This window comes from Puntigrus tetrazona, chromosome 23 (assembly GCF_018831695.1).
Source record: "Puntigrus tetrazona isolate hp1 chromosome 23, ASM1883169v1, whole genome shotgun sequence".
Lineage (NCBI taxonomy): Eukaryota > Metazoa > Chordata > Actinopteri > Cypriniformes > Cyprinidae > Puntigrus > Puntigrus tetrazona.
In genome coordinates, this window is record NC_056721.1 from 10,323,091 (window position 1) to 10,393,895 (window position 70,805).

The window sequence follows — 70,805 nt, forward strand, 5'->3', positions numbered from 1 at the left end:
ATAAATATGCTCTACAAATCAGGAATCACCCAATATAACCTCACAGTACAAAACAGAACAAGGACAAATGAGGCTGGTACAAACAAACAACAGACTAAAGAACAGCTTTCCTTAAAGGTAAAAATAAATCCATATATATCACGGCTTATCTGACAAGAATGACTAGGACAGTTTCTTAAAATAACCACCATTGCACTGCATCTACATTTCAATAAAACAGACACGGTAGACCTTCTCCAAGTGTACACCATGATGCAAACCATGATAATGCCATTGTGATTTTGTGTTATAGCCTATGAGATTTTTAACTGATTAAATATTTTACCTGCTCGGGCGTGTGCAGGTGTTGATCTTCATACACATTTCTTCATCTTTGGCGATTGTTTTGTGAGTTTATTCCAATTTATTGTAAGTTTATTCCAATTCATTGTTCATAAACTGTATATTCTAAACTGTTTCGTTCTCCAGCTCCTTTTCCGTAAGCGTAAACTAGAAACCCGCTGAAACTGTTCAGCTTATGAGTGAGCTCTCCGAATGATTCAAACTGAATCACGAACCCACTCAAGCGGTTTTGACTGATTCATTGCAAAGAACCGACTCAAAAATTCGTTTTGCGAATGAAGCATTCCACACATCCTGACTTGTTATTTAAAAATGTCAAGAAGGGATTTTGTCAAGGATTTTTCAGTAAAATTTTACTAACAATCAGCATTACGAACGAGGAACAGTTTGTTCAACGAATTAAAATGCAAGGGTAATAACTATGGTTTTATTGTAGTAAATTGTAGTGACCATGTTTTTTTTTGTTTTGTTTTGAAAGTGTTTACAGACAGGAATACAATTCCTAACTGTTTATATCAGTGACAGGACTCAAAAACTCAACAATTAAAGGCACAGTTCACGACAATTAAAAGCACAGTTCACCAAAGGAAAAAATGAAAGTTCTGCCATTAATTTTTCACCCTTATGTCGCGTCATCTTTGCACCACAAATGAAGATATTTTTGTTTAAATCTGAGAGCTCTCTGATCCTGCATAGACAGCACTTTCAAGGCCTAGAAAGGTAGTTAGGTCATTGTTAAAATAGTCCATGTGACAGCAGTGGTTCAACCATAATGTTAAAAAATCTATGAGAATAATAACTACTTTATTCATCAACTTCTTCTCTTCCATGTCAGTCTTCACCATGTGCTCATATCATGCATGTGTGTGATGCGTGTAGAAGCCAAATGATCTGGTCTTTGTGTTCAATCAGAAAAATGCACACACATGCATTGTGGTATTCTTGTAAATGTGCACAGAAAGTATTCTTAATAATACTACGGTTGAGCCATTGATGTCACCAAGTCCTGCCTTTTAAAATGCTCAATGTGTCACTGTCTATGGAGGGTCAGGAAGCTCTCAGATTTCTTCAAAACTATCCTTATTTGTGGTCTAAAGATGAAGGAAGATCTTCCGGGTTTAGAAGACATGACTGAATTTTCATTCTTGGTTAGCTATCCCTTTAACTAGGGTGCCGTACTGAAGAAATCAGATGATCGGATGAAAAAAATCAGATGATCAGATGAAAATGTCATGGCTTGTCATACAATCACACTGAATATATTCATACATCCACAGTTACATACCATGCAATTTCTTCCAATAATAATGTAGTTGACCAAATGGCTGCTGATCAGGACTCTTTTTACTGATAATCAAAACATGTGTTTGGCCAAGAAGAGAAATCCTGGGCTTATCTGTTTTTCTAATAGAAAATATAGTTGTTTTTTTTCTTTGTGTGAGAGTGTGTGACATGAGGAGTCAGAGATTAAACACACACACATATATCCAGACTCCCACCCAAGACAGCAGGGTGTTTTCTCTTGTCAGCCCTCTAAAGGCGTGTGTTGTCGTCGCAGCTGCGAGGTTCGTGGAGTTTTCCCTTGCCTTACTCCTATGGTTAGATATCCCTGCTGAAGGATAGAGTCAGAGAAGAACAAGTATGTTTTGTGTCAAGGTTCAGGCCACACTAACCAAGGGAGGAGAAGCGGAGAATCCCAGGAGGATTGGTTATCGTCAATAAGAGAGAAAGGCAGATGAAGGAGGAGAGAGACAGAGGATGATCGAAGGGTTCAAAGTGCACTTCTACCTCATATGTTTTGGCTAGAACACTTGAAATGAACATAAATATCACACAAAAGATCCATGGTTCATGTTACTCTTAAGTACAACTTCCTGTACTGATTGAAGACCATCTCGTATTTTCATTGCACATTTATACTTACTTTAATTATTTATATCTTAAACAATTGCATTATTTTATTAAATAGTGTTGATTATACAAACATTGCACTGCATGGTGATATAATTGCAGTAATTCTATTGCTATGCGCTATGCGCTTGAGATGTTTGGTTCATAATACCCGTTTCATTTGTAATGATCTATTAATCTCAAATATTTAATAGAGGCATTTGCAGGTTAATGCATTCTAAATAATTAATTTAAACACGGCTAAATGACCTGCGTCATCTCACGCTCTTATCTACAGAGAGCCATTTCATGTGACCATTATGTCCCCATTATAGAATCTGAACCCTCAGGAGGTTTCTATTAGGAAGAAGTGAGCTTAAGAATGTTTACCAACTTCTTGCAAGCATTTTGACGGCTGTGTGGTGACATGGTCCTTATCTCTCAGGGTGGGAAAACATCTGGTCCCTAGATCTGGGCAGGAAGTGTATCAAATGGACAGCTTCCCCCTTTCTAAAGGGGACCAATCCCATAGCAATGTTTCTGGCTGGTACTGTGTCTCTGCTACACACAAAAAAAAACACACACACACTTGTGTGCAGAAAGAAACACTGTCAAATTAATGTCAACAACACTTTTTCGCATTAAAAACAATCAAATATGCTTTAATCTTAACTACTAAGGCTTTAGCGTGGTTCAGAGATTGTTTAGTGAGGCATTCAGACAATAAAGCCTAAGCAATTCTAATCAGATTGGTCACTATCAGCCAAAGAGTCATAAAAAAAAGGGTGTAGGCACTTTAACTCTCCTGTTTCCAAAAACAGTACCAACAAATTTTTTAGTACCAACATTGTTGGTCAGGATGGAAATGAAACCAGAAGTGAGGCACAGCTGTAATTTGTTTACACACTATAAACATTGTAATAATTCCAACAATGGTAATAATAATCATGAAATAATCATCATGCTTAATTTTAACATAATATAAAAAAATTTTATCATGGACTTTTAATAAGATTGTAAGTCTGGGTTCACAAGTGTGCAACAGTAAAGGTTCCTTGAAAAGCAGCAAAAATAAATAATAAAACATCTCTAATGCACTTTTCATGTCTCTTAAAGATGTAATGAAAGAGCTGATTACACATAAAATGAGTGAGAATAAGATATATATGCTGAACATGTTCCACGCATATTCATCTAACTCTGAAACATCACAATGAGCGTTTTGCTTTCAAAACATTCGAATATAAACAGTGTAACATAACATTTACTCCTAATTTAATAAATAATACATTTAATGGTGTTTTTGCTAAAAGAGCAATTTTCATCACTGACTTGCAAAGGAATGAACATCAGCATCATGTCATTCACGGCCAGTTAAGCAACAGAATAGACCGTTGTGTCTGGAACTCCATGACTGTTTAGCCTTTTGGAGTAATCCATCTCTCCATCTCAAAGTCCTCGCCTCATTCCATTTGTCCCTACACCTCCAGTCACAAAGCAGACAGTTATTAATACACATAGACTGTCATCAATGTCCTATGGCTGTGAGAGGGTGTGCACAGATAGTATGGAGGACACATAATCCACGGCTATACGTGACTGACCGCAGCCAGAGAGTGTCCTTACAGGGAGGGTCACAGAAAGCTGCTGGACGTGCTCCAGGTTTCAGTTAAAAAAATGAATAGAGAAGAAAAGCACAAAACATTACAGCTGATCAGACAATCCGGAGATAATATTTGCCTAATAAATGGAAATTTATAGCAATATCTCTTCTAAAAGACAACATTTTTGATAATATTTGGACATCATTTGATGCATTCATTAATTTTTAAGTTGTCTCTGAGTAAAGACAGTAACCATTTTTAAACTAAACTAAATTAAACTAAAACCATATTAACATGCATAAATATTGTAGCAAAACTACTGAAACAGTATTATAACCTATTTTTATATATATATATATATATATATATATATATATATATATATATATATATATATATATATATATATATATATTTAAATAAGTTAAATAAGTTAAATAAGTTAAATGCTGTGAACTGTGAAACTCAGTGAAATATATTTAGCCTTCATATACATTTCTGCTTTTAAAGAAAAGGAGTAAACAAGCTGAAATTTAATTTTTCGTCACAAATGCCATCAACTGAGCTTAATTTTTACTGATCTCAGAATATTCCTTTAAACCATGAAAGAGCAACCTCTGAGCAGTAAAATGCTCCTTAACGTTAGAAAATGACGTAAACATAAGTGGCACAAAGGATAACACCGTAAGGCGTGTGCACTTTCCATCCATCCCGCATGAGAGTTTGAGACAGCCATGTGCTGCTCCTAAGTCTGACCTAAAGGAGTGTCCATAACAAATTTTAAACTACACACACATAAGCACATACCACGCCATCCAAGCAAGAGTGATCTCTCAACAGGCACACACTCTCTGACACCTGGCGGCCGCGCCTGGGGGGTTTCATTTCATCATGTGTAAAATATGATCCTGCTAAGTTTTATTAGAGACGCCAACACATGCACGCATACATAAAAACACCACATACACACTGTGGACGGGCCACAGCGTCGAATTGCCAACGCTGGAAACCACACTTTCACAAGCGGTCATTTATTTATAAGCATACAATCAACAGCTATAAGTGCCTGGTGAAGTTACTCCCAACCAAGCCTGATTGAGGTCATTTCAAGGAGCGCGTGATGAAGGGTTCTGTGAGTCTGGGTGTGAACAGGCCTGTATAGCCCAGCCATATGACAGTGTGATAGTCCTCTGGTTTAAGAATATTACTGGATCATAACATTTTACTGCAGCTCTGAGGGTCAAGCATGCTATCAACTCACATGTGCAAAGTCTGCACCTGTTCTTTGGAACATGCATGACAGATCAACACAGCATAATTACATAAGCATAGCTTCAGTTCAGAAGAACTCAATGAAAATGCTTGTGTATTTATAGAACAATGGATTGATGTACTAGAGTTACTGTTTGTAATTTAATAAAAATAGTTTTCAAACAGACATTTCAAATTATATATATATATATATATATATATATATTTTTTTTTTTTTTTTTTTTTTTGTATACGTACATCACCTAGATTTTTACTCTAAATAATTTTTTTTATTTATTATTTCCCCTCATTATTAATATATATATATATATATTTTTTTTTGCTGGTTAAATTACCATGTGCCCAAGATTTTGTACTAAATACAAAAAACTAAAAAACAGCCATTACTGCATAAAAAAAACAGTTTTCACAAGAAGGATCAGGACAGCAGATGTAAATACAATGAATACAGCTATTGTTCTCTGTGGGATGTGTTAAGTTTCTTCACAGGAATCTTCCTTGTCTTTTCAAGGCCACAGTCTCTGATGAAGACCATGCAGAATCGGGAAAACATGTCTCTTTCTTTCCACCATGATGCAATGCACACTTAAGCGATTTCATTTCCTGTTCTTCTAAATGCTCCCAAGTCAAGCGTCATCTCAGCTCTACTCTAAACATTCCAGTCTATTGTAATCATACAACTGTTTCTCCATATACTGACACTGGATTTATTATTAAATGTGTATGCTGTGTATGTGCATTGTAATTACATAGCCAAAGCTTAATTTAGATATGGAATTTTTTTAAAACTAGCTATGACTCAACAACTCTGGAGTCATACAGGCTTAAAAAGTATTAAAAATGAAATACAGTAAAGACAGCTTATAGGCTACAAAATGGTTACAGTCTAAAGCTGGGCCCAAAATGAAGTGCATGCCAGCATAGTGTAAACCATCATAACACTTGCATAATAGATTAAGAATGTTAACTGATCCACGTGATCTTCTGGGTTGTTTTTCTTGGAGAAATGGCGCCCTCTGCTGTAATATTAGTGCCTTTACGCTGTACCTATATTACTTTATTGAGAGTAAATACAGCTGTAAAGACAGTGCAGCTTTCTTTTCTGTTATTGATTGATGTTTTTTGTTGTATTTGTAAAGTATACATAATGTGAATTTTTATGATAAATTATATTGTCACAGCCCTCATCATACATTGACCCAAATACAACCTTCAATCTCTTTATTTTAATACATTAATATAAAATGTACAAAGGTCAGTGTTACTTTTAATGAAATAAAACAAATATATACTGACACATTCACCCACATATATGTATATATGACCTTTATATCTGAAATTAAAAACACGTTCGTCACGTTTACTCCCGTTATACTTTTACCAACACGGTGGAAACGCTTTTTTTTTTTTTTTTTTTTGCAGGAAGTGTTTTGTGGTTGCATTCGAAGACAGGACGTAAAAATTTGTCGAGCGTTTTTAACTGCACGTGCCAGGAAAAATGCAGTGCAAAGGAAATGCCTCCGCTAACAATCCTAATTACCCAGCAATCGCGAAACATGTCAATACGGCTCTGCGACATGTGATTCGCTCGAGTGTTTGTAAACATGCGTCAAAAGCATGTGATTCTGCTGACGACATATTGCGCTCAAGACGGACAGCCAATCGGAACACGGGGTGTGCGCCTGGGCGTGGCCTCGTTGTGGCTCTGTGGAAAATTCGATGTGCGCGGCATCGAGACTCTTTATAATTTGAAAAATGAAGTTCAAGACGATAGCGTCCATCGTTTGGCATCGCCAGCAGACAGAATAAAGACACGTTTGCTCAGGTTAGTAGGAGTGTTTTCTATCTTGTAAAGTTGTCAAGTCCTTCACGTTGGGCGTTGCGTTCTTCTAAATAACCCGTCGCCAGGAAAAACATGCTGTTTTATGATCGATGAACTTTTGTCTGACTGCGTTCGCGGTCTAATGCGAGACTGATGTATTTATTATATGCCGTATATGTAGGTATCGAGTCTCTCGTGATGTCCAGTTGATGCATTATGAGGATGCTGTCAATCATGCTTTTGAGATGCTTTAGAAATACCTGTACTGGTTATTGTCCTGTAATATTCCCCTTAGTCAAATATACAGGTGATTCTTGGAAAGAATGAAAATGAAGGTGGAGATTGCAGGGAGGAGGAGGGTTTTCTGCTGCGACAAAGGTGTGCGTGCGTGCGTGCGTGCGTGGTTGGCCTAGACTACTTGGCGTGGCAAAGATAGGATGTTACGCAGTTCTTATTTACAACCCAGTGTGCTTCGCCCTGACCCGTGTAATGTTTTCATCTCGGTCAGACAGACAGAATACCGTCTAACAGGTGAGATCGGTTGTTGTTTTTCACTGAGGTGTATTGTAATTACATAGCCAAAGCATAAAGGCATATAAAGTTTCCGCGCAGACGTCAGTCGATTAACCAAAATAGCTGCTGTCCTGAGCACACAAATAAACTCGTATTTGCATGAAAGGCATGTTCAGTCTTAGCTGATAATGCCTATTCATTATATGATATGACTGGGTTTATGTAACCTATTGATTCTGCTGAACCCGTTTACTTTTCTGGATGCTCTGTGAGGTAAACGCGTGAAGTCTACACCCACTGTTAGCTTTTTTTTTATTAGGTAATGGTGTTTTTAGTGAAGTGCGCACCTTTTATTTCTGATGTAAACAAAGCTGCATGTATTTTCCTCGGACATTGCGCGGCGCTGTTTTGCGACTGACTGCCCAGATTAGTTTCAACCAGTTATTGTACTGAGTTCATTTATTATAAAAAAAAAATATATATATATATATATTTTTTTTTTTTATTTAATTAACATAAAAAGGCTGTTTATTTAAACATTTGTGAGCATATTTTAATAATATTATATAAAATAATATTTTATAAATACAAATTTAAACTTTGTATTTTGCAATAAAATATTTAAAATACATATTTACACTTAACAGTTAATGGCTCACTAGAAAGCATTGATTTTAAATCTGTACTGGCGACTAAAGTGGCGTAGGTTCAAATAATACTGAGAAAACCTCCTTTATAGTTGACCAAATTAAGTACTTAGCAATTGCATATTACCAATTATATATTTGGAATATGGTATATGGTAGGAAATTTGCAAAATGTCTTCGTGGAACAGGATCATTACTTAATATCCTGATGCTCTTTTGGCATGAAAGATAATTTTAGACCAATAGAATGTATTGTTTGCTATTACTATAAACATGCCCGTGCTACTTAGGACTGGTTTTGTGGTTCAAGGTCACATATGTTACACATATGATGAATCAGTATAATAAGTATATTATATCATAATAATATATAAAAAAGGAAGTCACGTTTTAGGGTAATGTAACGTTATAGTAGAATCATGTGAGAATACATCCGGCTCTAAGTGATCCAAGGAACGATTCAATGTCAAAATGATTTGAGATTGGATGATGAATTGTATTTATTCATCAGACAAATTCAAACATGTCTGAGGAATTCTTGCCCACGCCATTGTTCGAAGTGTGCTGTACTGTACATTCCTTTTGGATATTGATGAAATCGCTATAATGCAATTAACACTGATTTCTTTTATATTTATTTTTAGTGAATGCGGGATGAAGAGCGACCCCAGCACTGCAAAGGTAAAGGCATTCTGAGATCTTTTTCTGTAGGTTATAAATAAGATTTGCATTCACCTCTTGGGTGTGGCACCATTGTGGCGTTCACAGTGGAGATCTGCAGTTTCATCCATCCGAGCTAAATAAGCTAAACAATGTTAGCCGTATCGCCGTTTCACTCCACCAAATTTAAATAATGGGAATTCACTTTCACCGTGCATTAAAACCCAATATGCTCCTTAATGACATGAGAATCGGCTCCCTTTGCTGGCATATATGCCAAGATCTTCATCTCATTTCTCTGATTTGCCAAGGTTTTATCCGAGCGAACACTTTGGCAGCTATTGAAAGTGCGTCATTCAGGGTCAACGTGTAGTCAGTCGGCCAGGCTCCCCTGCTGTTAGAGATTAAGCCTACAGGAACCGGACTACTATGTAGAGATGACACTGCTAAAATTAACCCACCTGCTGCTTGCTGCTTATGATGACTGCATTTTTAGACAGACAGGAAGGATGCTAGTTAGCATGCACCGCTGCTGTATATCCTGTGTGAAATTATAAAATGCTTTATCAGGCATTAATGGTCGGAAAGATGTAGTGTTGAATTGACAAAGAGATAATGTTCTGTCTTGTGTTCAAAGCTCCTTCATTTGATGTAAACTACATTGTTATTCTTCATTGGTTGGAACTTGGGGTGAAATGAAGTTTGAGAAATTCAAAGAGAGAAGTAAGTTCAGAGGTGATTGGATTGATTATTCGATATTTGAAACAGTTTGTATGACTGAATACAATATGACACAGCTAATCTCAGAATAAAGGGGTGTTCAAATTAAAGTTTTGCAGGAAAAAGGTCCGTAGTTTATTAATGATAGCACAGTGATGTATAAAGCAAAGCTCACACAGTGGCTTTCAAACCAAGCAGTTTTCTGTTGACCACTTTCGCAAATTCAAGTGAACAGCTTCATCAGCAGGGACTGAATGGCTAAATCGGACACACATTTTCATAGTAGACTTGTTAGTTAATGTGTATTGTCCCTTTTAAAATAAAAACAATAAACCAAAAAATTAGCAAAATCTGAACGTAAAATCTGCCCATTCATTGCCAATCTGCCAAATGCTTAAAAACTTGTCAAATGTTTGTTGTGGTCACGGCCAGTTATAAACGTATGCATTTGTGATAATACAGTATTTCGGCAGTATTTAGCGAGGACTAGCATTGCCCATGAGGCTGTTGGCACTGACAAGTATTACGATTGGGTAACACTTAACTTAAAGTCTTAAGACTTAAAACATTATAAAAAAGTAGATTTAAAGCATTAATTATGCCTTGTAATGCACCTCATAATGCAATACATTATAATACTTTTCAATTCATTGTTGCACTATGCATTTTAAATTCAGTTATAATTATTTATGACAAGTTATAATGTATTGCAATGCACATTATGAATAATTATAATATATATTATATAATAATCTAATAAGCCAGTTTAATGCATTATACATAAAGGCCTCAAGTAAAGTGTTACCTAAGATTCTTTATTAAAAAAAAATCCATGACTGGGAAAAAAGAGGTGCAAGAGGTCACTTTAATACCACAAACTTGTCTTTTCTTCAATAGCATATTTAGCTGATAATTTGATCTAGGCAGCAGAGAAGTTGTTTTTCTAACAAAATATTAACAGGCTCATATAATTTTTTTTTTTATCAGGATTTAGTCATTTATTAATCAGTTTGACTTCCTGTTACTTCATTTTACTCCTATCTTTTTTCCAATTACATTTAGCTGGGATAATGTGTAATGGAGGAACAGATTAGGAAACTATAGTTCCATTTATTGATTCTGACGCACAAAAACTCCTGTTTCTGGTATTATTTATTGCCTGAACTAATGCAGTGCATATCTGCATTAGTCGCATCATGATATTAATAAAGGTTAAGATTAAATGGATAAATGCTAAGGAAGTCGTCCCAGCCATCAGCTCAACAGATGCCCTCATAACTGTAAATGTTACACAATAGCTGTCCTGATATACCCGGACACAAATAGATTCAAGCACAGCTTGGGTAAAATGCAGTGTTTATTGTGACCAGGTATAATTTACATTTAGAAAAGCAATTCAGCATATGGATGCATGAACATTTATTTCTGTCTTAAACAACCAGTTGGTTCTAGTTCATTGTAGAGTCTATTTTCCATAGGTCTGTATCTTCTTGCATACTTAACATGCCTTAATCAATACACAGTTGACATTGTTCCGATGCCAAGTTGTAATGTGATGAGAGGTGGTTCAAAAAGCCATTAGGGAGACATAGAAGCGCCTTCTTAGGCGTGAAGCGGATTACTTAAAGAAAAACGTTATTAAAGATATCAAAGTAGCATTATACTTCATAGTGCAGCATTTCTTACTGTTTCATCTCTCAGTCTGTCTTTTATCTATCCCAGTCTATCCAATCTGAGACAAACTGGAGCAGAGAGGAGGATTATCATTGGCTGGTGGCATATCATTAGACCCTGCCAGCTGACCTACCTCACTTCCACACTTAGATTGAGATGTCATATGGTGGAGCATGCTGGGAAATGTGGTCTTTGATAAAAATGTGTCAGGCTACTCTGAGTATAGAGCTGTTTTAACAATGTCTTGTTATGTGCTATCATTATGCATTAAGATATTTAGAGAATCAGTTCTTTTGTGTCCAGTTTTCTGAAAGAGATTTAGAATTTAGTATTTATTTTAGTATCTTAGTGTGTGTGTATATTAGTATTTATATGTTAATAATGTATTTTTTCATTTTTCAATTTACATTTTTTTATTTTGTGAGACATTAATGAATCAGTTTAATCGCTTAACTAAATTTAATTAATAAATGTTTAGTAATATTGTGTGTGTGTGTGTGTGTGTGTGTATATATATATATATATATATATATATATATATATATATAGAGAGAGAGATAGATAGATAGATAGATAGATAGATAGATAGTGGAATTAATAAATACATTATTAATATAAAACATATATACATATGTATTAATTAATTGTTCAAATAATGCAGAAAGGAGATCAAATTGGTTCATAAATTTCTAAATTCTAAATTGTATATATGTATACACACACACACATTATTTTAATCATATATTTATTAATTTTCATAGTTACGTTTTGTTTTTTTCAAATGTGATTTTCAAGGTTTTACCCTCCCTTTTGCCTCATGCATCACTTCAGTTTTGAATATGGTGACATAATCCATGTTGTTCTGCCGTCTGTCTCCATGGTTACAGATCTGTAGTCACAAAACAGGAAGAGGAAGTCTATGAACCCCTGATGCGCCTTCCCATGATTCTACAGCACCTCTTGTTTTCTTGTAATCATAAAGCTCTTTATCATATCTTACCCTGCGTGTCCATTTCTCTAATCTTTCCGAGCATTGGAATGACGTTACCTTATTAGTCAGTTCATTTGTGATGTTCATAGATTCAAGATTCTTTCCGTCCCTGCCCATATTATCTGATTTAGCTGTCCCCCGGCAGCCTGGATATTTTAAACAGGCCGAGCAAATAGGCCGAGATTAAAAACACGAGAAACAAAACAGCCCAGTTGTTACATAACTGAAGCAGAGCTCTGCGATGTGCCTTTAAAAGCTGCAGGCTGTCAGGTGATCACAGGGGCACCGTCATCTCAGTTCACCGAGACACCAGCGCGACTCTCAGAGACGCAGATGAGACGCCAAAGATATAAAAGAGGGGGGGGGAGGCTGGCGTTTAGAGAAACAGTTATAGGAGGACAGAGGGGAGAGGAGGACACCAGATAGACAGCAAAAAGAAAGAAGCCAACTGTAATCAAAGTGCCTCTGTCTCTCCGTCTCTCACTTTCCCACTCGTTATGTGAATTTGGAGACGCTGCATTTGTGTGGTCATAACACCGAGCGAAAAAGACCCAAGAATTAAGTGCTGCGTCACAATGAGCAAGAGAGGCAAACTGAGGGAGAAGGAGACAGAGGGATTGTGGGAGCGTTTGCGGCAACTATCTGTCTGGGTGATCACAATGAGCGCGTTTGTATGCGTCTATTAGCGATCTATTTATGTAGACATGTGTCTGTCTGAAAAAACAGCAGCGATTCTGCTGTTGCAACAAGATGAAAATAGAGCGAGCAGGAGAGGGTGGAGGTCTGGTGGAGAGAGGGAGGGAGGAAGCGAGAGAGAGAGAGGGAGAAAGAGATTTTGGATTAGTTGCTACGTCACTTTTTCACGTCGAGAGGAAAACAGCAGCTAGGAGGAGAGGATTCGGACATGTGTGCTTTTCTCCTACCTGTGAGTGTATCCCAGCCCTTTCGTCTGCTCGTCCGCCTTTCATCCTCCTCTTCTCCATCTCTTTTTCTCTCCCACTTCCACTCTCTCTGATTTCACGTTTTAGTCCGTTTCTCCACAATCGCAGCTCCAACATGGATGCTGAGAACGTGATAGTTTCTCGGATTGTGTGCGCAGAGGTTTCGGTGCGTGTCGACGTTGGCTGGGCGTGTGGCGGCGTTGCGAGACGGCAAAAAAGCGGTTAACCCAAAAAAACGATAACAAAACAAAAGCTGCTCTCGAAGGTTGGTGTGAGAAACAGTTCGTATAAATACTATTTTTTGGACTGTTATTCGAACCACTTCGGATACCGCAAGGATCCGTAGCGTAATCGCAATACGCACGATTACGGTTGATACTGATACCGAAACATACGTAACAATACATCTTTTCTGGCTCCTCTTTAACAGGTAAGTCGAATACACTGTCAGTCTGACCTGAGATCAGTCTCTGGATTCTTAAGACATCAGGAGAGGCGACTTAGACGTTACTTTATGGCATTTTATGTCCCATATATTAATGAGGATGAGCAGAAGAGCAGGTGCCTCGGCTAAATTTGTGATCTTTTGGCAGAGACGAGGGCAGACGGCGCATTTCCATCAACAACATTTGTTTCTGCAGAGTTTACTAGAAGCACAAGTGGTGACGCAGTCATATTTGCAGCACTTTATTGTCGGTGCGTGACTGTTTTCACCTCTCTCCCTGCGTCTCACCTTCAACAGTGGGGTTAAATTGCATCCTGAGGAGGGTTCCGTTGGTAAAAAGGGTCTAAATGTCATGGGAGGGAACCAGGGAAAGGACTAGAATGAGAGGGAGAGAGAGAGAGAGAGAGAGAAATTGTTTACCTTGCTCTCTTGGTGACTGTGCACTGGCAGGCGTCCAGTTCACATGCGCTAGACTTCCTAATGTAGCCGCATCAGAGAGATGAGTGACAGAGCTCTGCTCCTATCAGGCGCCGGCTGGTGCTTCCGACTTTTTCGCAGCTCCAAATCCCATTGGATTAGCGCTCGAAAGCAGCTGGAGGGATTAATCCGATTGGCTGCGAGGTAATGTTATCATTCGTGAGTACTCTGTTACAGTAGAGTGTTGTTGTTTTAGAGAGATATCACTTGGTAGAACCTTGCTATGGAAAAGTGTTATTTAAAGGGATAATCCACCCATTAATGAACAAGCAGTCATTGTTTATTCCTTCGAACCTCTGTGGAACACAAAAGAAGATATTTTTGTAGAATGTCGTGCACGCACTGAAAGTCAATGAGGTCCAATTTTAGTTTGTTCCCCAATGTTGTTTAAATTTCTTACAACATTAGAGTAAATGATTTTAATGTAATTTAAAAAGGCATTATTTATTCACTAAAATAAAAAGTGTTGTCCCAAAAAAGTTTTGGTTGCCCTTGACTTTCATTGGCAATTGCTGTTTTGTTATTTCATGATTAGAATTGTTTTGTTTTTTTTGTTGTTTGTTTGATTTAGACTTTTTTTTAACGCTCTGATCAGTTTATCGGATACCTCATCCTCTGATAGTTGACCACTAAGCTTCCTGTTTAGTCAGACAGCGTCAAAACAGCATCTTGCCGTGGCAGGTTTGTTATGTACATGCGTTTTGTACTATTTGAGAGGCTACCATGTCCTAAAACCTGTTGCATTTCGAGTGGTGTTGTCCCCAGGTTACGTCCGAATGTGTGTGTTTGTGTGTGTGTGTGTGTGTGTGTAAGGCAGAAGCCTGCACTGCAGCTGTTAATGCTGCATTAGACGCCACAGACCAGAGCTCTGGCAAACGCTGGTGGCACCAGGGGGCCGGGGGGGATTGCATCCGCATCTACCTCATCCTCCCTATTATGTGGGTGGGGCGTTTTTTTTGTGGATGAAGCTCGCCACATGACAGAGTTAACCTACGGGTGTCTGGGCCGAGGATCGGGCTGTGACGCAGATTGTAACTTGTGCTATTTTTCACTGATACTCCGTGTTGCTCCCCGTGATATCGATGTCAGTGTAGGGCCTTTTCTTTCAGAAAGCCATTTTGAATTTTTGCTGATATTGCCGTTGTCAATATACCTTTAAAACTGGCCACTGAATTGTAATTGAGCTGCTATCGTTCTGTGATTTTACGTTTTCTAGACAATATGATTGTACGTATAAAATTATTATTTATTAGTTTGTTTGAATGAAAATTAAATTAAATAGATGTAAATATATAAATAGCTTTTAATTAAATTAAATAAATGTACAAAAAACCATATCTGTTTTTTGCAATTAAACTTTTTTGTTAAGTAATTAAAGTGTCCAAATATTTTGGAGGATTTATTTATAAGATCAAACCTATTTGAATGTAATTTCTAAATATTTGGGGACATATACTTATGTAATAATTGATTTATTACTTTAGAAAAACATAATTTAATATATGTGTGTGTGTGTGTGTGTGTGTACTACTTTGTCTTTTAATTAGATTTTTTCTCATTATTTCATTATTCATTTGCTTATTTCATTTTATTTAATTTCTAAGTCTTTTATTTAATAAAAAGTCTTTTATAAATATTGCACAACAGGCTAAAGGCAAACAAACAGCCAGAAGAAAGTGAGAGGGGCAACCAGATACCTCTAAACAGCAACTGTCGCCATGCTTCTCTCCTCTCGGCCGGGAAACTCCCACGAGTTCTGTCCTATCAGTCAGATAAGGGTTACCGAGCTCCCAGGGCATGTTTCAGCCCTGCTGTACGGCTCAAAACAAACACGCAGTGCAGTCGTTGAGCAAACTTAAGGCGGCAGAAGGGATATTTTGACATCCATGAATTGCTTTAAAGAATCTCTCTCAATCCGTCTGCAGGAATGGACGTTTACAAAAAGAAATAAATAAATAAATTTGAGGATATATGCCAGGTGAGTGGGATGTTTATCTGCTCTGTGACTTTGGCTTTGAGAACACTGATATGTAAAGAACAAAAAACCTTGGCATAACGTCAGTCTACAGGGCAGTACCTGCCGCCACACCCTCGCCGAGTGCTGGCATCAGGAATCTCCCTTCCAGATTTCTCCATTTCCTGCGCTCGCTCCGTTCTGAGAGACTGCAGCGGTGGAGGCAGCAAAACAGAGAATCAACTTCTTCTCTATAAAAACGCTCAACTTTATATGCCACGGGTCTAGTGAGTACTCTTCATCGAAATTTTAATTTGATTCAAATTTATTTTATACTGATTCCTTCAGTTGTAAAAGTCAAACGAATGGTATTTTGATACGCTAGGTTAAATGCGGTGATCTTTGGTCATATATTCTGACCTGCTTTTGCTCTTGAATCCTTCCTGGTTTGCCTGCGTGGGTGCTGCCTCGCTTTCCCTGAGTGACAGATAAAACTACTCAGCATACAGGGCGTTCTCTAGAGCCGTAGTGCTGGACTGGTTTTATATCAGGACTTAAGAGTTTACAACCTGTTAACGTGAAAAAAAAGAGCTAACATTATATATACAGTAGTCAACACCTGAAGTGGATCAAAAGTTAAAACTTAAACTAAGAATGCGCTCCTGTCTTGGGACAAGTTTGATTAACTTTTTTGATCCACTTCAAATGCTGACTAGTGTGTGTGTGTGTCTGTGTGGGTGTACATGTGTATTTTTTCTATCATATTTCAGATGTTACGATATCATAATTTTGCTCAATTCTGTATTTCATACGCTCCTGTAGGTGGTTTGGGACGCTTCCCAAATTGCCGCAAACCCGATAAATGCGACAACAGAACAACGTGATGGATCAAACAGATGAAACTCTTATCAACGTGCCCAAAACGAATGAATAAAGAGAACAGTAGAATACAAATCTGACATTACTTTACATACAAAACACATGATAAAAGGTGTACAAACTGACCATTAAACCTCGTTAAGCATTTATTTCTTGCTCATCCTGATGTTTTCAGAGAATTAAGAGATCGACTGGTTAGGGCCTCATTCATAAATTCAGACTTAATTTAAATTTTATTAGCAATGCACAAACATAAGTCGTGATGCAGTAAACACGAAAGCTAAAACGTGACGCTAGAACCGCTGATGTTTCGGTCACATAGTATTTGAATGAAACAACACTTTTGCTGTATTCATTTTAGTGTCAGTAATATGGAATATTTCGCTACATTGCGGACCACTAACATGAAGCAGATGAGAGATAGAGAGAGATATTTATATTTAAAGTTTTTCTTTGCCTACCTAAAGTTTTGTATTGATACCGAGGCATGACATTCTGGTATCCTACTGAAGCCAAAATTTTGATATCGAGCCATATGCCATATGTATATGTGTGTGACATATACCAATTAGAAATTATAATTATTAATATTATTTATTTTTGCTAGTTGTTGCTGACACCATCTGGATGCTGATTTTACTTTGGTGGACATTCATCTTCTAGAACCTAGTCAAATCTCGTACAGTAATTCTTAACTAAAGAAAAAAACAAACTTACAGGCTGCATTATATATCACTGTACTAAAGCCCTGAACAAGAGCTATTTGTAAATCTCAGATATCAATATTCAAGTCAGTGTTCTATTTTGCTTAGAGTAGTTATAAATTATCACAGGAAATACAATATGTTTCAGTTTGTATAGTGGCTGTAGCTATAGAGACGGAGGCGGGGATTGGTCTCCTTTGGGTTTGAAACTATACATACTTTCTGTATGCTAGCAATTTTCCACTTAAAGCCCACAAACACAGGCTGTTCACAGTTTTTCATCCATGCCAAATTTGCTTAGTCAGATTGCAAATCAGCATTGTCTTGTGTATAATTATTCATTGGCACTATGCCACTGCGTTTGCTTGTTATGAGTGCCGTATCTAGCGCTTACAAAACCACATCATCTTTGATCCTCAGATCAATATTTCTTCAAATTAGATCGCTTTAAAGTTACAGTTACTTTCTGTGCATTTAATGTTTAAAGCAAGTGACCGAGTGGAAGAAGATGGAAGTATATGCTCTTCCTGATTGTTTTTTTAAGTTTGCAGAGTAGACTAATAATCTTGATTATCCTCTGTGAAAGAAGTCTAGCCGTCTTGGGTTTCCTGCCAGAATTGGAGGTGTGGGCTAAGTCGTGTTTTGTTTTCTTTGTGGTTTGAGCTGTGAATCTGTCACGAGGATTGAGTTTTGAGTTACTGCTTTTTAATAAAAGCTCAGAATAGAGAGTTAATAGAGATTAGCTTAACATTTAATTATATTACACTAGACATTTTAACACTTTTAATTTATTATATAGTTTTAAAATGTTTTCTTGCATATGATAGTTGAAAAACTATATATTAATATTTTTAATAAATGTGTAAACATGTAAATAAGGTAACAATTTATTTTAAGGTGTCCTTGTAACACGTTACATGTACATTATAGTAACTACAAATTATGCATAATTATGTGCTACTAGCCCTAAACCAAACCCTCATCCTAAACTTATACATATATTCAGTACATGAAGTTAATTAATATTATTTAGTACTTAAATGTATAATTATACTGTAATAAGAACATCTTAAAAACAGTGCAACTGTAAATAATTAAAATATATTATATTGTATTTATTATAAATATAATTACATATAAGTTTCGACATTAACATATTGTTTTATTAATCATCATTATATGTTTAATAAACATATACTGCTAATAATTTAGTCCACAGACTATGTTTAACCTTTGGTGCAAGGAACCTGCAGTTTCGTTTATGGTTTGGCATCTATTATTAAATATACTGTAAATATTATTACAGTTTTTATTACAATCAGTATTTCATTTTATTAAACATTGCATTTATTATTAATATTACCAATATTATTTTTATTTGATTAAATATGAATATTTTATATAAATATTATTAGTGAATATTCATGTTTTTAATGTTCCTATAAACTCCAAAATAATGCCTGATGAAGGCCAGATGATAAAAATATCGTTTGAAGATATGATTTCCAAGCTTGTGTGATTTACTTGCAGTTGCATTTCATTTCAATTTAGGGTTCTTAAACGCAAAAATATATACTTGCTTGTTGTTGTTGATATCACAGCTCCTGAGCAGGAGAGACAAAAGTGAAGGCTATGTTCTTGTGTCATCGGCCAGTCAGGATGTTATTTTCTCCAGTTTCAAAGGGATTGGTCAAATAGCATTTAGAGCTCAGAAAACCTTTAGCATTTCGTTGTTTTGGTTTCCAGGCTCATGATCCAGTCATAGATGAATCTGTATCTCAAAAGCAGCATCTCAGCCTTGTGGTATATTAAATTTCTTTCGACATTGATTTCTGATTAAAAAAAAAAAATGTTACTTAATATAGTGTTTTCTATCTTTTTGTCTGAAGCCCTGCCATCTGAAGAGTGACCCTGAGTTGTGTTTCAGCACCTGACCGCGTCTCCTCCTGGAAGCTGGTTTCAAGTGGTGTCTTAGAGTGCTGATGAAATCAATCTAGCACCATTTGAAATCAGTGTTCTTGGGGTGGGAAATGCGACACTTTCTAACTGGACAACTGACAACATTAATGCTGTAAACACAGCTTGCGATTGACCTCAAGACATGTCCTGTAACCAAGGTTGACCGATTTCTTTTGGTGTTCAGAGTCTTTTGGGGTTTCTAGCACCATTTGAAATCGGTTACAATGAAGGACGAATGACAACGCTGGAGCGCAGAAGCCATTTCATTGCGTCTAAATATTAGGTGAATGAAATACGGGATAACATCCTTTTTTATTATTAAAAATGTCACAAAATTATCAAATATAAAAAAACCTATTATTCTTGTGAAATGATATGCAGCACATGTGATAAATAAAGCTATGCAATGAAAACTTTACAGGTAAAAACTAAAAGTGACAAGACAGTAAGTGTGTAAAGTCAGACAGGAGATAACTTGTTACAATACCATAAAGTACCACTAGATGGCATGCTTGTTTATATCTAAAACTCTGTTATGAAATAGCTGAAATTATAGCATCTGAATACAGAAGGTGATGTGTTTCAATCTTGTTTGCATCTGATCTTTTTTCCATGCTGCACATTTTACAGAAACCTACCAAGAAACTCTCTTTAAGTATCCGACATAATAAAGTGGTGTTTTTTATTTAAAGTTCATATAAAATTCATTTATTTGGCAGGATACTCACAATATTATATACAGCTGTACAACACTTCTAAGTATTTATGGACATCCGGACACGAATCGGAGAGGAAGGAAGCATTTGACGCATTTAATTGACAAGACCTCTTTCCATTGCAGCTGATAAGGAAAAAGAGAGATTTTAATTACGCTTACTTTAAACTGATTTAATATGCTGATATTGTTTGTTTGTCTTTGATCACTCTTTTTACTCATAACTGATCTAATTGCAAATCAATAGTTTATGATGTTAATTTGTTAAGTAGCTGTTTAATTAGTTGCATAATGATGGGTTACATGTACATTTTTCCTTATTATTTAGTGTACTGGTTTAAAAATAGATACGATTGAATGTTTACGTTCGTTTGTGATCTGTAGTACCTGGAACGCAGGCGGCCGGTCTGAGGAGAGTAACAGTCTGGTGTTGTTGCTAATTTATGAGGACAGGTTACAAGATCCCGCCGTCCGTAATTGGCATGATGAATCCAAATCTCACCATTACCTTTAGAGACATTAAAAAACAGATGCGTGACATTCTTAAGGTATATTAGCAGACGTTTGGATGATGTCCTGTTTTGAAAGAAATAGGTAAAGACAGAAAAAGAACCAGTTTAAAGCTTCATAAAGCCATACAGGAAAGCAGGCACAAAGATTAGATGATTGCTACGCTACAGTTTGCCTGGATCGATAACGGCATAGAAATAAGGAGATGTATCTTACTACAGTCTATGAGACTTCGGCTTCCTTCACACGTGACACTTTTTCCTAGAATTATGTCAGACAAACAAAAGGAAAATAGATCAGTTACGTCTAATTCGAGATGAAAAAATGCTTTCAAAATTGGCATTTTAATAATTTGTTCAGCCAGGACAAAATATTAAGCAACTTTTTAACATCAATAATAAATCTGCATATTAGAATGATTTATGAAGGATCTTGTGACACTAAAGACTGAAGTAAGGGCTGCTGAAAATTGCACAAAAAAAAAAAAAACAGGAATATTTTACAATATTAGTTTTTAATGTAACAAAAAAGCAGCCTTGGCGAGCAAAATAGACTTCTTTCAAAAACATCTTACTCAAAATCTCACCCGCCTCAATTTTTGAATGGTAGTGTGTGTCAAATATCGACTTACTAAAAGGGAGACACAAATAAGACACATCCAGGTATTTATGAGTCCCAATACAAGGGTCAGAGAAAACCGAGTTCACTGCGGGAACAGAACAGCTCTTTCTTCCATCACATCTATATAAACACACACACGAAAAAACGTTTTGAGAGGAACTGCAGTTGCATCTACTGTTTAATGCAGTGCTGATGTTTCGTTTCCTCTTAAAGAAGCGGTTACCGTTTGGACATCACATGGAGGGATGTCTTGTGGAAGCAGTCGACGTTCGAGAGCTGATGAAGTGATCTTCCAGTGGAGCACGTTGTGTGGTCGGTTCGCCCATAATTGGCTGTAACCACCTTTATGTATCCCCAATCTGACACGTCAAACAACTTGTCATAAGAATCATTGTGAATTGTAACAGAGTGTGTGTGAACCGAGTGTGGTTACTCACCACAGCTGAGTGGAACAGAGCCACCTTCACATGTGAAGTACCTTTTTGTGTCAACACCTGGAGAGAGAGAGAGAGAGAGAGAGGGGCTGTTTAGGATGAAGTGAAGTACAGCTACTTGTAGCATTGTTTTAGGGATTGTTTTAGGGACAGTGTTCCAACCATACCGGACTTACAAAGACACCTAACAGCTAAACGTGTAAGCGCTGCTTGCTTTATACAAGCGATCACATGATTTGCCCTAATACGCTTTATCGACGCGAACTGATAGATGAAACACCAAACGCTCCATAAACAAAGCGTTACTTGTTAGACTACAGAAGAATACCGCCGTTTCTCCGTTTATTTAGCCAAGTGTTTTCACGCCAGAGTGTGCGAAACCGATACTCGCGGCACTCGCGCGAAGAAAAACACAGCGCGACCAGCCATGCTTGGAGATAACTACTGTTTTGTGCCTGTTGCGAAAGTATCAAAAATGATGAAAAGCCCAACGACGACAGGTCTGGGTTCACAGCACCATCCAGGTCTATAAAAAAAACCTGAGGAGCGCTTGAATGCAGCGTTAGCGCTTGGATCAACGGCCTCCTTCGTTTGTGCTTCGCTACGAATCTTCGAGTGAACGTGTTTTTTATGGCTCTGACTGACATGCTACTAAACGTGAGTGAAATTTGCACACCTTGATGAGCGCGTACAGTTATCTTCATTGAAGTGAATGAGGTTTCAATCGTGCGTGCATGAATGAATGATATTTTTGCAATTGTACACCTAATAATCTACAACGATCACACATTGCACAAAACTGAAAACGCATGTCAAACAAAGACGTTAAAAATATTTTCTTCCGCCAAATTTCATAAATTGCTATTTAGGGGGAGCAAATGTCTTATTAAGAGGAGAGGAGCTCCTCTGTAGTTTGCACATTGGGTTTTGGTTTTAAATGTATTACAGGCTGCATTTTTAGCAAAACAACTCGGTAAGGCCTTACCTTGTCGACACAGTAAAATGAACACTGCAAAATCAAAGAGAAAACATTTTAAACATCTGTATATAACACTTTCAAATAATTCTTAATGTAAGTTATTTGAATATATAAAAGAAAGAAACTTACAGGAGATCAGGGTTAGATTTTGTGGGAGCATGCTGATATGCTTGAACACAAGGAAGTAACCGTACTATTTATAGAGACTGAGGGTATAAAAATTAACAACATTTCACTTGTGTGTCAAAGTCTAATCAAATCAAAGCAGAATGTCTTATTTTGTATTTTCAAAAGAAAAGCCTGGCGTTATGATGCTGACCTAGTAAGCATGCTACCTAATGCTAAAGTAGGTATTTGTTTGCTCATACATTTGAAATGTTGTATGACCCAGTAACCTCAGATTTGATGTCTTTATGATCAGAATTGAGCAATCGTGATTATCTGCATATGTTTAGATAATTTAATGACACACTTTTTATTACGCTTCTGCTGTACCGTGGTTATACCAAATTATGTATGAACAAAGAGAAAAGCATATTTCCTCTTCAACTGTTTGCTGTTTTGCAGCATTTTAGTATGGTTTACATAAATTACAACAAATCACAGGGGAGTGAAGGAATGTTTATTAGACCAGAAATACGATTAGCAGCATCTTTTAAAAAAAAATGTCCAAAGTTAATACAGTTTACATCATTTAACACTGTTTTAGTTCCCAAAAGTGAACTGTTCTTAAAATTACTGGACTGCAGTCTGAGAAATTGAGTTAAATGCTGATGAAGTTCCTGACCTGCCCAGTGTGAGCAGCTGATGAAACAGATGGGAGACCTTACACTATCTCCCAGGATGCCACATATTGATAAGAGGCTCAGAGGTCATACACCTGCAGGAGCAGGACTGTACACTCTTAAAAAAAAAAAGGTTAAATCCAATGAAGCACCTAAAAAGCAATATAGAAATATTTCAAGATTAATGGCACTTAAGACAATTTATTCTAATCATAATGACCTCTGTATTTTATAATTATCAGAGAATGAATAAACTAACGTATTAAGGTGTTTTTTAGGTGCTGATTGGACGAGCAAGTTGTCATAGATGTAAGGTTTACTTTAATGCCACACTAACAATCAACATGTCAGATAACTATATCATTCTGCTGTTTTTATTTTGGAACTGGGTCAGTAATTACAAAAAGTCACTTAAAGCATTGCTGAGCACCAGCGATCAAAGACCAAAGTTCATATCCCAGAGCTGACACCATACAATCTTTTTTTGTAGGGACATTCTCAAAAACAAAGGTAAGAAGCAATACTTTAACGAGTGTTATACTGAATGCTTTGTTGTTGTACATAGTGACCCAGTTTACATGGACAGTGAAACATTTTCAAGACAGCATTTGGCGAGTACTTCAAGTTGCATTTATCAGTGATAGACTGCTGCGTATTAAAAATTATAATCAGTCATCTATTTCACATTATCTTGCTTTTAGAGTTTTTACAGAGAAATGGGTTTCACAACCCAATTGAACCAGTATGTTGCACAGATTATCTCTGAATGAATTTACTTCAAAAAGTCAGCATCTCTCTTTTTTTTAGGTTTTCTGTGCATTTGTTTTTTCCTCAGGCACAATGAACGATATTAAGGGCAGGTGGTCCACATTAGGGAAGGATGAGAAGCACAAATGCTGTCAAGAGGCAGCAGCACTGAGGGCATATGGTATAGGACTTTAGCCCTGAGATAAGGGATCTCAGAATTAAAATTAAAATCACGGAGGTCAGTTGAAGCATTAGTAGTCACATATGGCTATGAGTCAAATTATTATTTGGATACTGGCCTCTATGTAAACAGGTAATGTATAGTTAATGTAACCCTGGTGGTCCCTCACCACTTATTTGCCACTTATTATAACACTGCGTTCATATAAAATAGGTCTTGTCTATTTCGTGTATAATCAATTATTTACTAAATTGTGGTCGTCTTGATTATATAAAAATTATAAAGGTTTCCAAGCTTCAGGCTTTGGGTGTGCATAAACTGGGCAGGAAAGAAGCCAATGATTTTTTGGACTCAACGGACACAGTGAACAACTTTTTACTGCATTTCAGAGGTAATACTGGATATATGAAACTCCACAGAAACAGACCCATAATAGTGCAAATATAAATCTTGTAGTTTTATGAAATTGTTGTCTTTTGTTACATTTATAGCCAGAGATAAGGTCAATGTGCTGTTGGGCGAAGTGCAAGATCTATTCAAGCAAAAATACAGCAAGCATATGTTCAAACAGTTTTAAGACCTAATATACCTTCATGAATCCAAGACATTATTATCAGATGTTTACATGATTTATCTAATTTGCCCATCATCCACAAGACATCTTGCCAAGATTACGGTTTGTAGCTTGCACACTGGCTACCAACAGGAGGGGAGATTCACAACTGTCCAATATGTGTGCCCATGTCTTTCAGAGGAGGCCAGAGGTACTTCAAGGCTCCCCTACCAGACTGCCCAAAAGCCCTACCCTCAAAAAGGAACCAATTGGAAGCCATTTTGAAAGCTGCTGAGGAGATTTCGTTTGAAATAAGCGAGTGATATTAACAGTGGTTGTGCTTCTCCACTTGTGTTTCTAGGTGAAGTGAGGAAAATAAGTTAACTAAAGAATATATAAATTATATAGAATCAAAAATTGTGACAGTATTTTTATGCACAAACCCAAAAACTATGTGTAAAGAACCATTAGCCATTTTGTAACTTGATTGTGCAAGACTTCCGGAGTCATTCGCTTCAGTTTTTTGATCTGTACAAAAACAGTACGTACTCAATATGGAAAACTGGTATATTTTTATATTTTAATGTTTAGTTGTAATTATAAACCCAGTGGTTTTGTAAAATAAGCATGTTTTAACATTTACTGCTCTATTTAACTGACAAATCAGAAGTCTCTTACAGTCACAGAAACTCACCTAGTAATGTGTATAATGAAGTAAGATGGTCAACAAATGTATAGATAGATAATAAAAAATACAGTTCATAACCTCTTGAATGATGAAATTTTAAGGATTGCAGCATGATTCTGTAAAACACTTTCTTTATTCTACTTCTTATTGTATTGCCTTCTAATATTGCGACCTGTATAAACTACAATGCATGCAAAAGCATCTTTCTCTGAGAGCTGGGTGTGATCTTATATAGCCGAGCTTTGACCTCAAGTGTTTCTTCATCCAGCTCTTTGTTTAGGCAAACTTCAAGTTTGCAGCAAATTATATTTCTTAGGAGATCTTCATTGTTTATCTAAGCAGAGGGTTTTGAAATCTACAGTTGTTTTATATGTAGAACATTCACAAGTTAGTATCGTACAAGTTGGTTGTCCATATTATATGTATCCATAACCATACTTAATTAAAAATCTATTAATGGCACTGCAATAGAAATGTAGCACTTTTCAAGCAAAACAAATAAAAAAGATAATACTTTTTTTTTAATGATTAGTAAAATTTATTTGACAAATGAAACGTCAAAGAGGCATCGATGTGTGTGAGAAGGGATTCAATTTTTTAAATAGAGAATGAAATATCTTTTGAAAAAAATGTGAAGGTTCTTTAAAGATCCTTTTAATTCTCTATGGTTTCTTTCATTAGTTTTTGCTTAATTCACGATAACACACAGCAGTGTAAAAATGAATAAATAAATAATGAAGGCAACCAGCTTCAGTGCCATGATTATTCAACCAGCTTGCATTCAGTTCAGCTGCATTGTATTTGTAGAGTTTTATTCACAATAAACATACAGCTTTTAGCAAACCAAAACAAAAATTGCAAAGAAAGCACAAATAATATAGACACAATAGAAATAATTGATAATCAAATCGGTAACACTTTATTTTGACAGACCACTTTAGACGTTCTATTAACAGTAACTTTAAATCTATAAATCATTAGAGTATTAATGGACTGTCTGCTTAATAACCTCTAACACTTTACTTTGATGGGTCCACAACACCACTAACCCTAAACCCACCTAACCTAACAGTCCACTCTGAGAGTTAATAGACATGTACTTGCAAATTACTGAGAATCAAAAATTATTTATAGTTATCAGAATATCTAAAGTGGACTATCAAAATAAAGTGTAACCTAAAAATCTTACAGCATTAGCATTTATTCATTTTAGATACAAAACTAAGCGCGTGTATTACAATAAAAATAGCAAAAACCAGAATACGGGGATCCAGAAATGCGCATTAACAACTGATGAAGCACCAACAGAAAAATAAGGGCTAGTTTTACAAAGAAATAATCAGTGACTAATCCATATAAAAAACTACAAATGACTACAAACATGTCAACTGTGGCACTATGACAATTCTATTCAGTTATTTCTAGTTTTTTTCACAGACAATGTTTCTCAAGAGATTTTATGTCTAAACAATGCAATAATTCGTCTTTATTTGTAGAACCCTTGAGATTACATGTATCTACAACTACACTTGGTCAAAAATGACTTTTGAACAGATTTCAGAGAGATAAACAGCTGCATGATCAGCCCTCATAAGTGGAACCAATCAAAAACTGTGCAACAAACCTGTGCAACTACATTACTGATTTTAGCATGATCTCCAAGGTACAAATATTTGCATGTTCTTCCGTTGTGACTGAGTGTTTCAAACTTTTACAAAACTGCTACAAGACAACAAATAGAAAAAAAGACATAAAGGCAATTTTGTGTAAATTCTGATGAAAGAATTTGATGCGGTTTTAAGTGATGCTGTTTTATTTCGTTTATACATTTTTCTGTTCAACAACTGTATAGTTGCATACATTCATGTAGATAAACCGATTCAACAGATTTATTGAACAGATATTCAGAGTGTTTAACAGAGAGAATCCCATAAAAAAAATCACCTCAAACTAAATGAAAAAAAAAAACAGGCATGAAAAAAATAATCGATTATTCCATTTCTAAAGCATCTCTAAAGTGCCTGGACATTACATTGCTTTTTGAAACATTTTACTTTTCTTCATTTTCATTTGTTCACGCGATCATTAAAATACATTAATGTGATGGCTTAGTCACAAAATGCATCTAAAGTAAAAAAAAAAACAACAACAAAGATTATTTTTTTTTACATCTACAAAGCATGTCTTAAGCTAAAGAACTTTATGAATAATAATCAACTGCAAAACTGACCTTTATTCGCAGACGTAACTCACATTCAGGTATTTATAAGTCCCACGGCAGGGATCGGAGAAAAGCCAGTTCTTTGCAGGAACAGAACAGCTATTTTTTTTATCACACCTGGACACACGATGACAAAAAAGAAGAGTTTCAGCATTGCACTGGCAAAGCAATTGTATTTTTTCTTGCTCTTGTAAAAGGAGGCATAACATTTAAAAGGTCTGTCGTTCCTACCACCGGGACATCAAGGCAGATGATTCTAGGATGCATGCTGTATTTGAGATTTTACGTTTTGGTTTCCTTTTAGTGCATGTCCAGTGATTAGTTCTCCCGTAGTTGGCAGTAATGACCCTTATCATCAATCCAAAATCTGACACATGTAAAAATAAATGAAGAAAGAAAATTGTGATAAGGTTTAAGCACACTACACATGACTTTGTTCTTTTCCACTATTTCCACTATTTGTGCACAAAAGGCTAAAGTAACTTCGAATGGACTGAATTACTCACGACAGCTGAGGAGGACATTTTCTTTTTCGCAGGCCACTGCTCTCTGTGGTTCTTCCCCCGCAAAAGCTATTAATTATTTAATAAATGCGCGTGCGTAATGTGTACTTGAAAATATTTTATTCAGTGATAAGTTAACTGCCATACTTACCACATTGACACAGAAGAAGCAGCACTGGAAATCAGAATCAAATAGAAACAAAATGAAATCCTGCAAATTTGAAGTCAAGCTGAATCGAGTATCAATACTTACAAATGATCGAGCTTAGCTTTTGCCCCGGCATGTTGAATATGTGAACAGAATTATTACTTCAGAGTTCTCAAGGAGACGTATGTGCTTGGTGTTTATAGCAAACGCAGAACCATCATCATCTGTAGATCAGAAATGCAGAAGTCTTGCGAAACAAGCAAAATACGCAACTTTTTCTGATATCTAATGATTGCGTGAACTTGTTGCGATATTAAAGTCAGGTCACATTTATTTCTACACCACATTACAAAATACAGATGGCAGGCCAATCTTCTTCAATGATGAGATTAACTGTGCTGTAAAACAGTTTTAAGAAAACAGTGTCATTATCAACCCAAGTCGGTTTGCTTCAATAACTGTGTGAAGTTCATGCACTTTTAAAGTTCAGTTTAGCTATTAGCAGTTCCAATCATCCAATAGCGTTAGTGCAGTTGAATAGAATATATTATGCCTTGTAGACCCCAGCAAGTGAAAGAAATTGATAAAACACTGTTAACGTTTTACCACAACAAGAAAAGCTGTGTTCAGATTTTACCCATTTAGGTTTTTTTTTTATTTAGATTCTATTAGTTCCTCTTTTATTTGGCATTTTAAGACTCACCGTACCTGCCAGTATTTCAACATTGTTATTAGGGTGCAAACATAAGGGTTTTGTTGTATTTTAGTATTGATTTGCCCCGTTTTAATGAGACTGCCGATTTTCCTCCCTGGATTCACATGGAATCTCATTCTGTAAACAAGAGCTCTCTAACTGCTTTATTACTTGCCAATTTAAATGCTTCTTTTTAAGAGCATTTCTAAAAATGTTTTGTTTTTTCTTTTGCTATTCTTTTATTTACCTAATGAATCAGAACTCTCAGAAACTCACCTTGTAAAGTGTATAACAACGCAAAGTAAAGAACAATAACAACATGATTCTATAAAACACGACTTTGTTTTTTTCTTCTTATTTTATTGATTCTTAATATTGTAAAAAAAAATATATATATATTTATTTTTATTTATTTATTTTTTAGATTTAAGCAAAGAATATTTAGCATATTTTTTAACTGGTCTTTATTTGCAGAGCAATTGCAAATATCACACAGGTAATCAGTGGTTGTTTATTATATATATCTAGCCACACTTAAAGATGTATGAAAGGTCGAAGAGGAATGAGAACCATGCTAAAGTCATGTATAAAGTCATATCACATCTGTATGCATATAGAACGATTAGATAGTCTAGATTAACACTGGGAAGCTGCCAGCTGCATCCATCAGTTCCAAACCCATATAACCTCCGTTCATCGTCAGAACACAAAGGAAGTTATTTGCGATGTATTCTGGGAGGGTTCTAACCCTCCTATAGATGTATGTAACTACCATGATCAATGTTCTGGTAAACTATCCTATTAATGTAGAAGAGGGAAGCAGTACCCATAAAGGAACAAAGCTTCTCACACTACATTCAGGTAACCTAAAAATATTGGTAGGAAACAAGTTACAATTAATAAAATTAATATTTATAGACATTTTAAGATGGTATGTATGTGTTGGGAGTGTGTTGGCGGTCTGTGTAATTGGAAATAGTATGTGTTACAGGATAACTGAGCTCCACAAAAACACAAATTTGAAAAAAACTCAAGCCAAAAAAAGAGAGGTTAATAGTTCAAACTATGACTCATGCTTGTATGCTTTGACCTCATGTTTCATCGTCTAGCTGTTTGTTAGAGGCAAACTTTAAGTTAGTAGCAGATAATATTTATTTATGATTGACTGAGATTTATTGAAGAACTTGAGGAAATTTCCAAGTAAAATACATTATAAAGAAATGTATTTTAACGTTTAAAGTACATTACATTTTAAAGAAATATTTTAATGTTTCAAGTAAAATAAATCACAGAAAAGTAATAGGAAAACAATTATCAGTAAATCTGAAATGTTATCTGTGTGTATGGAGAGGGGGTAATTTAAGTAATTTGACTCTTTATGGTAAATTAAATATCTTCTGAAAAAAATACAGTGAAAAATGCATTGCTTTATAGATTCTTATTTCATTGGTTTTTGCTGTCATCTGCTGACGATGTTGAAATGTCCTGTGTATGTTTTAGGAAAGTCAAAAGGTGGTTTTGAAACAACAGGGCTAATAGAGAAGTGTTTGTGTTACAGTTTAACAGGTCATCACATCAGTATCCCTGCAAACCTGTCCTTGCGGGGCCCATGCTGGCTTTTTGCGGGCACAGTGGGCTAGGGCCAGTCCACACCAAACCCTAAACAGGTCCAGTGCAGGCTTGCCCACAGGCTTGCTCACATTAATCCAGTCATGCCCCATTGTGAGCCAGACATGAGCCTGTTAATAAGAATTTTGTGGGCAGTTTTCTTGCTTACCACTAGGGATGGTAGAGTGTTTTAGGTTAGGTCCTTAAGTGAAACCATGTGGTATTGAGAGTAGCAGTAGCCAGTAGTCAGCTGACAAAGTCAACTCACTAGCCCATTTGACATGTTGCTTTTCGTAATTATGTTCTATCATTAACGTCGTTTAGAAGTTTATGCAAAATTAGGGCAAATACTGAACTCGTGAGACAGAATGACATTATCGAGTATATTGCAAAAATTATAGGCTACATGTATCTAGAGCCACATTTAAAGATGTCACTGCATTGCATAAAAGGTCAAACATTAATTTCAGTCAACAGGCCTGAGAAGCAGGCTCCTTTTCTTGATAATCCTTCAAATTCTGCAAATAATTATTCGTTATATAACCATAGTGTTGTGGTTGAAACGGTCAAATGTAATTGTTTCAATTCAGGTTTTGTACAACCTTCTGCACTTTTAAATGACATTAAAGTATTTTCAGCACTTTAAAGCTTTAATAATTATCCAATTTTCCACTTTTAATTGAGCATTGTGATAAATACACACAAATTACTACAGTAGATGGCAGCACAGGAGCACTTATTGGCTTATTATTGATTCATTTTGCTTAAAAATACTATGGCAACAAGAATGAGTTATGGGCAAGGGATTTTGAAGTTGTGGCAATATTGCAGCCTATAGGCTAACATTTGATCTCGCCCTTTGAAGCATTACCTGCATGCATTCTTTCAAACCGGTTGTGGTTACGTACAAGCTGGAGTTTGATTTTGTTCTGAAGTGTTTCAAATATTGGAAGAACTATCTGCATTCCCGAACATGCCTCTTAAATCGCCTGTGATTTAGGCCAACCTTTAGCCAAAAAAAGTATACTTCAAGTTTATTTTATTAAGTATCTTTAATGTTTAAGTATAATTTTAAGCATACTTTGTGGAGTAAGTATATCAGTGTATTAGTAGTATACTTTAGGAGTATACTAAGTACACAAGTATACTTTAGGTGTAACAGTAGTAAGCACTTAGTACACAACTAGTTCATAACCTCTTGTACTTTGAAATTATAAAGATCACAGCAAGATTCTAAAAATACTTCTTTTTATTTTGTACTGCAAAGGTATAATGCTACTTTACTAAATAAATGATCATGTTAAATGAACCCTGCATTATATTCGGAAGGGCTCATCCCTGTGCCCTAATCCCTTCAAAGGGTTTACCCTCCGGAGGGAGAGCTTTGAAGTGTTGAAGGGTGTAGGGTTTTTTGAAGTGCTCTTTTGCGTCATCACCCCATGGGCACACGGAAACGCCGTCATCATGGAAAGAATAAGCACAGAAAAAGGAAAAAAGAATTGGCACAAAGGATCATGGGGACCGAAGTGTCCATCAGTTGTACCCTTGGCAATCCTTAAGCGTGGAAGCATCTTTTGTAACAATGAATGCATTCTCTTTCATCCTTAAAAATAAAACAAAAAACTTTAAAATGTTTTACTTTGCTTGTAATGAATCTAGAATATATGACTTTTACTTTTTAAAATAAGTTACAAATGTTTTTTTGAGTTTATATATAAATTAATATTTGCACAATACTAATGTTAATAAAAGCAAATGTTATGTACTTCCTATCTCAAGCTCAATGTTTTACTGTCAAATGTGCATTACCAAAAGATTACCATGTAACATTACTAGTAAATATACTTTCTAATGTAAAACAATAGTGTTTTTATGATTCAATTTTCTTATCGATGGTGCCACTGCTTATGAGATTTAGTCTTAGATCTCTTTATTGTTCTCAGTTAATGAAGTTTGGCGGTGCTGAGTGCAGAGTGGATGGTGTTTTATTTTTTATGCACTTTAATGTTCAACAGCTTATAGTTTTACACATTCATGCAAATATAAGTGTGTCTAACAGATATATCTTACAGAGGGTCTAAAAGAGATTTAAAAAATACATTTTATTATCTATAATGTTATTATCTGTTTCCTTTTTTACACACACACACACACAAATACTACATTTGCATGACATAGTAGTCACTAAATTCTACACAGTTACATCATTTCCAGGTACTATATAGACGCCGTGACGGGATCAGGGAGTACAGAATCTGATGCACTTATTTGGTTTATTCGCAATGCATCTTAAACAGATAAAAGCAAAAATTATTATTCATTATCGTCTACATAGCATGTCTGAAATTATATTTTATGATTACTTCAAAACATACCTTTTCTGACACAGACGTAATGCACCTCCAGGTATTTAAAAGTGCCAACACAAGGATCAGAGAAAACTGAGTTCACTGCTGGAACAGAACAGCTCTTTCTTCCATCACACCTAGACAGACAATGACAAGTGCTGTGCTTGAGAAGAGCTATAATAGACACAATAACTACACTTTTCTAGCTCTTGTAAAATGACGTATAGAATTAAATTGCAAACAAAACTTTTTTATCTACTATGCGTTAATCCTACCGAGTGGACATTGTACGGAGGTATGATCCTCGAACGCAGCGTATGTTTGAGGTCTGATGAGCTGGTTTCCCACTTGCGCATGTTGTGCGATCAGTCCGCCCGTAGTTGGCTTTAATCACCTTTATCAATCCCAAAGCTGACGTATGTAAAAAAAATAATAATAATTAATAAACAAATTTCAAGACACAGGAACTGTATACTGTGCAATTTGGGCACAAAACACCAAAAATCTAGAAATGACTGTTACTCACTACAGCTGAGGCGCACAGATCTTTCTTCAGATCTTTTTTTATTTAATTACACATTAGTAAACTGCCATTCTCACCATACTGACACAGGAAGACCAGCACTGAAAGTCAAAATCAAAACAGAAACCAACTGAAACACTGAATTGAACATTTAAATCACTGAAGTTAAATTTGAAAAACAATACTTACAAATGATACAACTTAGCTTTAGCACCAGCACGTTGAATGCGTGAACAGAAGAACAACAGATGTCTGACGAAGACACATGTTCACATGTTCCTGTTGAGGTAAAGTATGATTTTGTGCGTTCACATTTCCAGAACTTCTCAAGACCACGTTCTCTGGTCATCCCTGGGCAAAGAGTTTTCCAAAATATGGCGTTATATCAACACAGTTCTATCATGACAACTCTAGGATATTGGCGTGGTATGGGGTAATATGACAAGGCGGGGGTAATATTTGTGGTCTCAGCTGAATCGATCTGCATGTTGCTGCTGCTTTGAAGCAAGTAAAGAGATTGAGAAAATGCTCACCAGAACAAGCAAATCTACAGCAAGACTTTTGTATTGCTGCTGCTCAAAAAAAAAAGACCATCTAAATGTGTGTGGGTAATGGCAGTGAGGAATAAAGGGAGTCTCAATGCGGCAGGCAGTCATTTTTCAGCTTCATCTTCGGCTCTTGTTATACTAAACGTAGGAATTATTTCCATATCCTTGGCCTTTTGATCTGTAGATGTCATTTTGTTATCTTTGACTGGTCATAAAGTATTTTCCGAACAGGAAATGAAAAAAAGATGTCTTTTATATTGAGTGTTGAGCATTCCTCATTACTTATCTGCATGTTTTAATGATACAATGGACATTAACTGTTTTGGCATGATTACAAATGCAATAACAAAAATGCTTGCTGCATCTGATAAGCTCAATCCCAAATTACCACTGAGAAGAAAGTATAATAGTGTATCAGTGTTTCACATTCTCTGCATATTATACTTATTTTCCTTAAAAACACTTATTTCATATTGCTTTAAACAATATGCTGTATTATATACAGTTAAATATTTGTTCAAATAAATGCTACTGTAATAATTTGTGCAATGTCGTATGGTTGTTCAAAGGACACCAGTGTGTCAGAAGGAGGAAAGGCAGATGTAATTTCAAATGCAATTTATTTGTATGAAAAAAAAAGTTTCAAAGCAGATTTAAAGAAAAGAGAACACAATTAGCTAAGAAATTTGCTAAGAAAAAGATGTGCTTCTGCTCCTCCAGGCTGTTTCCTCAAGGACCGATGCAGATCGTGCTCTGTGACAGAAATCAAACATTGCAGCATTCTATGTTTCTGATATTTGTCAAATGAATCAAATTAACTTCATAGAGGTGCTCAAAATTCTTACTTTTTAAATAGAAAAATAAACAAACATCAATAATGAGAGAAGTCTTTTTACTCATAAACTCATATGCAGGAGTATGTCACTTCCAGGTACTTATAGACATGGTGACATGGGTCAGAGAACACCGAATTTGACGCATCGACATGACAAGAGGTCTTTCCGTCGCACCTTTTATAGAAAAAAGAATTATTGTTTTTTTATTCATTTTATATTGCAAGATTATTAAGTGATTTGTCTAAACAGATGATGTTTCTGCTTTACCTGGAACGCAGACTGGAAGTCTGACTAAAGTAACAGTCTGATCTAGTTACAAATCTATTAGGGCAGATTCCAAGATCCCGTCGTCCATAATTGGCATGATGAACAGAAATAACACCCTTCTCTAAAACAGAAAAACTAACATTGATGATGTGACTTCATGAGTAATGGCTAACCTTTATATATTTGAACTTATTGTTTTTGTACTTCAGAATTTCACGTTTCATCAAATAAGTGCTGTTTATGAAATTTTTTCACAGCTGATCATGTGCTTATTAAAAGAACTTTGAGACGATTCTTACCACAGCCAATGACACTTCTGGTACCTTCACAAGCTATGCTGTGTCCTAGAATTATTGAGGTGGAAAATAGAAACAGGTTCCAATAATATTAATAAAAGCGTTGACCAAGATTGTTATGATTAATTATGAACATTAAAATATAGGTTGGAAATGATGTGCATTACTCTGTGGGTGACACTCATAAGACACTTGCAAGTATTTATAAGTCCAAGGACAAGGATCAGAGAAAACAGAGTTAACTGCAAAAACGGAACATCTTTTTTTTCCATTACACCTGTTTCATGAACAGACAAAATGAAGGTATGAAAGGGTTACAGTTTTCCATGCTCTTGCAAAGTAATAAAATGTTCTCCGATATTAGTTATTCCTACCTAACAGTCATCGTACGGCGAGATGTTTCTTCAAAGCAGTGATTATTTGAGAGCTGCTTAAATGGTCTTCCAACAGAGCACGTTTTGTGATCAGTCCGCCCATAGTTAGCAGAAACGACATGTATGTATCCCACATCTTACACAAGAAGAAGACCGTGAGAATCACTGTTAAGTTTAAACACGCTGCGTGTGAGTCTGGATTACTCACCACAGCTGAGGTGTGCAGACCCTCCTTCACAAACCAGGGATGTTTTTGCTCTTCTTGCAGAGAGGAAACATGCTGTTTAGGTGAGAAAAGTAAAATGACACAAAATAGATCATGACGTTTTGTCCTATACTGAAAATTCAGGCTTCTTCGGATTTAAATGTTTCGCGGGACATCTCACCATGCTGACACAGCAACAGCAGCACTGTAAAACCAAACAGAAACAAATACTGAAAATACTCGATCTAAAAAACTAAATCAAAAGTAAAACGACAGTACTTACAAGTGATCCAGCTTAGCTTTTGCGCCACCATGGTAGATTGGATAGATGTGGATAGATCTTGTTTTCTTATGTAAAGTTACGTTCATGTGCTGACGGTATTTATAACAAGATCCATCACCACCTGTTGACTATAGATAACAAAAGAGGAAATTACAGTTACACTTCATAATCTTTTAATGTTGAAATCGTACATTTCGTGAAAGTACCTGAAGCTGGTGTTCATAAAATAATGGGAGCCTTGTCTTGAGGATCACTGAACAATTAAATAAAAACACTTTTAGCATCGATGCCTTATACTGTACAGGGATCTTATAATATTCACCCATTACAAAAACCCCACATTAAACATCCAGGTGGAATTAATTACTTGATGAACAGCATATTCTCATTTGTGCTGACATATATGGTTGTGGAAGACAGGTTCCCTGAGCTGTGTCATCTCTTGGTGTCATCTCCACGGTCTGTTTCTTCAGATGGCGGTTTGTTTCAGACAAAGTTGTGTCTAGTTTCTTAATAGTAGTCTTAATCTGAATTTTATATCTAAGCGATTGCACTATGACTGCACAAATTGTGCACAAATTCGTAACACTTCTAAAGTTCCATAGATATATATATAGATATAGATATATTCCATATATATATATATATATATAAAATATTAACCCATTAACTGATCATGTATGCATGATTTTCATCCTCCCCACTAATATTGCATTATCTCAGAGTGATTAATACTGAAGCTGTCAGCTGCATGATCAGTCCATGAGTAGAATTAATCACAATTATCTGTAATTGTTTTAATGCACAAAATGTATTTTTCGTGCAAAACTGCTTTAAAGAACTAAAACTTTAAATAAAGCTCTTGTGTTTTGTTGATTATTCTAGAAGAACTTGAGTTTTTCTCTGCCAGATCTCCTGATTGAACTAAATTAATGAGGTTTTGCGAAAGTTTCCTTTCAGAGTAGATGGCATTTTATTTCTTTTTCATATAGCTGTAACGATGAGATCAGGCAGAGACAGAATTCATTTGCAAACACAACTTTAATCGTGAAGTTAACAAGATACTCAGACAATCCAAGACACAGGAACACGCAAAGACAATCAGACTAAACACGGTAACAAAGTCAAGGTTTAACAAATCACCAAGGAGAGAACTGATATCTCTGACCAAAAACAAGAATAGTAGCAATATACCTATAACATTAGGGACACTTTTTTCTATTCTAAACTATGTGTCGTAGTTGCTCATTTTGATTTGCTATGCTTTAAATAAAATTATTTCTATTTCTATCTATTTCTATTCTCTTACATTGCTTCCTGTCTCTTTCATACTGTCATATAGTCATAAAAACAACTAAGGAAAGGACTGAAATAATCATTACATAAACTTCACATTACTCATTGGTTTGTGATAATCGTGAAGTTTTTTATGACCAAGGAAATCTTAAATATTATGCCCTTTTTATTGCTCTCGTCAAACAAGCATAGCGCTTTGTGCAACAAACATGGTTTTAAAGAAGCTTTAAAGAAAAAGAAAACAGACAGAACACTGCTAAAGAAAATTGTGTGCTTCTGCACTTACAAGATACACTTAGTGATAGATGCAGCTCATGATCTGTGACGTTGAGACAGAAATCAAACACTGCAGCGTTATAGATTTCATTAATGGCTTTCACATCGGAGAAGCCTTTCATGGTTCCCAGAACTATTGGCGGTATAACTATTGTCATTCTACTAGTGAGATTCTGAGTAAAAGCATACAATCAACCAACTTTATAGTCGTGTTGAAAAATCAATCCAACCCTCAGAGAAAATAATGGTTTGCCAAAACTTAAGTAGAAGTGTATTGTAGTTTCTTATTTATAAGCACAGGCTCCAGGATCCAGTCATCCATAATTGATATGAATAACAGCAATAATATCGTTCTCTGAAACAGATCAATTGACATTAATAATGAGTGATGGCTAAGTATCACATGTAAAAGATGATCCACAAGAAAATGCTTCAGTTTGTAGCGCATTAAATTTGTTACTTGTTGTTTCGTTGTAAATAATTGTGAAATTTACTTTGCGTGAAAAAAAAAAGTGGTTGCTGGTTATTCGTACACATTCATACTTTATGACCACAGATCTTTATGTAGTGGTTTGTTTCAGACGAAGTTGCTCTTAGTTTGTGGAAACTGTCAGAATTTTATAGCTATAAGCGATTGTACTTTAACTGCACAAACTGTGTACAGATTTGTAACACTTAATGACCATCAACATTATGTGTTTGGATTCATATGTTGTTATTTAATGCCATGACGTTTCATTAAAGTGTGTGACTTAACTTTTCAAAAGTTTTCTGCATAGACTGTACATAGGCCTGTGACCTAGGTTATTTTTTTTCTTGCTTTTTTCCTGTCACGCTATTTTTGAGGCATCGTTTGCTTTACTATACTTAACTTTACTTTAGTTAAAATGACAGGCTAATACTAGCCCAATGATAAATTAAATAATTAGTTCATTACTTTTAAACTTATTTCAAAGGAAACGCATAATTTCATTGATCGAACGACTTCTGGATACATCGGAATTCCATCTGATCCACATCATCAGCATTCGTTTGCACCTGGATACCATGGTAACAAGTAAACATCAGGACGCTATGACGACACGGGGCGCAGGTAATGCATCCAAAACCGGGCTCAATTTTTTACCTTGAATTTTATTATATGTTTTGATCAACTTTCTAGCTCCACGGGTCGCGTTCGGCAGCTGCCAGAAACGCCTGATGTTTCCAATGCACTTTGCGCCTGATCGCATGGGCAATGAAATGCTCGCGCTCCACGGCTCCACAGAACTAGGACCCGGATGTTACGACAACCACACGGTGAGTACCCAGGAAGGCACAACATTTAATAACAAGTCATGTAACGCGTCATTCTTTACAACTAACTAAGCCGTTCCCAGGTGGGCACTCTTACATATGAGCTCCAACACAGACCTGAGAGCAAGAGGGGATATGTGTTTGCAGCGCGCACTGCACCACGCTTTTTGCCTCCAGTTAAAGTAACTCATTGTTTATGAATTAGTAAGTCACATCGCAATTTTTTCTTTGTTCAATGTAATGTGATTTAAATGCATCGCCTTTTTTATAGACGGCCACCCCTTCGCCAGAGAAATACCAGCAAGACTGGACTCGGTCTAAAGTGTGTCCTCCTGGAAAAGCTCCCTTCAATAGTACCACTGCAAAATTCAAACATCCAAACACAGACTCCAGCCCTGGGTATTACTGTTTTTATAATTTTACTATATATAATTTTATCTAATAATTTTAATACATTTTTAATGAATGTATTTTGCTAAAAAAAAAAAAAGACCCCATAGTGCTTAAAAATAATTGAAGGTCAGGACCCCTGACTTCTGCAGTTGTTTGTGCAACTGGGTAATGTTTATTGATATGTTTATTGTTTTTTACTCTGACTTCTGACCTAATAAAACATTACAGAGCTTGGAATAACTAGAAAAACTGCATATTAATTATAAATTAATTTACGTTCCCTCATAACCATTCATCTAGAATTAGTTTTACCCCATTTATGACTCTAATTATGTTACTACAAAATGCAAAGCACATCAGAATTCTGAAATAAAGAGAAATATGGGGTTCATAATTCTTTTTTGTAAATTTTAGTATATCGTCTATATTAAACTACACGGGTTTGTGTAAAACCTGATGGTTAAGCAATTCGACATGATTTGAGAATGATCATCTATGAAGCATGTATTTGCTCAAGTGCATGCAAGAATGAAATGAATCGCAGATTTTCAATGTATATGCCTTTTTTTAGTCCAGGGGCATATGTTCATGGCAGCATCCAAAGCAAAAAGGTGTCATGGCCTATGAAATTCAGCCTCCAGACTGGACAAAAGTGCCATCGCTGGAGAGAAGAGCACTGCGTACAGAGGTTACAATATAATTACAATATAATAAAATGGTTTTTTAAATGTTTTTCCTTAATTTGGTCTTTTGTGTCCATGCAGCTCTACCATGACAAAGAGTTTAGGAAACAGAGGAACAGGGTGGCTTATCTAAGCTTGTTTTACTGATCACTCGAACTACCACAAGAATTCAGCGTGACTATCAAATGCATAAAAACATTAAAGATTTATACTTCCTATTTCATAACATGTCCAGTGTCAAAACATATTTCTGAGGTACATTACTTAAAATTAAACTGAAGTAATAAGTAACAGGACATTCATAATGGGGATGTTTACACCATCACGGTCTGGTTTAATTTTCCACTTTTGAAACATTTTGTACTTTTGAAACAATGCTTAAAATAAACAATGAAAAACATTTATTACCAATCACAAATGAATAACAGATACTCAAATCAAAAGAGAATGCCACGTTTCTGGTGTGTTGTAAATTATATTTTAAGGGAAGGCTTATTAAAACAAACTATCAAAATTAAACTGTAAGCTGTGTTACTCTTTTGAGGAGTTGACTGCTTGAAATTCATCTAATATTTCTCAGATGTTCTGAACAGTCTGTCATTCTATAAGAATCAAACGTCAGTAACACGATGGACTGCTGCAGGTTTCCAAATTACATTTGTAGAAGACTCTGGTTCCTCGTATGTTAGCTATAACTTCAAGGGGCACAATGTTTTCAGCACGTGTTAAGAAGTTTTCATCCATCCTAATCAGCTGAGTAGCCGAGTCAATATATCAGTTTTCATTTTTTCCTTCTCACTTTGGGCTTTTTGACTGGCCGAAGATATGGGTTGTCGATCATGTTTTCCTCATTGGCCTTCCCTGTAGGCACAACACCACCAGGCGGCAGCACTACATTCTCCTTATCTGCACTTTGATCATCCTAGAATAAAAAAACGAAAAATCTGTTATTATTACAATAATAAATAAATAAATAAATATATGAAAAAAAAAAAAAAACACAAAACATATTTAGTGCACACCCACGGACAGCAAGTCTTTGTCATAAAAACCACAGCTGCCCAACTCACTGCAGAATTAAATGTGCACCTCAACTCTCCTTTTTCCACCAAAACGATCCGTCGGGAGCTCCACATGGTCAATATACATGGCCAGGCTGGTATAGCCAAACCTTTTGGTCTGGAGGACCATGTGCACCCAATGGTTCAAACATTGTATCCTGAAGGCGGTGCCGTGTATCAAGATGATAATGCACCAATACACACAGCAAGACTGGTGACAGCAAGAGTGGTTGGATGAACGTGAACATCTCCCATGGCCTGCACAGTCACCAGATCTAAATATTATTGAACCACTTTGGGGCGTTTTGTAGGAACAAAAAAAGTCAGGAAACAAAAAATGGCTCAAAATCCCTCTGGTCACCGTGCAGGACTTGTATCTGTCACTCCCAAGACGAAATTATGCTGTATTGGCAGCAAAAGGAGGCCCTACACCATACTAATTAATTATTGTGGTCTAAAACCAGTTTCAGTTTCATTGTCTAACCCCTGTACTTATGTACACACACACATACACACATATATATGCAGGTATGCTTTTGAATAAACATTTTGCCCAAAATAAAAAAAAAGGCCTTATGCTTGCCTGCATGATGTTATTAGGGTTGTTCTCTGTATCTGTCTGGTCGTCCTGCTCAGATGAATCCGTCTCTTCCAGTGTCTGAAGCTCTAGTTCAGAGGGCAGCAGGGCACTCAGGTAAGGGATGGTGCTCGACTTTGCTGCGATCACTTATTATACACAGACACAGACAGATGAATATTAAACACCAGAAAGTCAAAGTATAATAGGACACTGGCGGTATTTAGGTCACAAAAACTCACAAGGAAATGCACTGATGTCGTCCTTAAAAAGACTTTGCGTCTCTCCTGTCTTGGCCATAAAAAGCGTGTGAGAGCGCGCTCCACATCTCTCCTCTGTGATGCCGCCTTCTCTCTCACCACCTGGTAATCTGACACAGGCTCTCGAAAAGTCTAAAACACAGAAATGCCAATATATGTTGAAGCAGAATGTATGTTCTTAGTGTTATTGGTTGCTAAGCTGAAAGTCAAACAATAGCAAGACATCAGTTGAGCAAAATAACTCACTGGTGTTTTGATGTATGTATGAGGATCTGGGAATTCTGGGAAGTGGCTGGGGATGTATGTTGGATGAGTGCGCTTCTGTCCAGCCATGAGGGCTTTTGGGGCGACTGGAGCATTTGTTATTGGAGCTGTTAAACACAGAAGTGCACAGTTATAACAGACAATATCAATTGCTTTTATTTTTATAGCACTTTTAACAATACAGATTGTGTCAAAACACCAAACGGTATCAAATAGGATAATAATATAGGATAAACAGATGAATTTGTAAAAAATGGTAAACCTACGTGCAGTTATGACCATCCTTTGGGATCTTTTGGCATACACTGGAAGAGTATCCACGTTAAAGCCTGCAATTGTGGAAAAAGTAAACCTCAGTAAAATCTCATTAACTGATAAACATGATTGAACGACATATGGATTAAATATATTGATAAAAGGGCAACCAACCCATTTCGACCAGTGAGATGACCACATCAGAGAGTGTAGGGGTGCTTCTAGCTGTGTGCTCACAGGTTGCCTTCGCACAACGGCCAACCTCAGTTATATCTATCAAAAAATAACCAGATTTTAATATAGAAAACAAATACAATGATACGTTTTTTTCCTGTAATTGAAATTACAGACTCAAAGTCCAATATTAAGAACAGATAATACATAAATACAACACAAGAAAGGAAAAAAACCAATAACATCTCAGTGTTGCACAAAAATACAATGATACCAACGTCTCCATAGCCTAGACTCATAGAGCCACCATATAAATTTATATATGCAATTTCTTAATACGACTTTACATAAGGGAAAGACTCACAGCTCTGCATCATCTCAGTAAGGGTCTCCACCGCTGCTTTCTCAGCGCTCTCAAAGCCACACTCGGTCAGCAGAGAGCTGACCACCACCTGCAGTGTGCGTCTCCGAGCCAGCTGATAGTTCTCTGTAGGACTTGTGCTGGTCTTACTGCTCCCAGAGCGCTGCAATCAATGATCAAAAGAACTGAGTATTAAAGACCGGGATGTCCAATTGCATGTTTGACTTCCTCAAAACCAAATTGGTTGCCGCTAATCAAAAAAGTTTATACCAGCATAAATGTTTTACTAGCCTTCCATACTGAGACCACTTTAAATCAGCTAAGACCTTTTGAAGGAATAGTGGTTGCTGCTCTCCTAGACAGCAATTTTGGGCATCATAAGTGTGTTGCAACAGCATGACTCGGCATGTAATGGCCAAACAATAGTGTCCACTTGGTTGAAGATTTTATACTGCTAGACACTTAATTGTTTCTAGAAGCCTTCACTACATTTATTGTAAGGATATTCACGCATAACACAATGAACAGACCGATGTGTTTGCATATAAAACTGTGTCTATTTGTGAATATATGACAATTCTGCCGTTAAATGTGCCTTATATTTAAACAAACTCCTAAAGTTGGTGTTGTCTGGCTAAGCTAGCAGACTGTACGTTAGGTAAGAGAAATGAAAGGAGATATTTACGTTTCCGGAGTTTAAAGACGCGCTCCCCATCATTACAGAGTCTGCCATTTTTAACTCTAGTGGTTTTTCATCTAGTGGTGTTTAGCGCTCTGCAAAAGAAAACTCATTGTGCGTCCTGCATTCCCCCACTAACTGTATTAGGGGTTTTATATTTAGTGAAAATGGCAACCCTATCAAAATTTCCAACAGGGCCACCGGAAGGTTGTTGTTTGCGGTGCGTTTCCAAAATAAAAGTCCAAAACCTCACCGATTTATGCAGTTTTAAAAAAACTAAAATTAAAAGTGAAACAAAAAGACTATATTTTTATGTTGTCTTTGACGTAAAAATCGCCATTAGCATTTACAAAGTGCTTCAAAATATTGCAGTTCGTTTGGATGCATGACTTTTGACAATGTATAAGAAGCGTTTCTCCCCATCATGGCAAAATTTCCAATTTTTAATCTCTTGTTGGATAAAAAAAAAAAGAAAACAATCAACAAACAACCATCCTTCAACATTTACTGTATAAAAACGTGGTCTTTTGCATGCATTATTTATTAAATACACATTTAAGTTATCATCAAGACCTAACTAGAAAGAAAAAGTTATGTTATTTATTATTTTTATATTATTTAATGGGCCATTCTTCATTTTAAAGCTTAGAAATCACGATACTTTCCTCAGGTTTTTATTATATTTTCAGCAATAGTTTTTGCCAGTATGAAATAAAACATTTGTGAATTCAGTTTTGCTTCAGTGTAGTTTCATGGAAAAACAATTACACTGTAAAAAATAAATAAATACAAATTGCAATTTTTTATTTTTTATTGTATTTATATATTCTCTAAATCTTCATATTTACACTAAAAAGGCGGCACAGAAGGTGTCAGAGGTGCATGCATTTCCACAGCCATTTTAACTGTATATCCGTATCTAGAGGCCAAGGTGTGTCAAAGCAGGCATCTTTTTTACTACATTTGATGTGCCATTACATCTTTAATTTTGAGCATTAACACGGCATCCTTAGCTCTTAATTCTGTGCTCTAAATGTCTGTGTAAAAATATGTTTAATTTTAACACAGTAAATACTTTCCATACTAGTATCCACGCGCAGCGAACAATAGATATTTAAGCCACCTTAAAGCGTGAAAACCTATTTTGCAGGGCAAGGCTTAGTTCGCGGGCATTTATTGTGAAAGTTGGTGCAGCAAGCGGCCATCACGCTGGTGTCGCTATTTTCAACTGCCTCACCAGCTAAAGACTCACTCATCACGTCTATAATCGCAACACAAGATTGTTGTCTTGGTTTCCCAGCCTCGATTCCTTACTGATGAGGGACTTTCGGCCCGACTGACGCAGGGAGATGGGGGTACTCAATATTTCAGACCAGGTGAGGGATATTAAAACCCCACGAGTGGCGAAAATCAAGCAGTTTGTTGGTTCGCTCTCTGCGCTTGTATGCAGAGCCTGATATGTTAGCTAGCACCCTGACGATGGATTATAGCATTTCCCCATATAGTTATCGCCTAAAAACTTGTGTTCTTGTCATGCATTCAGCTGCGAACGTCACGTTTTTAGTGTATATAAAGAGCAGGGCCACCCGAGAGGCGATAAAAATGAAAAAATAACCTTTTTATCACGCCCAGACGTTAGCCTGCCTGCTAGCCTAATGAGCTGGGTGTCAGCCAGCCGCATTGGAAAATATCTATTGTGTGTTTATGTTTTTAAAACGCACGGGTTTATTAATCTATTTAACAAATGCTCATGCTTTTGTTGCGTAATCTTTTTGTATAACAGTGTTGTGTGCAAATTGATCATATCTACGTAGATACAATTGCAGTGTGTGTATTTTGATGAAGCTCTCATGATATTCAGTGATCTTGATATTTAATTACAGTCGTGCAGTTATACGCCTTACAATTGGCATCTAACGCTATACACTGAAATCAGAAGCTGCTTAAACTAAAGGTTTGGATTTGTTGTCATGTTTTGTAGCATTCTCATAACATCCACCCTTTGCCTCCTCCTCCAGCCGCCTCTGGTCCAGGCCATATTTAACCGAAATGTGGATGAAGTGAAGTTATTTTTGCACAAGAAAGATGAAGTCAATGCACTGGTATGTTCCGAATGGCGTATTCTAGTGTGAGCGTGAATTATGTGTCTCATCTGCATGTGATGTAATAACTACGGACAGATTGCCTGGGTGACGGTACATATGGGCTGTGTGGGCCTTTAATGAAAAACGACAGTGTGGAAAGGAAATAAAAATCTGTTAACTTTTTTTTTTTTTTTTTCTCCCCTACTTCCTTATGTCAGGACCAAGAGCGCCGCACACCTCTTCATGCTGCTGCCTGGCTGGGGGACGTTCATATAATGGAGCTTCTCATCAGCGCCGGTATGACCTTAAACAGCAGTGCCGCCACCATATGCAGTAATGGTTTTTATTCATAAAACAGATTTGGTATCAAAAGCTGATTGGGAAAACAAAGTAGTCTAGCGTTGCTGAAATGCATAAAATAGTGACATATAAAATAGTCACTCCCATTGGCATAAGTTCATTCTAAATCAAGGTTTTCCAAATGCGAGTTGTAGAATTAATGAAAAGCTTACAATCATCTAAATCAATGATGTTACAATAAAGAAATTTTTACTTGACTAAAAAAAGTCGCTACACAGCACCTTCTAAAGCGGTTGAGGCACTTTAACTTCTCATCTAATGATACAAATGTAGTGATTAAATTCTACATATGAGAATGTAAAACTGTAATTTTAATTTTGGCTCAACCAAGAGCATGGATTTTGAAAACAGTCATTATTTTTACAACGTGCTAATGCTAATGGCACGCTTCACCTTAGTTTAATTTGCTAAGTGTTTTAATAAAAAATTGTCTCCTTAATGATTTTATTAACCGTCATGTATTAGCATTTTGGTATAAGAGGCTCTGCTGTAGAACATGCCTAACAACGCCCTTTAGCCACGAATTAATTCATAATGAGGAATGGCTTGTTTAAGAATGGAATGCTTTTAAGTATTAGTCATTTATTAACTTCGTTCATTTATGTGCATAGGTGCGAATGTCAATGCAAAGGATCACGTGTGGCTAACACCGTTGCACAGAGCAGCTGCTTCCAGAAACGAGGTAAGCAGCCAGATTTATATGCCTGAGTGGAGGCTCAATCCGAGTAACAGCTTGCTCATGCCATTGTTTAGCATTTTTAGCAATTTAATATGATTCATTGTTTTGTTTTGTTGTTTGTTTGGGTTTTTTTTTTACCCAGAGGGCTGTGGGGCTGCTGCTAAGAAAGGGAGCTGACGTTACCGCGCGGGATAAGTTCTGGCAGACACCACTGCACATCGCAGCGGCCAACCGAGCCACGCGTTGCGTCGAGACCCTGCTGCCCCATGTGACCAGCCTGAATATGGCCGACCGCACGGGCAGAGCGCCCCTGCATCACGCTGCTCAGAGTGGATACCAGGAGGTAGGGTGGAATTACTCATCTAATGCACTCGGGTGAATTAAACATCAGGGTGGGCCGCTTCAGCCCTCAGCGTCTTTGTTTTAGCTCTCCACAAGATTGCGAAAGTGCAAATTGCCATTAGAGCGAGTACAGATACTTTCATTTGGATGTGATATAACCTTTGCTGCTTTCAGTCACTGTTTGGAACTGTTTGTAAAGTTTTCAAAATGTCAAAAGTAAATAGATGACATTAGAATTAAAATCTTAAAATGTATTCAATTTAAATAGTTCATAATATCTGTGTAGGGAGTTTGGGAGTCACAGTAATTAAATATTTGATCATATTTGTATTTTTTTAAATATATTAATATTTTAGATTGTCTTTGAGTTAAAGTCCATTTTGTGCACAGTCGCATTAATGTTTTGGTAATATTTGTTTATTTTGAATATGGAATATATTAAGCATTAAAAATTTAATTTACTCAGTCTTCCATGATTGGAATATGACTCATTTATTTTGTGTATTTTACATTAGGCTGCACTGTAGATAAAATAGTTTTGTAGGTAATGTAGTAATGTTGTTATTTATTTGTGATGCCAGGTTCATGCTTTAAGTGCTTTTATGCGCCACAAAAAAAATATTATTGCAATAAAAAAGCTATTAACTTTGTACTGAAATACCAGTCCTTTTAATTTCCTTAGTTTGATTTTACATCTCTGCCTGTATAGGTTAAAACTGTGACTTTCTTTTGTTGGGTTCTCATGGGTGCCTCTAATGCACAGATGGTTTTAATAAACAGATACAATGTGACTTTGTGCTTTTGCTGCCAACTAGATGGTTAAATTGCTGCTGAACAAGGGAGCCAATCTGAGTGCCAGTGACAAGAAGGACAGGCAGCCCATTCATTGGGCAGCTTACCTTGGTAAGTGTATACTCGTATCTTTCTGAAGTGTTGTAGGTGTTTTCTGTAGCTAAATAGCAATTGATTGGTTTCATCATCTTTAGCTACTTAGTGGTGATTCCTGGAAATAGCAGTAATACTTACCTGTTTGTTTCTTTCAGGACATCTGGAGGTGGTTAAGCTGCTGGTGTCTCAGGGCTCGGATAAGAGCTGTAAGGATAAGCGAGGATACACCCCTCTCCACGCTGCTGCTGCCAGTGGCCACGTCGATGTGGTCAAGTACCTGTTACGCAATGGAGCCGAGGTCAGCACCAGGGCTCGACGTTGAGCTTTTTCACATGTTTTGATTAAGTGTTTGGTTCCTAAATCATTTTAACAATTTGTCTTTGATGGATTAGAATAAAGCATCAGAAACGTGATGTCAGCCATATTCTAGCATGATGCATTTGGACAACGTGGCCCTTTCTAACCCAGATAAATGTTGATTGTAACGCAATGTGTTTTTTTACGCATTAAATCAGAACAAATTTTGATTAAACAAATTTTAGGCCAAAAAGTACACCGTAAGTACCTGGTTTTGGTCTGCTTGAGTGATAATTTTGTGTGTGTTGTGCGCATTATATGCATGCTGTCAGTCGATGGGGAAAAAATTAAAAAATTGTATTTAAATGATTTGTCAATTAACATTGTCATGACCCACAATTTTATACTAGCTAGATGGTGGCAAAAAATCTGTAGTGCAGAATGGGTCATCGCTATTTTTTGTCTATTTTCTGAAAAAGAAAGATGGTTGATCTTTGGTTTACAGGATATTTTATTCCATGCAATGTTTCTCAGATTGATGAGCCTAATGCCTTTGGAAACACTGCTCTCCATGTGGCCTGCTACACGGGACAGGAGGCCGTAGCCAACGAGCTGGTCAACCGTGGGGCCAACGTCAACCAGCCCAACCACCGCGGCTACACGCCCCTGCACCTGGCTGCCGTGTCCACTAATGGGGCTCTCTGTCTGGAGCTGCTGGTCAACAACGGTGCTGATGTCAACATGCAGGTCTGGATGGCTTATTAAGACATGGCTCTGATTGGATGATCTAAATGCGTTTGACTTGCGTTTTTGTATGCTTACTTTCTCAATATTTTTAGATGCTTATTTCTTCTTTTCCTTTGAACAGAGTAAAGAAGGGAAAAGCCCTTTGCACATGGCAGCCATTCATGGACGTTTCACTCGCTCTCAGATCCTCATTCAAAATGGTTAGTTACTTTTCCTTTTCCACTTAATTTCCAGTACCTTTTGTAGTATTTGACCACCAGTTGTTGTCTCCTCAGGTGGGGAGATAGATTGTGTGGACAGATATGGCAATACTCCTCTTCATGTTGCTGCTAAGTACGGCCACGAGCTGCTTATCAGCACCTTAATGACAAACGGTGCTGACACAGCCAGGTACATACGTGTTTATTGAGTTTTTGTTTTTTGCTTTGTAGTGAGTGGAGTAAAGTCATCTTTCACAATAGAACAATTTCGTAATGTCTTTATCATACTCGGTACAATTTCGAGAGTACTTTAACTTGTTCAGTTGTCAAGACTGCATTTCAGTTTTTCGTGATATTTATATGTTAGCCTTATTGTGATTAACAAAAAGTGCACAATTTACAAATGATTTAGTTTTAGTTAACATTATTAAGACTGGGCTAAAGCATGTTACTGGCTTAATAAATGGCAAGAAAGAGCAAAATAGCTTTAAAAAAAATGCAAGACTACATTAACACTACAACAAAAATCTGAATATACAGTATGTAATATGTTTTCATTGCTTTTTCATGAAAAAAAAATCTGTTAATAGCAGACACCGTCACATAATATAATTAGGTGTATTTGTTTCATGTGCATCTCATTTCTCCCTGTATTTCTGACACAAAAAAAAGTCTACCCCTCTTCCATGTAAATGCAAAAGGAATTTGCATTTACAAGGAAACTGATTTTAATCTCCTCGCCATTTGCATGTTATCTGCTTGTGGCATGTGTAATGAAATAATTTGCTTATTTGTCCTCTTTGTACAGACAAGGGATTCATGGGATGTTTCCTCTACACTTAGCTGTGCTTTACGGGTCCTCTGACTGTTGTCGTAAGCTACTTTCCTCAGGTACGCACAATTCCTCCATATACAGCGACCAATCACAGCAAGGGGCCAAATGAAAATGGTTTTGACCCTAGACTATATTTGTATATATCCTTGACCCTTAGGGAAGTGCTGTGAAAGTAATAAAATGGTACTAAACAGTTGTCATATTTACGTGCATGTTACTTCACACAAAATGTCAAATCCCATACTACTTCATTAGTAACGGACTGAAGTGTTAAATCACTTAACCGCTTTACTTCCAGCCAAAGTGACAGTGCATTCCTCTAACTAGCACTGCATTGACTTTTGCAGGTCAGCTCTACAGCATTGTGTTGTCAATGAGTAAAGAACACGTGCTCTCTGCCGGATTTGACATCAATACCCCAGACAACTTCGGGAGGACCTGTCTACACGCTGCTGCCTCTGGAGGGTGAGACTGTAGCTCTACTTAGAATGGGCTATTTAAAAAGCCACTGGCCCACTTTGTCAGGTGTCCCATATAACAACATTTTATGCGCACAAATGCCAACCAAGGTCATTTTGCTGATCTGACTCAAAAACCAGCATCTGAATGTTAATTGCAAAATATGTTTAAAGTATTTATGCATATTCTTTATTCTCATCATTCAGAAATGTTGAATGTCTCAACCTGCTCTTAAGCAGTGGAGCTGACATGAATAAGAAGGACAAGTTTGGAAGGTACAAGTTTCTGAAGTGTGCATGATGTAAATATTCCTTATGCCAAGTATTGATGCTCTGCAATATTTTATCACCTTTAATAATAATTACTTAAATATGCAGTTTTTGTATTGACTTTAATTTAGTCAACAAAGTTATTTTGACTAAATGTTTCTGCTTTCAGTGTATTGGGTGCAATTTCTTATTTTTATTTCTTATTTTGGAATGAAGTATGCTTGACCTTTAAGTATTTGAACTTACGTCTCTCCACCAGGACTCCTTTGCACTATGCGGCTGCTAACGGGAGGTATCAGTGTGTAGTGGTTCTGATTGGAGCAGGGGCGGGGGTCAACGAGCGTGACCGCTCTGGCTGTACACCTTTACACTATTCAGCTGCATCGACTGCGTTCTGCAGGTGAAATGCGCTCCTGCACTCCCACACATCCTATTGCATCTATTAAATATAATAGTGCATGGTGTATATAGCTTTACTGATTTTTGCTGTCTTCCTAAGAACGGACCGACCCCATGCCAGCACCCATCAGAACCAGGAGGATGGGGAGAAGGAATCCTTCCTGTAAGTTGTTTTTAATTAATTAATTTTTTTTTTTTTTTTTTTTTTTTTCCACGTGACTTACTTTATTATTACATTTTGTATATATTTTACACTTATGTTATGTGTCGTATGACCATCTGCAAGGGAATCGTTGGTGCAGAAAATGTGATCTGTCTCAGTTTAGTGCTTGTTATATGCAGACCCCTAGTGGTCTATTAAGGTACTGCAAGTCAAGTGGCTTTTTATTGTCATTTCAACTACATATAGCTGTGCAGTACATAGTGAAATGAGACAACGTTTCTCCAGGACCTGGTGCTGCATGAAGTCACACTTACAACAAAATACACAATACAAAAGAACTCGCATACTGAGCTAAGACAGTGTCTTAGCCACATAAAGTGCAACGTGTGCAGACTAGTGCAAACAGCAGGGGAGCGGTGTGCAAACTAGTGCAAAGACATAATCAGTGCAAGAACACAAAATACAAACAATGAATAATATTGCACAGTGTTTTAACGGTCCCCCTCGGGGTGAGCAAAGTAGTTAAGAAAGACAAATAGAAAATAACAAATTAAGAAACAATAGGTTTATTTTAGCAAGGATGCATCTTTAGATATACTGTATAATGAAAACATTGATGTTTTTACAAAGATTCTGTCTGATGCTTTTCACAATTATTGTTTTAAACAAATGTAATGCTTTAAGCAAAGAAAACCGATTTTTGCTTTAAGCTAAAATTTACATACCCTAAATTTCTGAAGGTTAGTGAAAGAAGAAAATTGTTTTGATGCTTTTTAGGTGTGTGGAGCATTTGTTGGATAATGGCGCTGATCCATCTCTGTGCAACACTAAAGGATACAGTGCTGTGCATTATGCCGCGGCCCACGGCAACAAACAAAACCTGGAGCTGGTGAGACTGACCTTTCACTCTAACATCATCCACTGTGATTTCGTCTTACAGCAAAACACCTCATACATTCTTGATTTTGTAGCTTTTGGAGATGTGCTTCAACACACTAGGAGAAAAGGAGAGCAACGGGTCGGTCAGCCCGCTACACTTGGCGGTATGTACAAAATGTCAATATAGATCAGATATTCTTTGAGCTAATAAATAATAAATTTCACTCTCCTTTTGTTGTCAGGTGGAGTCGGGTCACTGGGAATGTGTTACTGTGTTAATTGAGTCTGGAGTGTATGTGGATGCCTGTGACCCGGTGGGGCGCTCTGTGCTGTATGTAGCCTCTCAAAGAGGACATGCTCGCTGCGTGGAGCTGCTGCTCTGCCAATCAGCGTCTTGCCTGCTCGCAGAGCACCGCAGCAAATGGGGTCCTCTTCATGTTGCAGGTACAGAGAGCACATGTGTAAACTGGCTTGTGAATCTTATCTTACTGTGAGATTTTGACGAGTTGTTGTGTTTTTCGATGACAGCTGCCAATGGCCACTCAGAATGTCATGGATGCTGCTTTGTAGCGAGGGGAGCCGACCTTGTTAATGTTACAGATGCAGAGGGACAGTATGTAGGAGCTGATGGCTCTCTTGTTTTTTTTTAATTATTTTTAATTTTTTTTTATTTTTATTTTTTATTTTTCATGTGACAGATAATGCATCTTGCTAAATATTTACAAAATATTTTTGGGTCAAAATGTGTAATTCACATGTAAATCACTTTCAAATACTCAAAAACAAAAATAAGCCATGCATAGCACTGTTTTAGAGAAGAGATCCTCAGAAAATTGTAATGATGTTATTAAAATGTTCCCAAACAATGCTCAATTGAAACTAATCAAAACTAAACTACATATATTCTCACTGTTTCTCTCTCTTCTGATAGAACTCCACTAATGCTGGCAGTGCTGGGGGGACACACTGACTGTGTGCATCTGCTGCTGGAGAGAGGAGCTTGCCCTGATATGAGAGACAGGAGAGGAAGAACAGCCTTACACAGAGGGGTGAGATTCTGAAATCATTAGTAAAGTTTTTGCTGTAGTCCTCATAATGGGAGATTGCTAACCAGAGCTGTCTTTGAAGGCGGTGATGGGTCGGGAGGACTGTATAACCGCCCTGCTGTCACACAACATCTCAGTCCTCAGCAGAGATTTTCAGGGGCGAACCGCGGTCCATCTGGCTGCCTCTTGCGGCCATGCTGACATTCTCTCCAATCTTCTTTCTGCTGCTGACCACTCCCATCCCCACGACCCAATCACAGACCGCCACGGCTACACACCCGCACACTGGGCAGCCTATCACGGTAAGAGCTCAGACCTTTTGAGCCTCAACGGCTCACTCGCATTGCTAAAACTGTCGGTAAGTTAAATGGATGACTTGTGCTATTTGTGAAACAGGTCATGAAGACTGTTTGGATGTTTTACTTGAACTTAAACCATGTAGTATCCAGGAGGGAAACCCCTTCACCCCACTGCACTGTGCTCTGTGAGTATTGTTTTTTTTTTAAGTTTCAAAGGTGTTGTACTCATTTTATTTTATTAGAAATAATTCATGGGAAAACAGAAACGGAACAAAAAAAAAAGTCAAGCAACTTAATTAAATTGGCATGTTTATAATAATTCTAAATGAACAATTCCAGTAATTCTGCACTTATATTTTCATAGTTATAATGGTGTTACACAAACTGTTGTTCAACACAATTGTTCAAAGGTGTGAGGACAGTAACATTAAAAAACACAGGTAATACTTGTATATGGCAAGTATGCATTGAATTTGGCAACAAGGATTTGTTTTAATTTTTTATATTATATTAAAATATATATAATATAATTATATCAATACATTTTATATGCAAATTTCTATTTCTCAAAAGAATCGTGAAAATTGTTTTAATCAATTTCTACACAAATATTATGAGCACTACTGTTTTCTGCATTTAATAAAAATGTTTCTTGAGCTCTAAATCGGCATTTAACATATTAAAAGTCGCAATAAAATTTTACATTGTTTTATTTTATTATTTATATTATTGAATAAATGCATCCTTGGTGAGCATAAGAAACTTTTTTTTTTTTTTTTTTTTTTTTTTAAATCTTTAAAAAAAAAAAACACATACTTTGAATGTTTGTGTATATGGATTCTTGTTCAGACACTGAAATATAATTTATAATGCATGGTACATATTTCCTGATCGCCATGCTGCATGTTGTTGCAGCATTAATGGCCATAGTGGTTCTGCAGAGCTGCTGTTGGAATCCAGTGTTTGTAATTCGCTGGTAAACATCAGGGATGCCAAAGGAAGGTTAGTGCGAGTAGCTATTAAAATATGATTATATATGTATATTAGTTGAACAATAGCTTCAGATTGAAATCCACTCTAAATGGCTGTGGTCATGCACTCAGGACCCCTCTTCACGCGGCTGCAGTTGCCGAGGACGTGGCTGGGCTGCAGCTGGTTCTGCGGCACGGAGCTGACATCAACGCCGTGGACCACTCAGGGCGTTCTGCACTGATGGTGGCCGCCGACAACGGTCAAAGCGGTGCTGTGGGTAAGACTGTGCCATGTGTGACACGAGGAAACCAAGACCCTTGTACGTTGTAAGTCTCATGTCTCATGGAGAGTTGTCTCATGTCATTTGCAGCCCTGCTGCTGCACAGAGCCAAAGCCGACCTGTCCCTCCTGGATGTGAACAAGAACACTGCCCTGCACTTGGCCTGCAGCAAGGTAACAAAACTTGAACACTAAATGTTCTCTTGAATAGATCTCAAAATACATATTCCTAACTGTCTTTGTCTTTGAAGGCTCATGAAATGTGTGCCATGCTGATCTTGAAGGAGATCCACAACCCTATCCTCATAAATGCAACCAACAGTATGCTTCAGATGTGAGTTTCTTTGTCCTAGTTTGCAATTACTCATGACCCTGTAGGAATATCATAGCATTGCTGTTTTTTGTTGTTTTGAGCATCCTGACTAGCTTTAAACATTTGCTTAATTTGGCTTTGTGACGCATTTGCTTAATTTTGGCTTTTTTATTTCAGGCCCCTCCACATTGCCGCCAGAAATGGTTTGGCCACCGTGGTTCAGGCCTTGCTGAATCGTGGAGCCACAGTGCTGGCTGTGGATGAGGAAGGTAAGACAGGCCTTGCTGTGGTTTTTCCAAGTAAATTTGCAAAACAATACAGTCAAATCCATGTTTTGCATTTTTGGGAAAAGTTTGCGTGAGCGGCTCACAGCAACATGAACTGATGCAAAGACTAATAATTGGGTTAAAGTATATTGTGCAAATGTTTCCATGGAAGAATTTAGAAATCCTATATTAATACTGATTAAGTTAGCATACTAGTAATTTACCATTCGAAACATGACAAATCTGCTAATTATTCCAGTTTTAGATTGTCCAGATTAGCCTACATGTATTACATTTTGTGTGTGTGTTGCAATTTTATACTAGTTGGACCAGGTAAAAAAAAATCACTGTTGAGAAAGGATTAAAAACTAACATCAGTTGAATTGCAGTTTAAAGGAAAATTTGTCAAAAATGGCAAATAAAACAATTCCAAAACATTATCACTGTAGTATATTAGTTCCTTTTTGCTCCAAAGAACAACATTTAAAAAATAAAATAAATATGATAGCATTCAGTATAATCTTTAATTACTTTGGAATATAAATTGCAGAACATTTCAGATGTTAAAAACAAAGCGACTTTCTGGAAATTACGGTACATTAGCACTCCATCAATAAAGGGATGGTTCTCCCAAGAATTAATATCCTGTCATTAATTACCCACCTTCATGTCCTTTCAAACCTGCAAGACCTTTTTTTTTTTGTCTTAGGAACACGCATTATATTTTTGAGATAAATTTGAGATCTTTCGAACCCTCAATAGTCAGCAAGGATCCTACCATTGTCAAGGCATGGAAAAGCATTAAGGACATCATTAAAAATGGTTCATGGGACGTCAGTGGTTCAACCGTAATTTACCAAGTAGCATGAGCACATTTTGTGTGTTGTGGTACTCGTTAATGCAGCAGACTGTCCCAGAAGAGAAGCAATTGGTGAAAAAAGTTGTTTTTGTTTTCTTTGCACACAAAAAGGTCATGAGGGCGAGTAATTAATGAGAGTTTTCATTTTTTTGGGTAAACGATCCTTTCAACTACTGCTGCAGAAATCATGTAACTGCTACATTTGAATGAGTTTCTCCTTAGCTAAGATGCCTGTGTGTTTTTGTCACGTCACAGGTCATACGCCAGCCCTGGCTTGCGCGTCCAATAAAGCTGTTGCCGACTGCCTAGCTCTCATTCTGTCAACCATGAAGCCTTCCTCCTCCACTCCTCCTCATCCTCACCGCCGCCTCCCAGCCTCAACCTGCTCAAGCACTGTGGCATCACCGCCGCCTGTCCCCCCCTGCCCAATGGAGGCCTTCGCCATGGTTACGGCAAAGATCGCCATGGTGCTACTATTGGCTTGGATGGCTACTTGACCGAGTAAGGCGTTCTTACTCGCTAAAAAAAAAAAGAAAAAAAAAGCGTGGTCGCTTGGTTTGGTCCTCTCTACACACCTAGATAAACCTATATGCAATTACAGCCACACATCCCTCCTGTGCCAGTATCAAAGCTTTTCTTCACATCTCAGTAGAGAGCAAACACGAGAGGACGAATTTAGCTATTTATTTCTATTTATTTTCCCCGCTTTCCTTTTCCTCCCACTGCCTGACTCCCATTTTAGATGCTGTCCATTCAGTATGAGTCTAAAATCTGAATCTAAGCCATCTATTCGAACCAGTATCCATCACTGGCGAGTCAGTCCTTTATTTCTTCTCCATTTGCGGTCGATTCGACTCGGTTCATGTTAGAATTATGCAGCTGTGTGTCTCCATGGTAACAGTGATAATGGATGGGTTTCCATATCATGCCTCCTATTTGCGTGACGCTGTGGCCTTGCATAGGAATTTACAGCCTGCCCTGAGGAACAATTTAAACGGGTTACACTAGATTTGCATGAATTTGCGGGACCATGTATTTGATAGTGGTCTTGTGTGTGTGTGTGTACGTGTGTTTGTGTGCGTGCGTGCACGTGTATGTGTGACATCCACTTTTGCGCAACAGTCCAAGTTTTTCATCCCATACTTGATTATTTCGTTTCAAGGTTTTTATGTGAGGTGCAATCTGATTTAGCACAGATCAGGAAAAAACAAACAACCTAACAGAATCATATTGACAGAAGGGAAACCATACTACCTTAAGCCAAAAGACCAATGACCTCCTGAGAGTGGGGTCTGATATTTAACGCTTGTTTACTTGTTAGAGAGAAAAGGGATAGTGTTTGGATGGGTTTTGAGGATGAAAATTCATATTAGGTTTACAATGGAGGCATTAGGTAGTCCAGATCACTGTTTGTAGGTGGGCAGAAGAAAGGAATTAAAAGTGTCATGATTTTGGCCGTTTAAACAACATTTTGAAAACGCTACACTAAGGAAGTATAGAAAGCACAAACATCATTACAGATGCAAACGTCATACACGCAGTACTTGCTCCTTGGGACCTTTGGTTTTATTTGTGTTGCTTTGTCACTCATAAAAGTTCTTCAATTAAATCTACTGCTTTGCTATAATATTTAGTGTGGAGTTGCTTTCACAGTGCCTACTGAATTTAGTTTTGTCCAATCAGTTAAATACACCATGTTCGCTCCCTTAAAGTTGTTGAAATGGTGCTTCGACCAGTGAAATGATTATTTCGCTAAAATCCGTTATGAATTGATCACCTGAATAGATGAACATGTGATTCATATATCAGAACCCACTTGGGTTGTTTTAGACTTTGGGGAGTGTATATGTGAAGTGTGTGGGTTTTTTTTTTTTTTTTACCTTTTGCTTATGGTGTTGGGGAGCAGTCATGGGTATGACCAAAGTCAAGTGATTTCTAATTACCATTTTAATAGAAACCAATAGATATCCAAAAAGGCAAGTACTGAAATAAGATTCACCCCTGCTCTTTTTAAAATGCTTCCTTATTGCCAAAGGTAGATTAATTAACAAAGTCAAGATTGTGCTTCCATTAGGTTTTTTGCGCACACAATTTTTTTTTTTTTTTTTTTTTTTTTTAACAAAATAAGAACATTGTGAGTGAGTGTTTAAAACATCCCTTTTTTGTTTGTTCACCACAAACAGGCAATATATGCTCAGTCAGTAATGAGACAATCAGTTGAAAGGGCTTTTAATTTTGCCATAGATTTCTTTTTTTCCTAAACAAGCAAAAGCGTCATTTGTTTTCCAATTAGGAAGAGCTATACAAATCTGTATCTCTTAATTTAAGAATTCATGCATACTTTCAGGCGTGAAATGTGGACTTGTTCTCAAATATACCAATACTATTGCTTTCATTACAGTATATCAGGATTTTAGTGACGTAGATAGAGTAGCTTTGAAGTATTGTAACATTTAACTGATATTTTATGGGTGAATGAAGGTGTGTAGACAAACGAAACCGTAACGTTAGATGTTTAAAGGCTGTGTGGAGAGCATATTTATATTGATTCACGAAATGACCTCTTTGTAATGACAGGTTTTGGCTGCTTAAACAAGTTTCTCCACTCCACACAGACCTGATATAAAGCACTTGCTTGTTCAGTAACAAAAAAAAAAAGATGGTTTAAAAAAAAAAATGCGCTTTTGCATCTGTCACAAGCTGTAAATGGGCAAATATCTGACCTCTACTTGCAAGAGTACAAACGTGCATGTGTGCAAATCAGATTAGTCAAGTTATATCGCAGTGTTTTGCCTGGGAAATATTTTAAAGTGGGCTACATGACTAAGAGGAAGTCCTCGTGGGAGTTTATTTCAAACATGGTTACCTGTTCTTGAGGTTGACTTTATCACGCACAATAACTTTTGCTGCGGTTTGGTGGAGGGAATCGGTGCGTGTGTAGACAGCACAGGGCACGATAATGAAGTGCAAGTTGATGAGCTTGAAGTTATTTGCACTGCCAGTTATACTGCTTGTAGTTGTACTAAAAAAATTATTTATAAATTTAGTCTAGCTAGTCATACCACAAGTAGTTGCGTTCAAAAAAACAAGTGCCCGTGGAGCCTGTGATTAGTAATACATTTCATATTGGTGCAAGAAAAAGTGCTGCTTTCGATTGTATCTCAGCTAATTCTTTTTTTTTTTTTTCTTTAAGAGGTGATCTTTGTCTATTTATTAGCGAAAATAATTCTTATCCAGCCAAAACAAACTAAAACGTACTTTCAAATTTCTAATTGTCTTATTGGCATTGCACTAAAATTGAATTGTTTTGTCGAATGTATGCCATGATAGTAGCAGCTTGCTTCGATGTTGGTGGAAAAACTTGTATGCAGTAGTTAGCGATTTAAATAATTAGCTTGACAACAGGAACTTTGGAACTGAACCCTTTCAGACCTTTTTAATAGACCGAGTTGGTGCATTAGGTGTTCTGTGTACGAACAATAAGGGAACTGGTCACAAAGTGGCAAGACTTTTTCTTTTTGTAGGCTAGAGAACTGATAACTGATAAGGGGGTTTCTCCTGAAATCATTTAGTGCCATAACTTTTCTTTTTTCCTTTCTCATTTTGATACGTTTGTAAAAATGTGAATGAATGATTCCTTGGGTTCAGTTTTTGAGTGTGCGTCAAGACCATTACCAAAAAAGAAAATGAACGAAGTCCAAGCTAACATAAGCTACTGTGCCCATTATATATTTTGGAGATCCACGTAGTGTGTTAGTTGTTGTAAAATGCCAGTACGTTCACAATCAGACTGTAAAAATGCCAGTATATTCGTGAACTAAGCTATACTGATGGGCTGGTTAGCCCTCGTGGAGATCACCTCCATTTGAATGCTTTCGTGGCTGCTTGGCAACTTAGCATTTGCCCTTATAAATTGAGTCTCTGGATTTGAGTCGTTCAGTCAATGGCTCCTTCAAAAACGATATTTTCTAAACGTTCTATTGTAATTGATAGTTCCCACAAACCACTGATAATTTGAGGTTTATATCAAAGCAATGGAATTACGAAACGCCTTAATTTCATTATTAACCGAAGGGCAAATCTGACATTTACCAAAATGACACATTTACATAGCTTTTCTTGTTTTCTTCTGGATCAGCAAATTGTGTGCTTGTTTTTCTTTTTGTTTGTTTTTACACACTTTTGCTATGAAGGGCCAGCTTTCATTGCCTGTTGACCGAGCTATAATGGTTGCAGTTAAATGCAGGCAGTTGGAAACTCGAGTCGTCTAATAATTGTAACCATTTTGTTGGAAAGCAGATTAATTGTAGCTAACTCAGTGTCCTTATTGTATGTCCATCCTTGCATTTTTGTATCGATATCATTTTTTCTCGCAAAGGTATTAATGGCTGATAGAATGTCTGATTTACCTCAGTGGACCTCAGCGTCCCTACTACTTGAAGACACATCCATTTAAGGCAATACTCAAAACACCCGTTTCATTTAACCTATGTCTATCTCCCAACTTTTTGCCTTAAGAGGAAGCGGTATAGTTCAGCAGCACTTGAGAGATTTTGTCGTTAACCTGGGATCTCGTTTCGATGAGATTCATAAGAAGCACACTGTTCTATAGGTTGTTTTGCTGAAAGATGTACCATAATGGCTTCTGGCCTCAAAATAATCATTTTCATGGAATTTATTAGGAGTTTTTGCACTAGAACATAGGAAACAAAATCTTTTTTTTTTTTTTATACATATGTTTCAAATATTTAGCTGTAAAATTTATTTGGAACAGCTAATGTTTGACCAACTTTACTCATTAAGCAAAAATCTGACAATGTTGAGTTTAAGTTCTCCTAAATGAAACATCAAAAGTACTGATTTATAAAAACACCAATTTGCAGAAAAAAATCAGTACGGGAAAACGGGTAGTGAATGCTAAAAGGTTGGGAATACATCCAAGTAGAAAAAAGGATGTATTATCCAATGCTAAATTCTTTTATACAAGTATATACCTTTTCTCCCCTTTTTTCAGTGTCTTAGTTGAAACATTTAGGTAGTATATACTTGTGTGATGTTATAAATGCAAATATTTCTAACAAGGTAAACAAGAGCACAAGAAGATGTGCTGTACATATTTCCTCAAGAAGTGTGGTCGGAATTGCCTTGACGTGGCAATCTTACCTCGTAAACTAGCTGTCCTTAAAATCTATCGTGCTATATATACTGGTACATGAAATTTGGGTGGGCTTTTAGCTACGCATGCTCTGTGCAACTGGAATCCTATGGTCACGTTCTGAGGCCTTGAAATGGAAAACATTGGCGTTTTCAAGGGGTGCTCTTGAACTTGATGATGTCCTTCACCCTGGCTTAGTGTTACTTCATGTTTCTACTCAGTAAGCGCTAATAGTTCAAATTGTAAATCTGCAAGCGAATGATCTAATCAAAAATAGCTGCTTTTTGTTGTTCTCGCCAGCAGCTTGTTTTCATAAGGCTAGTTAGAAGACCACCGGAGCCTGACTGAATGGCTGATCTGACAGGGCACGTAGGATCCTTTAAAAAGCATTTTCATATGTAAAAAACAAAAAAACAACAAAAAAAAAAAAAGAAAAACAAAAAAAGCTATGCAGGAATACTTTCTTTTAACTCGCAGAGTTGCATAGTGCCACCAGAGATGGCCCAAGAGCTTCAATGAGCGATCACGGACCTTCAGAATTTCATCTGTAAATCTAACACTGACCTTACTTGCTTGTTGGCTTCGGTTGAGAAAATGACTGCTTTGCGTGGCATGCTGCTATTTCTTTGGAGTCTGTAAGCATCTTCATCATCTCTTTAAAGTACTACACTTTGTGATGAGTATGTGGGATTGTGCCTTTTGTTATCAAGTACATGCCACAGGGTATGGTCTTCCATTAACACCTTTAGTGAGCCTTATGAATGAACAACTGTTGTACGTTTTCGAAAAATAGCCACCATCCACGTGGTTGCGTTTTGAGCCGTCAAAACTCGCGATCAAATTTGTCATGACACACGACGCAGATGAATAATTAACTTTTGTAAATTGAATGAAACCATAACGGCGAAACAACATTTGATCGGTTCTAGCTAGTGACCTGTTCAAACTCTGTATGGAAAAACGTGTTTAGTTTTACACGCGTGTGAACTCTGTAGTGAAGTAGACGTGTGCCGTGGTCGTTTTTGTGTGGTAATGCATTGGAGATTAGTTGTAACCCAGTGTCTTGTAGAATGTTGGCATGACTCCTTTTCTCTATGTTGTATCGACGTCAAAGTATCCACCTGAAATGGACTGAAGTGCAATAACTTTTTTTGTGCGCCATAGTATCCTTAATGGAGGAAAATGCCCTCTTACATCATCCATCATGTTTTGTTTAGTTTTTTTTCTTTAAGCAGGGTATTTTATTTTACTTATTTATTTTTTTGGATTGTACAAATTTGAACTCCTTCCTGCTTTGCCTCCATAAGTGGCACTTTCTTGTGGAATGTACAATGGACTTGGTGGAAACTGTGATAGGTGTCAAAGCCTTATCAATACTTCTTGCTTACTGGAAAGATGGCATTTCTGTTTGCTCATTGGTTGATAGGTCAGAGAGTGTCGTTTTCCATGTACCTTCTCCAGCGCCACTTAAAGTCTGTGTCTGCTTTTGTGGCATGTTACATTTATGTGTGTGCGTGCGTGTGTGTGTGTTTTTGGGGGGTGTTTAGACCTATTCATTTACCTCTAATCAATTGATTTGATACCAAAAGCGAAGCGCATTGCCTAGAATTACAGTTCTTTCTTTTTTTTGGATTAGAGATGTGATAGTTCTATTTGGAAATGGTATCTTGAATGTTGTTTTTTTTGTCAGCAGCAGTGAAATATGCAGGGTTTTGTTTCTCCCCACACATTTGAACTTTTGGGCCATATGTTATGCGGTACCAAAGAACGTCTCATTGCTTATCCTTGGATCAGCTTTTTTGTTTTTTGGTCGGACGTAAAGATCCCAGTATTTGTCATTTAAATGTCTTTGTAAGTTTAAAAAAAATGAACAAAAAATGGAACCTGTATCATAAAGAAACATTCCTTTTTGAATTTCATTGTACAAAACAGACGCGTACCATTGACAACCAATACCAGAAGTCATATAATAATCTTCAGAATACCTTAAGTTGCAACTTACTTTAAGGTCCTTCATTTTGGCTTGAAGCAATCAATGATTTCATATTTGATATCACAGGGAGCACAGTGAATAAAGTAATCTAGTATTTCACAACATAGGACCAATGTATGTCTCTGTAGAGATGGCCACTTGATTTCATTCAAGAACAAGCAATACAAGTATCAAGAGACAATTGTATATTTCTAAAGATTTGTTGGCTCTGGCTGCTTTTGGCCTGGCTATGTAATCTGTGGCACCTTAGGTTAACACCCTCTTCTTGTAACTGAATCCAACTTAAGAGATTTCAGTGCTGAGAGAGCCTTATTTCAGTCAAACTGAATGTGAATTGGATGCGTGCAGGATTTGGCCATTTCGAAGCGACTGGCTTTAATCGAGCGGACCTCCTGCGTCCCGTGTTTGAATCCGGTTTCACTAGGACCCGCCGTCTTTAAGACTTTCCAAAAGATTGCTGTTACGTAGAGAGAGAGAAAAAAAAAAAAAAAATACTACACTGGTGGCTGTGCTTCCATCACCGAAACGCTTAGATGGATTCCCACTAAAACAGGGTTACTGTCACTGCTTCCAAGCTCTGCTTGAACATGCCAAGTATTTGAAATGCGTTAAGATGTGAAGGAAATGTGACCCTGACTTTAAAAAAAAAAAAAACAAAACTGCACTATTTACTCGAGTATTGAGCGCCACTCTCCTCTAATTGTTTCGACGATGGAAACGTAGCGAGCGATCGTGTAGGGCAGCACCCAGTGTGTATGTGTTGTGCGTCGCGAGCAAGCGAATTTAACAGGGGTCATATCAACCCTGTATACCTCATCGACATATCTGCAAATATTCTTATCCTGTCTTTAAGTTGAACGTAGGAGATACCATCACCAGCAGAAGCCTGGGACCATTGCAGGGTCTACGACATCACACCGATTCCGTATCAACCAATAAGATCACCACTTGCTTGCATCAAAAAAAAAAAAACAAACCTGCCGCTCCGCTTCAAGCCTGACCCATCGCCAACACAATGGTTTAGAATTAGCAAAACGTGAGGCATTTTAAGTAGCATTATCCTACCTCTGTGTTACAGCTTGATGCATTGAAAACTCCACCAATTGTTGATGACAAATGGAATTATATATGTATATGAACAGATATATAACTTATAACCAACAATCGGTGATATAAGACGACAGTTAGTGTACTTGACTGTGTGTCTGTCTGTGTGTAACATGATATTTGTAAGTGTATACACAACAGAGTACCACTGGAATGTGAAGCCAGACTGTATTATTTTTCTTTTTCTTCGAATCCAATTTTCTCCCCATTATATTTCGAATGATGTCATATGTGTCTTGCCTCTATTGCTCCTTTATTTTTTTTTGCTTTATTTTGACAAAACAGGGAAAAATATCAGCCTATACTAGCTGGCATTTACATTCATGCTCGCATTTTTTTTTTTTTTTTCCTCCGTCTCTTTCTCACTTCTAAATGTTCACTGTGAGCGCTCTGAACTCAAGTTTACAGCTCTTCATGGTATGTACGTGTATCTGGTCGAGTTCAGTAGAGTGCGTGGATGGTTGTATGACTTTGGTACTGAAGCAACAACTCAATTTTCTACTGGTGGTGGGGTTTGAAAGGGGTTGGTTGGTTTGAGTTATGCACATTCATTCTGTACTAAAACATGGGGTATGTAGAGTTCCCTAGCCTTACGCCCTTCCAAAACACTACTTTGGTCACTGGCTAATCCGTGTTAGCTATCCGCCACCCTGCCAACTTTGTACCTCTGTACATATCCGTTTTTGGACCTGGGGCACGGGGCGAGTCGGTGGATTCTGCCCAAATCTGTCAGGACGGTCACGTGACCCCTCCTAGACCTGAGGAAGGCGAACCCTCACCCTTTCAACCCCACAAAAAGACCTCAAGCCATTCATTTCCTTATGTGACAATGCAATCCTGAAAGCACTTTGCCTTGTTAATTCATAGTATGAGCTTGTGAATGGTTACTTGTTACTAACAGATGTGAAACTCTGTACATGTATTTAAGTAAGAAAGAACATAATCATTTTTAATTTGAGCTTATTAAAAATGAACTGGTCTCTCTGACTTTAAAGACAAAAAAATATCCATATGTTTTGTTAGTCAGGTTCATGAACTGCTGCAGCCAGTAGGTCTTGTCATTCAGTATCGTGGCTTAGAATTGGTAATGTTGAAATAAAATGCTATTGCTACGCATACAAGTTGTTGTGGCGTGTCTTTCTTTTGTTGCTCTGAACCCCATGATTTAGCATGTTGAAACAGACTAATTATTACATGGTATCACATCAAATAAGGATAACTGCTCTGGTTCAGATGAATGTAAAGCAGCTCAAAACGAAAATGATGCTTGGCCTGCTAATATTTTCATTGGTGTGTTTCCTTTCTCTTCAGCAGTCATCTAAATAAATCTGTTTACTTCTACAATAATAAAGTTTTGTCGTTAACTATCATTATAATTTTCTTGCAATTCAGTATATATGGAGAATTTATACCTCCCAAATAAAACTATAATTTGAGATGTGAGAGAGAAACTTATGTACTATGTATAAACTCAAAATTGCTAGGAAAATCGTCAAAGTTGTCCTGGTTCAGAGTCAAATTACCTTTTAATTTTGCCGCAGAAACAAGCTTCCATTTTAATTACACTTTTCATTAAATAATAGGTTTTTATTTAGAACAATGCTTTTCGTGTTATTTTGAAATAATTGCTTAAGTATGCAGGTTACAATTATGAAACTAAAATTATAACTAATATCCAACTTCATTATGGCTATAAATTCATAAATGTTCTTTTTCTGGAAACAGTGACATTACGGTTGTGATATTTGGTTTGATTTTTATCATTTTAACCATGTTCAACACATTTGGAAAAAAAAAAAAAAAAAAAAAAAACTATTTAAAGTTGCAAGACAAACATTTTTATGATAAAGAAAAAAAATGTACTGATGATGTTGAACTTGATCATTACATCAGGCCTGAAATGCTCTCATTAGCCCATTTTGTATGTCATCACTCAGTAGTAAGTTTTTACCTAAAACCCAGCTTAGATTTAAGAGAAATTGCCCAAGGATGTGTATATATGAGTTTCTGTCATTGTATCCCTTTATCGCTTAATCCATCCAGTGTGCTTTCTTCAGAATATCCACACAATAGCTACACAGTAGTTCATTACGGGATAAAATAAGTACATAATACTCCTCTTTGGAAGGAAATTTCTGGTGTGACATCCTGAGGATTTCGTTTAAGCAAGTCTTCACATCTTTAGATTTCTCCCAGGCTAACAGCTATATGGTCCTCAAAAAGGGCAATGCAAAGCATGATGGCGCCCCCTATCAACAGACCCAAACTCTGCAGGAGGAAGCGCCTCAGAGGACTCAAAGATCCAGCATCTCCATGAAGCATTTCAGGCATCTAGAAAAACGGAGACATCAAATTCTATAAAGACACTGTATTCAGTGTGATTACTGTGGTTACAGTAGCTTCTCAAAAATGAAGACATAGATAAATTGTCATTATTGTATTTTGCCAATCAAGATTATTACCATGTCGGCAAGAGCAACATAAAGGAAGACCCAGCGGTGATGGTGAGAATCCAAGGTGAGTGTGTCGCCCACTGGTTTCCAAGTGCAGTTCCTGTTAAAACGCCAATAAAGCCAAGCAGAGCAGAGATGACGCTGAACACAGCCAGCCTCCGTACAGGCCAGCCTATGCCAACAGCACTGCCAAATCTCCTGCAGACACAAGCAGAGGAATATATACATATGCAATACTCGTAATGCACATATAATGGAAATGGCTGTCATACCTAACTCATTGAGGAAGCTCATGACAGAACACAGCGATCGTAGTGCTGAGTCCGCCAGTCAGACTCTGAGAAAAGGCAACACCTGAGAGAGCAACAAATGCAACACAATACAAGTTTATTTGTATAGTACATTTAGCAACACATTTAAGCACTAGAGAAACAATAAAAGATGATAAAATCCAAAAAAAAAAAAAAAAAAAAAAGATATTAAATGGCGATGAGAATCGGGATACTGAAGGCCACAAGTTTTCAAGGTTATTTCATAAAAATGTCTAAGTTACAAGTGTCAGAATTGCTTAAAAAATTATTTTATTTCTAAATGAAAGCAACTCTATATATTTTAGTGTATTTTTATGTAATTCTCTACCGTTAAGTAACATTCTATAGTTTTACACGTGCATTTGTTGCTGCAGTAAAGTAAATTTAATACAGTACAGGATATTGTAAATTGAAATGCTCCCAGAACAGAGGATTGTGGGGAAAAACAATTTGCAAATATTTAAAAACAAATACTTATTACTTAATGCACTTTTATTCTGTAAAAATTGTATGTACCAATGGCTAGTCCATCTGTAAAAGTTATGTATGCCATCTCCCCATGACCACCATCCATGCCATGCTTCTGAGGCCCATCTTCCCTGGTCCAGACTGCCCATGAGAATGGCCATGCCCTGAACTCTCATTCTGAATGGCTGATGAGGTACCTATGACAAAGTTTATATGAGTATAAAACTTTCATAATCATTAATGAATTAATGCTCTTTCCTCGTCTGAAACTAAACATACCTTGCAGGGGTCCAGCTCTCTTCCAGACTCTTCATCATGTTTCCTTTTCTTTTAAATTCTGTTTGAAAATGGGGGCAAAAAAATACATTAATGGAAAATCTTGCCAGATCTCTTTCTCCAGAATAAAAAATAATTAAAGTCCCTCTGGATGAAACTTACTTTGAAATGTTGTTTAAGTCCCAGAAGGCTCTCAAAAGCAAACAGAAGGTAAAGTCCTCCCAACACACTCAGACCCTTGAAAACGGCATCCTGATGTTCAATGCTGCTGATTAAAGATGGCCTAGAATCACAAACAATATGCATCTGTAGCACTTGAATTATTACAGAATAGGTTGTGTGCTTTCTTGAAATGCTTAATATTGTATTTTGCTTCTTACATGGGGCAGGAGGTGCAGGAGGGCATCTCCCACATAACGTCCCCACTGCCATGCCAGCCATCGGGCAGAGGAAGATTTGAAGGATGGAAGGTTGGAGCAGGGGAGCCAGTCCCAGGCAACCGGGGAAGGCAAACTAATAACGTAAGAGTGCCAAGGAAGCCCATCCTAGTGCTGAGATACAGTATCTTTTGTTTAACCTGCTCTATCACGAAAACAAACACAAAATTGATTCTGATATCACACTTGACACACACCTCTCAGGAAGCCCTCGCTGGTTTTGCTTCCTGTGACTGCTCTCTGTGTGTCTGCAGGACACACTCTGGCTGTCAATCTGGTACAGGAGCAGGGCAGAGGAAGGTGAAGTGGGAAGAAGGTGATATGGGATGCTTGCCTAACCTGAAGTTCCACAGGAGCTGGGTAACTATTTAGTACACTGAGATAAGGGAGTACAAAAATATGAGATGAGAATCAGGGGTATAACTATAGTTATTTCTTTGGTTTTTATGTCACAATTTTGACTTTTAGATTAGTATTAATTCTACCATTTTAACTTATAGTATTGATTTTTATTTGATAACTGTGATATGTAATCATGAAAATGATGGCTTTTTAGTCTGTAACTAGGACATTTTAACCCATAATTTTGATGTTTTATATCACCTTTTTATTACAATTATTATCTCATAACAATAACTTTTTAAATAATGACTGGATATTGACTTTTAAATAATTTGCATGTTGCAGATGCTGATCCACAGTTGGGCATGTTTGCGCGTGCTGGTAGTCCAAAAATGTTTCTTGGGTAGTTTAACCAGAATAATCTCATCAACCAGCATCACCAGGTAGATTCATGATGGTCAGCCAGCTTTGCAAGCTTTTTACTTGAGTTGTATAGCATCGTATCATATTCTGGTCCCACCATTTAGACCAGTATTAAACCAGCAATAACCAGCTTAAACCAGTCCTCTCAGCAGAGACCTCTTAGATGATTATTTTCTCCAAAATATTGTGTACATCACACAGAACAGGAAGAATTAATTGGATTTACTGTCTGCACACCTCAAGATATCCAACAGACCTTTGATCATGTGATAGTGAAAAGAATTCAGCGGTAGACTTTGTCATTTGTAACACTCTAACAGGAAGTTTAGGTATAAATACTCACATTCCATGAAGGTGTTTCTTCTGTTGGATGGTCCGTCAGCGGTGTGCACACACTTTCTTCCAGTTCATTTTTGCGACCAATTAATGAAAAATAGTCTGAGTTTCCCCATTCTGCAGAAGATCCACTGAGGATTGATTTAATGTGAGGTCTGGTGGATGGAATATTTCAATGGATTATTCATTGAAATGGAGCATAAAACTGTATTTAAAATTATATAAACAATAACCAAAAAACTTTTTTGTGGGAATAATAAAACGACATTTAAAATAGAGAAGTTAACTTAAAAGTGAATAACCACAGTAAATGTGAAGAAGATTATACAACGTTTTAGCCATATTTACCTTTCTTTGAGTGGAGGGGAGTTTGTGGTCCGGAGGATGATGATGGTCTCTGCGAGGGGAAATGGGATTGGGGTTGGAGAAGAATGCTTCACCCACCATGTCGGATCTCCAGGACACTGACCTCTCCTAGACCTGGAAACTTCCTAGCAACTTCTGCAGACCCCTCATAGTTTGAAAGTCCCATTTTTCCATACTGGAAGAAACAGCTGCTGCAAGTAGTAGCCCTTCTTGGGAGAAGACTGCACTAGACTATTATATCAACAGGACATCATTTCTCTTCTATGATCTGGACATGTCTGTGTTTCTTTATGATAGTGCTTAGTGTCATAAACCGTCTGCAAAGTCTGTAAAACTAATCCATGAATTTCCCAACATACATACTGGA

General features: G+C 36.9%; 5 protein-coding genes and 1 pseudogene across 5 annotated transcripts; 2 read left to right on the forward strand and 4 right to left on the reverse strand.

Annotated features, from left to right (window-relative positions):
* Positions 1-7,320: 7,320 nt before the first annotated feature.
* LOC122328781 (protein pitchfork-like) lies at positions 7,321-40,728 on the forward strand. Its single transcript, XM_043224717.1, is given in 9 exon segments — positions 7,321-7,461; positions 8,735-8,771; positions 39,090-39,226; positions 39,296-39,432; positions 39,513-39,611; positions 39,701-39,828; positions 40,394-40,455; positions 40,458-40,510; positions 40,587-40,728. Coding segments are annotated over 7 exon segments (591 nt in total). The 5' UTR covers positions 7,321-7,461; positions 8,735-8,771; positions 39,090-39,180; the 3' UTR covers positions 40,653-40,728.
* LOC122328780 (L-rhamnose-binding lectin CSL3-like) lies at positions 20,160-23,002 on the reverse strand. The gene is made up of 8 exons (XM_043224716.1): positions 22,883-23,002; positions 22,760-22,783; positions 21,778-21,834; positions 21,564-21,699; positions 21,351-21,460; positions 20,936-20,980; positions 20,597-20,717; positions 20,160-20,335 (listed from the first exon to the last, which is right to left on the reverse strand). Exons 1-8 carry the CDS (start codon positions 22,911-22,913, stop codon positions 20,227-20,229), a joined length of 633 nt encoding a protein of 210 aa, XP_043080651.1. The 5' UTR covers positions 22,914-23,002; the 3' UTR covers positions 20,160-20,226.
* On the reverse strand, positions 32,851-36,696 carry LOC122329224 (L-rhamnose-binding lectin CSL3-like). The gene is made up of 12 exons (XM_043225415.1): positions 36,562-36,696; positions 36,460-36,483; positions 36,282-36,353; positions 36,074-36,209; positions 35,867-35,976; positions 35,703-35,747; positions 35,404-35,524; positions 35,207-35,310; positions 33,830-33,853; positions 33,505-33,640; positions 33,257-33,366; positions 32,851-33,169 (listed from the first exon to the last, which is right to left on the reverse strand). The coding sequence occupies exons 1-12, from the start codon at positions 36,590-36,592 to the stop codon at positions 33,099-33,101; spliced, it is 984 nt and encodes a 327-aa protein (XP_043081350.1). The 5' UTR covers positions 36,593-36,696; the 3' UTR covers positions 32,851-33,098.
* An 86-nt stretch (positions 40,729-40,814) lies between the features above and the next one.
* Positions 40,815-44,232, reverse strand: LOC122328779 (transcription initiation factor TFIID subunit 8-like). Its single transcript, XM_043224715.1, is given in 9 exon segments — positions 40,815-41,427; positions 42,150-42,292; positions 42,386-42,446; positions 42,449-42,535; positions 42,650-42,774; positions 42,934-42,996; positions 43,097-43,195; positions 43,461-43,620; positions 44,143-44,232. Coding segments are annotated over 9 exon segments (927 nt in total). The 5' UTR covers positions 44,191-44,232; the 3' UTR covers positions 40,815-41,286.
* A 1,130-nt stretch (positions 44,233-45,362) lies between these two features.
* LOC122329277 (serine/threonine-protein phosphatase 6 regulatory ankyrin repeat subunit C-like) lies at positions 45,363-58,300 on the forward strand. The gene is given in 29 exon segments (XM_043225494.1): positions 45,363-45,512; positions 46,155-46,238; positions 46,439-46,517; positions 47,192-47,262; positions 47,402-47,602; positions 48,417-48,504; positions 48,645-48,787; positions 49,321-49,533; positions 49,655-49,733; positions 49,809-49,923; positions 50,542-50,624; positions 50,916-51,033; positions 51,234-51,302; positions 51,556-51,696; positions 51,796-51,858; positions 52,636-52,747; positions 52,830-52,901; positions 52,980-53,181; positions 53,266-53,350; positions 53,669-53,786; positions 53,866-54,085; positions 54,180-54,267; positions 54,998-55,084; positions 55,186-55,331; positions 55,425-55,507; positions 55,585-55,667; positions 55,824-55,915; positions 57,027-57,122; positions 57,125-58,300. Coding segments are annotated over 29 exon segments (3,210 nt in total). The 5' UTR covers positions 45,363-45,485; the 3' UTR covers positions 57,277-58,300.
* Positions 58,301-67,066: 8,766 nt separating this feature from the next.
* LOC122328561 lies at positions 67,067-70,086 on the reverse strand (annotated as a pseudogene).
* Positions 70,087-70,805: the final 719 nt, after the last annotated feature.

Bases quoted from the DNA above. Each gene is read 5' to 3' on its own strand.
- LOC122328780 (XM_043224716.1), bottom strand. From the start codon at position 22,913: ATGCTCCCACAAAATCTAACCCTGATCTCCT. The intron at 21,461-21,563 runs GTAACCGCTTCT...GTGTTTATATAG, and splicing joins CTCCATGTGATGTCCAAACG to ATGTGATGGAAGAAAGAGCT. The intron at 20,336-20,596 runs GTACTACAGATC...TTTCCTTATCAG, and splicing joins ACCGGCCGCCTGCGTTCCAG to CTGCAATGGAAAGAGGTCTT.
- LOC122329224 (XM_043225415.1), bottom strand. From the start codon at position 36,592: ATGGTGGCGCAAAAGCTAAGCTGGATCACTT. The intron at 35,525-35,702 runs GTAAGAATCGTC...TTTCTGTTTTAG, and splicing joins CAGAAGTGTCATTGGCTGTG to AGAAGGGTGTTATTTCTGTT. The intron at 33,367-33,504 runs GTAGGATTAACG...TTGTCTGTCTAG, and splicing joins CTCCGTACAATGTCCACTCG to GTGTGATGGAAGAAAGAGCT.